We start from the raw sequence: 61,017 nt of genomic DNA, 5'->3' as shown, positions 1-61,017 counted from the left end.
CACCCCCTTCCTCACAAAAATGGCCCAAAAGAACCTCTTGGGATCGCAATCCTGACGGTTCTTTTTTTTTGTGGACCCGCAGCAGCGTTCATGCTGCAGAGACTTCTCAGCGTCTGCCATGTGGGCAGCAGCAAAAACAAATCTTCCAGCTGACAGAATGAGTGCTGAGGGGTCTGTCTAGCCAACTCTGAAAAACAAAAAATCGCCACTCTGTAGACGGGTCCTGAGAGACCGTCTGTGGTTAAACTCCGATACAGTACAAGCACTGGAAAAAGTAGTCATGTTGCAGAAGGCCTCCATAAAGTGAGCTAGAAATGTCTAAACCAATTAGATTGAACCCACTTAATTATCGCCAATGCCTTTCAGGCCAGTTTTGCCGACTGCCGTCTTCCTTCTCACTTAATAAATAATTTTTGAGGAACACTAGCTAGTTCTGGTTTTAATTTACTATATACATACCGTATATTGTATAATATTTATTATATAGAGAGTAAACGTTACACTTTAACATCAGCTGCAATAGTGTAACACCTGTAATGAGTCTGGCCTTAATTTTGCTGGTTAAATTTTCACTGTCCACTGGACTGGATACTAGGCCATTCCTTCCAGAACTATGACTGGAAACTTTAACCTCACCTCAACGCAACAAAAGGGGAAAAAGAAGAATCAGATGAGACCACGAGGCTTTAGGTCACCGAACACATGCAACCAAACGCTTCCAGAATCATTTCCACGGTAAAAGAGGCAGATCTCGATCTCTCCCCAAACGCCTGATGCTGCTGCGGGGGAAACCACAGAGTAATCGTTCACGCTCGTCCCAGGAGAAAAACATTTCCCCGCTTTAGGCAACATCTTTCAAACCGAAGGGGTCCCCTGCTGCTGGGTTTCGCAATTTTACTCGGCCTCCCACTGAGAGAATAACGACCCCACAGGTATGACATCATGATTTTAAAGATCGTACACTAATGAAATCAGGGGATTACTTTTATACTGATGTGTGAGATTTCATATCATTCAAATTCATGACTGCAAAATGAATTGCTTTAAGCATGACTATAAATAAAGACTATAAATGTTCGTATTCCTCTTAAATTTTAGCAACCTACATGCTAAATTCAATTCATTTAAAATCTTTTTATACCTAAAACTCAGTATAAGAAACAGTTCATTTCAGAATTTAAAAAATGATTTTTTTTTATCACATTCAAAAGGCCAATTAAAATGTAAACACTCCTCCAGATGTCGTTTTCAGCTATGAAAGTGATTACTTTGATTGATTAATGAAAACGAACTTCACGTTATTTAATGGAGAAACGTTAAAATCATAGCCAGCACAGCAATCAAAGTTCTGCAGAAGACATGAAAATGGCTACAGAGAGAAACTCTGTCATACTGAGCAGTTACAGTAGTTAAATTAGATTTCAAAATTTGAACTCGCTGGATCACTTTTCTAGCTGCTTTGCCAGCTCATATTATTACTATGACCAAACTGCATTTTTTAAGCGTAGGAGAATATTACATCAAATAAAAATAATAACCCAAGAAGACAGAGTTCTTTCATATTGCAAGGGTGTGTCCACCTCTCCAAAATGGTTGTTTTTGTTTAGAACTAAAAAAAATAACATAAATACCTATTAATTCTAGCTAAGTCAACCACTGAGGTTTCATCTTCAATAAAACCCCTGCTGAGATAATTGATCCCAGACATTACAACGCTAAACAAATATCAACATTTACAGAAAAATTTCATATTTCCCAAAGTATGTGCAATTAGAGGTGTTTAGTCTTCTGTGAGAGTACCAAACCGCTTAAGCAGAGCAAAAACGTGCGTCTTGAAATCTCATTTTGGATTATTTCAGCTGCAATCACTTTCTATTCACATTTCGATTTCTGTTTTTTGGTGAAACTCAGTCCACGTTAAAGAGTATTGTAATGCATTATTGAAGATATTACTATTATATTGATTATTTCAGTCAGTTAAATCAATGTTATCTAAATGCATAACAAAGTTTAGCATTAGCATTTCTAATAACCTTGTTCTAATTATCAAAATGCAATTCGTTTTTGTTTCTATTGTAAGCAGGTTAAAGGGAAACACCAACTAAACCATGACACCAACACACATCTTCATGAATATGAAGTTGACTATTTGGATTTTGACACAGATGACTCTTCACCTGAAGTTCCTCAACTTTCTGTACCTCAACAACCTGATTACGATGCCCTACTAGTTTATTCGTACGAATGTGCCAGTGAGTGATTCTGCCCCTCTTCCTACCCCATTGCCATGTATTGCAACAACCGAAACCTCAAGGCGATTCCCAACGTCCCTAGACACATCCACCACTTGTACATCCAGCTTAACAACATAGAAGAGATAACTTCAAAGCCTTTCATCAATGCCACATCCCTGAGGGAAATCAACCTCAGCTACAACAAGATCCAATCATCTTAGGTATATAAAGATAGGGTGGATAAAGAACTCATTCAGTTACACCTTGAGCATAATAATCTGGAAGACATTCCTTCTCCTCTGCCAAAAACCCTTAAGAGTCTTCATCCGAGCTTTAATAAAATTTCAAAGATACCAGCTGACGCCACACGCGAGCTTACGAAACTTACAGTGCTGGATCTGTTCAGCAACAGACTAGCAGATGCAGGTATTAAAGGAAAGATCCTATCTGGCATGAAGAGCCTCATGCAAATCAACATGTGCAACAATAAGCTCAAGTCCATGCCAGCAGACCTTCCAGAATCGATCCAGCAGATATCGCTGGAAAACAACTCAATCGCCTCCATACCGGAGGGCTACTTTAAGAAGACTCCTAATCTTTTGTCTCTTCGCATGCCGCACAATAAACTCAAATCCGTTGCATACAGTGCCTTTAACCTTTCCAAACTGATGGAGCTCCATTTGGGCCATAACCAGCTCTCCAAACCGTTTTTTGTTTCCAGGACCTTGGAACATCTTTATCTAAACCACAATGACTATAAAGGTAGGACTAAACTTAAAGGCACAAATGCTGTAGAATAAAACATGAGGAGCCCTCAAGAAATGTTAACCACCACATCCTTAATTCACCTTAAATAACGAGATATGTCTCTTTGCAGATCTGAATATCTCTCTGATGTGTCCATCACTGGATCTTGGCAACCCTAACATGCTGACCTATATACGTCTCGACAACAATAAGCTGAGAGGACCAGTGGACTACTACGCTTACAGATGTTTCCCAAGGCGGATATTTTACGGAAACCAAAGGAAGGACAATGAAGAGGACTCTGAAACCAAAAAATATGTAAAACCCAAACGGCCAAAGGCAACAATCGACTTGATAGATTAGATCGATTTCTGAGATGCGCCCTAGTTACACACCAAACTATTCCTTATTCAAAGAATAAAAGAGGATTCATAATATTGAAATATTATTGAAAATACATGTATTAGTAAACATTCAGTTCATTGCTGCTTGAACATTCTATTTGATTTTCTGCTTGCGTGGTTATGCATCTATGCATCTCAATCAGCATAAAATGTGGGCAAAACTGAATTGCTACATATGGAAAGTTCTGATTTAAAGATTGCTTTGTTTTGCACAGTGTCACTTTTCTCTCCATAAATACAATATAAAGCATTTATCTACACTAATACACTGCATTGCAATGCATGTGAATTCCTGCAAATGTAATAAATAACTCTTTTTTTATGGTGAAATTACTGTAAAATGCTACTGAAGCTGGAATGGGTATGTGTATGGATCAAAAAGTAAAAAGAAAAATAAACAATATAGCAATGAATTTTAATTGAATGAAATAAACATCCTGTTGAAAGACCTGTAATTTCATTTTTGGGCACTATAATTTAAAGACTTGCCAAATGGAGGCATTTATTGGTAGACTTAAAGGGATAGTTCACAAAACAATCACCATCACCTCATTCCAAACCTGTAACGCTGTGTCCTCCTAACTACACACGATGTGACAAGATTCCAGCGACAAACAATTTGGCTGTCCACACCAGACATAATACGACAACGCGATGTGACAAAATGTATCAAATATCAGAGCCTCTGATCAAATACTGGGCTCTATCTGGAAGATGGTAACAAAATGGATAACACTCGCAACAAAGTGGATATGTTTATTTATATTATAATTCATAAATAAACGTAATTTTTGTTTGTATTATAATTTATTTATTATGGGTTAATGTTGTGTGTTTGATTTTAGTTTTTTGTTTTGGATTTAGATTTTTGCTTGAATTTTTTTCAAAATCTGAGGTAAACGATGTTGTTACTTTCATTATGGCTATAAATGTGATGCAATATTATATTCAAACTCATATTAGACACTTTTAACATTGAATAAAGCACATAATCAGTACCTGAGATTATCAATGTCCTGTTGTTGCTCCAGCCGTGATGTTGCAGAAATATAAACCGTTTCTAAAATAGAAATTGAACTGTGATTAACGTGAAAATAATACCTATTATCGCGTGTTTCGACACGTGTGGTTAGGACATGGTGTAAGACCTTCGTTCATCTTCGGAACACAAATTAAGATATTTCTGATGAAATCCGAGAGCTTTCTGACCCTACAGAGACTGTGACACAACTACCACGTTCAAGTCTTAGAAAGGTAGTAAGGATATCGTTAAAATTATCCATTATGCATAGAACCCAGATGCATTGTGGTACTGTTGAATAAAGTCATTATTTTTGTTTTCATCGTGCACAGAAATTATTCTCGTAGCTTCATAAAATAACGGTTGAACCACTGATGTCAAATGGATAATTTTAACGATGTCTTTACTACCTTTCTGGGACTTGAACATGGTAGTTGTGTCACAGTCTATGCAGGGTCAGAAAGCTCTCGGATTTTATCAAAAATATCTTCTGAAGCTGAATGAAGGTTTTACTGGTTTGGAACAACATGAGGATAAATAATTAATGAAAGATTTTTCAGTTTTTAACTATCCCTTGAACATTAAAACAATGAATACAAAAGTGTAAATATAAAAATAATAAATATTTTTTATTTTTATTATTTTTATTTGTAAATCTATTTTTTTTGTTGTTATCTAATTATACAGACTTCTGTGACTGACTAGTGGTTAAACTAATTAATTATGAAAATAAGTATTTTTTACACCTTTTTTTAGTGTAGAGGAGTTATGTTTGAATATTTGGAATCCTCCAAATCAATTCATGTGGTAAAGAAACCACCTTTGACAGAGAAATTAACCACAGAGGATCGGCAGTGTAAAAACATCTGGCCGTAGCAGTGTCTGGCCCTTTTCCTAGTACAGTAGCTTTTTACAGGTTGGCATAATTGTTAACACACCTGTAATGTTGTTCATACTCTATTTCCATCTCTTACAAGTTTATTTCGAGAGGGGCCGAGGTGTCTTTCGCCTTGTCTTAAGATGCAAAAAGGAAAGTAAATCACTCACATGTTTCCTATTAAACATGTTTTTCTTTTTCTTTTTTTTTTTTTTTTTTTTTGTTTTTTTTTTTGTGGAGGTGTGCTGTACTTTTGTAATGCATTGTATTTGGTTTCAATGAAATGTATCTAGGCAAACTTGTAAATTACACAAACAAACTGAAAATGTTAAATCACAGTTGGGATAGTTTGATTTTGTAATGCATTGTATTTGGTTTCAATGAATTTTGTTTCTAATGTCCCACAATCTTTTCCAATTTCCACTGTCCACCCATTATCTTGTTGCAGATTCCTGCTAAACTAATCCAGCTATTCATTTTTTCTAGTGCATGTACTGTAAAATGATATCAAAGCTGGATCCAACATGAAGCCAAAATTAAAATGAACAATATAGCAAGGCTATTGAAAGATGGACAACTATAATCAAAGAATCTGGACCTGATCTATCCTAATGTCCTGTCACATTTCTGTGTTACCACTGTCCTCCCACTGTCTTGTTGCTTTTCTGAGAACCTTTATAAGATTTATTAGAAAAGCACAGAATGAAAGAAGAGCCAAACATGCCTTAACATTCCAAGAGATCAGCAAACATAAAAGTCTGTGCTACAAAGCAAAACTAATCCTTTTCATTGCCTTCTGCTCTGTTTTATGAACTGTTTTTTTTTTTCCAGTGGACCACAAACATGGCCAAACCCTGCAGGCGACACAGTGGTCTGATCAGCTCAGATGGGAATGCGAAGGGTTAAGGTCTGTTCCATAAACTCCCACTTAAGGATCTCCTCTGGCAGCCTGTGGTGGGGCTTAAAATCCTGATTTGACAGATCACATTTTACTCACAGGCACCAAGAAAATAGCCAACCACTGCCTGCACTGCGCTTCTGCTCTTTAACGTGGCAGAACACATCCCAGAGTCTTTAGATACAATGGGGACGAGGCTGCTAATGCTCATATCAGCAGTCATATTTGCATCATGTGTGCTCTCAGCATCTGGTGCACACTATCACTCTCACAGGCATCACAGACTGCAGGATGTAGCACTTACTGAGGAAATCGATGTAAGGGCACAGAGGAATAAGGTAATTTTTGTATTTTTATTCCATGATTAATTGTTATTTTACACAGGGGCTGACAGAACAGATTATTTAAAAAATGGGTTTGTTTTTGTCTACTGCTTGTCCAAATTATATATGTTTTTTTTTTTAATTTTGTGTTAATTTGATTTCAGTTGTATTTAGCTTAATTGAACTTGTTCCCATTTCAACATTCAACTAAACCATATGACACATTAAATCTAATGCAATATGTCAAATTAATATTTACCAAAAATGATATCGATTAAAATTAAAAATCACAATATAATACAATACTATATATATATATATATATATATATATATATATATATATAATATATATATATATATATATATATAAAGAGTAAATATAACCTGTTTGTGTGTGTGTACTGTGTGTGTATATATATATATATATATACCAAAAACATATAATATATACTATAAAAACTAACCAATTAACAAACATGTCACTAAATATTTAGTACTAAGGTTATTTACGGCATTGTAACTGATTTTATATATATATATATATATTTCTTTTCAATTAATACTGTACAATGTAACTAATTCAAAACTACATGTATATTCACATTTCCAGTAATCTGTTAAGTTTCAAATGTTTTTGCTTTATCTTAACTAAATTATACCCCACCTTTACAGGTCTACATAAGTTACATTTCCACCCTAAAAGCAGATTATTTCCGTACACTGACGGTTTTGAAACCATACCGTTTCGTTCAAATAAACAAAAGTTAACAGCTGCCCGGCACTGTGTGGAAGCTCTCTGATTAGTCAGCAATCTGTTCTGGAGGAGTTCCCTCAGGCTCAAATTCTCCCACCCACAGCTTCACGCTAACTCACGTCTGACACTGTCAGGGTGATTTAACAGACGCCTGAAGACACACAGATGCTCGTCCCAACATGCCAAAAGAGATAACAGTTATTCATGAACAGGATGTAAAGAGTAGTTTACTCCAAAAATAAGCTGTCATCATTTTCATCATTGTCATCATGTTATTACAAACCCTTATGTTATGACTTTCTTTCGTCCATGAAACACAAAAGATGTTTTCCATGCATCGATAATGAAAAAGGGATTAAAGCTTCCAATCTTTAAAAAGAATGCAATTATGCCTAAAAAGTGTCATAAATATTTCCCTTACAACTCATGTGCTTTATTTCACGTCTTCTGATGCAATACAAGAGCTTTCCATTGATGAAAAGATACAAATTCAAGTCATTATTCAGAAAAAAAATATTGTCTGTCTTTGGCACTTGAAAAAACAGCCATGTTTTTGAACGTTACTCAATGATCTAGATGCAATGGTAAACAGTTCACTGGAGGGGAATGTTGTCAGTGAATAAGATAAATGTCTCTTTTCATGTAAAGCTTTCAAAATGGCTTCAATAGACTTAAAAAAAGCTCACTAGTCACTTTTTTTTATCTTTTATTTTAAACTTTACGATTTCAGTTATCCTTCATTGTATCTGAATACACAATACTTTCTCCATCCATGAAAATTTCTACAGAAGAAAGTCATACAGGTATGGAAGCTTGTTTCCGCTACTGAATAAAAATAAAAAAGGTAATTGTGTCTTTCTGTCTCACAATTCGGACTTTTCGTGACTTTTATTTTTACGAGTTCTAAAGTCTAATTTTTTCTCAAAATTTTGAGTTTTTATATCTCGCTATGCTTGTGAGATATAAACTCAATTTTTTTAAGAAAATAGTCTTTTTTCTATTTGGTCTATTTGGACTTTATATCTCATAATTTTGAGAAAAGTCATCAGAATTGTAAGGAAAAAAGTCAGAATTGTAAGATATAACCATGCCACTGCGAGAAAAAAGTTAGAATTACCTCTTTTATTTTGTGGCGGAAACAGACTTCCATATTCAGGTTTGCATACTGAATAAATTATTTTAAAAAAATTCAACAAGGTAATTGCAACTTTATTTCTCACAATTCTGACTTTTTTCTTGCAAGTCAGACTTTTTCTCAGAATTTTGAGATATAAGATTTATGAGATATTTTTTTGGATTTTTGTGTCATAATAATTTTTAGATATTTAATCCGGTTATGAGAGTTATATTTTCTTCTCTTTTTTTTCTCATTTTTGCATGATAATTGCGAGTTTATATCTCACAATTCCGACTTTTTTTCTCGGAATTGTAAAACCTTGCAATTCTGATAAAAAGATTCAGAATTCCAAGACATACATTTGCATCTGCAAGAAAAAAGGCAGAACTGTAAGATAAAAAGCCACAATTACCCTTTTCTTTCTTTTTTTATTCAGTGGAGGAAATGGGCTTCCATATGTTTAAAACAACATTACAGCAGAATATTTATCTTTGAGCAAACTTTTTCTTTGAAATGAATGCAAAGGCTAGGAAGCTTTTTTTAAACAAGATGTTCAACCCGTATGTGGCATTCTTGTCAAAAAACCAAATGTACCAACTAATGAAGCCATTTTATTTTGAGGGGAGGGTGAGATGAAAGCAACTTCTTTCTGCCGGCAGTGTCGATGACTCTACCCCATTGCCACCTGGAGGAGACCCTTCAGGTAACGAACAACTGTCGCCTGGTCAACTGTCGGAAATTAATGAGTGATGGGCTCTTTTTAAAAACCACATGTTGCTCACAAGAGCCTTTATTTGTTCACTGAGTGAGTGGGAAGCGGTAAAGAAAAGAACCAATGTGTGTTTGCCTATCCACCTAGTTTCATTAATTGCCCATTTTGAATAAAATCTTGTACATGTTCCAGACCTTCCAACTTGTCTACTGTGTGTGTGTCTAACTGGATCCGTCTACTGCGAGGAGGTCGACCCAGATATGACATCAGTGCCTACTCTGCCAAAGGAGACAAACTACCTCTACGCTCGGTACAACAAGATAAAAAAGATAACAGCCAAAGATTTCGGAGATGTCGGTGAGTTCTTCCTGACTTGACTTGCTCTGGCATTCTCGTTGACCGCCCTTTTCTGTTGGGGGAACAAATACAATTCTTGTGGACAGGATAAGGGATTACCCCAAAGGAGAGCAGGAGGCAAACAGCTGCTTCTTTTCAGAAACAGCCCAGAATCCATTGCACCCAAAAGATTTCCAAATGTTAAGGGACATGACATACAAACCACAATGTGGTCGCATGAGACTGCGAGTTCTTCCGTTGCATACAGACATTGATCACAATTCTGAACCACAACATCCTTCACAATATGCGTGTTGACAAAAACATGCACATGTGGTAAACTACACTGTTTGCAGCAGTGCATCATGGGTACAACCATGTTAGCTAGAGGGAGAAGTAAGCGCTTTCAACGGCCTCGTGCATCAAAGGCTTTCAAAACACTGTAATATTTATTGCCTTATAAACCAAAATGAACAGAAAACCACCATAACTAACAAACAGAAGTGTAGTCCTCTACTGCCAAAATGTATTTGAGAATTTGATGAATATATATAGGATATGCACACTTTTGCTAATAAAACACACACACATAAAAATTGTGTGATTTATGAGCCAAACTGTCCAGGTGTTTAACATACGTTGCTTTACCTTCACATTATGAATTTAATGCTCTTCTGTCCATTTCCATTCATCTAATGTAGTGACTCTGAAGAGAATCGACTTCACTGGAAACGTCATTTCTGAGATTGAAGATGGTGCGTTTGCTAAGCTTACCATGCTAGAGGAGCTCTCGCTAGCTGAAAACCAGCTGGTCAAGTTACCAATGCTACCGGCCAAATTAGTCTCCTTCAATGCTAATCACAACAAACTGAGGACCAGAGGAATCAAGTCAAATGCTTTCAAGGTAAAGAGCCACAAATTACACTACCTGTTTGAAAACACTACTAGCCAACCCACAACCTTTTGTTTTTGGGTTTATGCATTCTGAAGTGACTTTTTAAAGACCTTAATTTCGAGAAAGAATATCTTTCCGAATTGAATTAAGCAAGACAAAAACAGCCTTATTTGTCACAACCCTTTTGCTCTTTAAATTCTGATCTTCTTCGCTTCCAGAAATTAACCAAACTGGCACATCTGTATCTTGCTCATAACGAACTGGAGGCCGTTCCTCTCATTCCAGAGACTGTCCGCACACTTCACCTTCAGGTTACAAAGTTGTTTTGCTTGCTAACACTGCACAAATATCGTACAAAAATTATTACGCAATCCACAATGTCTTGAAAGAACTCTAAACCTCTCTACTGCTGTGTTTTCAGAACAATAACATTTCAAGCTTGACCGCGGACACCTTCTGCAAAAGTAACGACACATACTACATCCGCCCCAACATGAACGAGATCCGTATAGATGGAAATCCTGTCATCCTTGGCCAGTACCCCACCAGTTTCATATGCCTGCAGTCTCTGCCAATTGGGCGATACCAATGAAAACCAAATCTAAGGTACTCCGCAGTGAGAAGTCTTTGGATGGCCAATGATGATGGCTAAAACGAAGAAGCAAAAGTCATTCAATCTCTTGGTGCCTGAGCACAGACGAGTGTACAAAAAGTTAATACCATGAGAATCTGTATTATATATCTAATTATGTAACAGCTGCCCAAACACTTAGATTTCTTTTGATATTGACTTTGTAGATGAACCTAAACCACAAGCCTTTGAAAGAATAACTTTATATCCATTGTAAATAACCACTGGAGGCTACTGCTTAGTAAAATGTGAGATCATGAAAAGCTGCAGTCAAGCTTCTAGTATTCCTCAGAACTCTGTGAATTTCTGACACTTTCTAGTACTGTTAAAATGTCTTACTTTGGCTGAAATTAAGATGCCTGCTAAGTGAAATAGAGGGCGAGGAACTCATTCCAAGTTCAGAGTCACTGTTCTTTTCCAGCTGACTTTTACTTTAATATTTTGAATATTATTTATATGCTACATTTGTAATTACTACCTATGTGTGAATTAAACATGAATAGACTGTACAGTAAAACATTGTATGAAATCAACATGTAATGTTCACTTTAGTTGTTCAAATACACTTTTTTTTCTAAAACCTTGTGACTGGTTTGCTTTTATCTTTTATAACAACTATGTCAGACAGCAGTTAAAGACCAAAACAACTGTCTGCAAATTGCAAACCAATCAAACCCAAAGATTGTGCATGCAGAAAGTTCTGGAAAAAGTGGGGTAATATTGTTCCATTTAACTGGCCAAATTGGCAGCCATTACAGCACAATGGTCCAAGCAAATAATGGAATGTTTTTCTTAATGATTAGTAGAGGATTCTTTTTTCAAAATTTTTCTGTGATATAGTGTTGTGGTTTTTTTTCAGTGTGTGGTTTTGAGAAATCTTTCTCATACTTATGAAAGTCTTATAATATGTGCATATAATGGGGAACTATGAATAAAAACCTCACGAGATGATAAATCAAAATGGAGAACTTTGTTATTCCAGGTAGAATCTTTGAAATATATATATATATTTATATATAAATCTAAGAAATCAGGTGTCTTTGTTTTGGTTAGACATTGGTCTAAATAATCATATTCTTTTTATAACTTACTATAGTATTAAGGTCCCCCTGTATTCCAAAAATGTCTCCCTTAAAACTCATCTTTAATAATCAAAATGACATATTTACATGTTTTTTTCTTTAAAAATGCAACTCTACACCCTTGCCACATTTACTCTACGTGGATTTATGACTACGCAAATTAGCCCCGCCTCCACTCAGTTACACCAGCCAGGGCCTCCTGATCCACGGACAATGACTGATAAAACTATGTTTTTACTAGTGGACAACTACAGTGGAAACTGCCAAATCTGTTAAAGTTACTAATTGACAATGTTGTGTCCTCAAAATGCCTTGAAGACTCGAATACAGCCAAGTTTGTGATTCTAATTTACCAGTATGGGACAGGTGGGTCTGACTCCGGGTTACTTTTACACTGTACGGTTATTATTCAAGTTAGCGATTCTAAATTCATGTTAAACCATGGCTTCATGGGTTTTTTGCTCTATTTTATTTTTGGGTTTGTGCTGTTAATATTGGTTTATTTTGCATGTGATCTCTATGCTAATTTTTACCATGACACAGCGGGGGGTAAAGGCCACGTTTGTACAAATACAAACACATCACTGCTACATTATCACAACAAGACTGGCTAAATAATTGTGCAAATATCAAATTAAACACACTGTACTGATAAAACACAAGAAATATAAACTTACTGGTTGATCTGCATGTTGGTTATAATCTATCCCTTGACATGATTGGGGCTGTTTCAAACCACGTTTATGGGACAGCCTTTGAGAAACTGTATTTTCCCAAAGAGAAAATACTCAGCAATGGTGTTGATTAATGGATTGGCACAGGGTTTGTCTAAAAGCATGTTAAAAACACCACACAGACAAATAAACAAAATAAAAAATCTCGATTTTAATTTTAAGGGGAATTTGACTTTTTATTTTTATTTTACTTTTTTTTATTTATAGTTATAGGAAAGAAAAAGTGGAATTGGTATTAATTGATTTGCTTTAATTGAATACAAACTTTACAAACAACAACAAACGTCTGAATACTACGCCGCAAACAACTGGACAAATGGCGCCACAACCAATCAGAGAAATTAAAGTCCCCAGAATCCCCATTTTGGCTAGTTTGTGTGTAGCAGCCACTGGAGTTTGATAAAAGTCACAATTACTTTCATGATCAATTGCTACGCCAATTGTCCCCATAGTTGGTTGAGGACCTTATCTACTATTGCTGGTTACAGAAAGAAGTTTGGCATAGTTGGTTGAGGACCTTATTCCCAGCTACTATTGCTGGTTACATGAAAGTGCTGTATGGTTTGAAAACAGTAGGTACATTAATACCCCAGAAAACCCATCACTGTTTTGCTCACTTTGGTTAATGATACATTCTAATTAGAGACTGTCATATTTTATTATTTGATGAAAAACATGACAGGGAAATTCCCTCCTAAATTTAAAAAACGGCATACAATATAGAAAGGATAAACTGTGTATTTGCGTTTAATCCCCTTCACAGGCTGACGTTACGAGACATTGTGAGTTTTTCATTGTGTTTTTTTTGGGTACAGAAACTGTGGCACAGGACACAATTTTCCATGACTCTCGAGTCTTGTCTGTGAAAAGCCAGTGTTGTAACGAGTGATGGAAAAATGGTAAGTCTCTCAAAACTAAATGGATCCACTCCAAGAGTAAAAGACAGCAGCTTAATGGCAAGAGCTGGAGAAAAGGCTCCCTGAGAATATCTAAACACCAGACAATTAACGTACGCCTTGAATTCTTTGGATTTGGGTGAGCTGAAAGTTTACAAACATTAATCAACCATCTGGTTTGACTGACGTCTAACGCTGTTTAAAAGAAACCACAGACAAATCACCCTCGCCGACGGATCTCATTTTGTAATGTGGGCAATTTCCATCGTATGCATTTCAGATTTGTTGATTGGGGACCTTGAATCTGAAAAAGTCATTTTAAACCACGCTTTCCTAGAATGCTAACCTATTAAGTTCGATAGACTAAACATACTGAATGCCAAGATCGCTCTACAGACCAATTAATGCCAAATCAATGTTTGGCTCCTTTGTATAGTTTCACTAAATTTGTCCCTTCAGTTTTTCTCATTTGCCTGGTTAGGCTGCCAAGAACCTGTGGCGTGTACTAATATTAGACATTTAAGTTCCAAAAAACACATTTATTATGTCTACCTGTGTGGTTGTGCTTCGTTTCAAACTTCACACTTGTCAAAAATCAAATCATCAACAACAGAACAAAAGTTGTAAACATGGCTAGAGCACACAGTAATGATAGCACAAAAACTCAAAAGTTTCAGCACTTTAAAACTTTCTCCCCAGACATGCCTGAATCCACTTATGTACCTGACCACAAGAGTGCTCATAAAATTCTTCTTAAGTTTACATGAACCATAATGATTATAAAATGCGTCTTCCTGAGACGCAGAGACAACTCAGACTTATGCGAGAATCATTATCTCCAGTATTTTTCCGACTCTTTCTTGCCAGGACAGACTCTCAGACCAGACAATATGATCCAGATGTACATTCAGCGACCAGGAGGCTGGCTGCAATTTAGAAACAGACCCAAACAAATTGCCGCCAAAACAGCAGCATTACTTCAAACTGTAATTTGTCATCTCAGCCAAAAAATCCTGCAACTAACTAGAACTGTATGAGATCTTAAATTATGTCTTCAGAAAACAAAACTCTGAAATTTAAACAAATTCATTAGTAATTCAATCATATAAGTCTAATGCATTCACATTTAAAGTGATATTAAATAAATTGAGATATCTACAGTGGTAACCAGAGGGTTGTTGGTTTGAATATCTAGAAGAAAAAAAAGATGAATTAATGGGATAGCTTATCTAAAAATGAAAATTGCCCCATGATTTACTCACCTTCCAGCCATCCTAGATCTACATGGCTTTCTTCTTTCAGATGAATACAATCAGAGATATATTAAAAAATGTCCTGGCTTCCAAGCTTTTTAATGTCTTGAATTGCTATTGATATTAAATAATCTAATAGAAGTCCAATAAAGTGCATCCATCCATTATAAAAAAAATACTCCACATTGTTCCGAGGGGTTAATAAAGGCCTTCTGAAGTGAATCAGTATGTTTGTGTAAGAAAAATATCCATATTTAAAACTTTATAAACCATAATCTCTAGCTTGCGCTAACTGTCATACGTGTGTTCACGAGAACGTGGCGTTCCAGCAGATGATGTAGAACGCAGGCGTAGCATAAGCTCCGTGGGAACATGCTAGTCTTGCGAGAACCAAGTTTTGTTTACAGGAGGGTCCCACTTTATATTAAGTGTCCCTAATACCTGTGTACTTACATAGTAACTAAATGTGTAGGTAGTATGTAACAGCAGTGTAAGTACACATTGGTACACACTATCTACAGCTGTAACAGTCCTGTAACTACACACATGTAACAACCCTCAGGATGGTTTATGTAAGTACAAATGTGGAACGGGACATTGGTAACAACACTTTTATATAACTAAATTTTGTAACAGTATGTATGAGTGATTGGAACCATTTGATCCAGGGGGTGGAGTGATTGGAACCATTTGATCCAGTTGGGGTGCACCACTGTAATACCAGTGTACTTACAGATGGGTTCCACTTAATATAAAGTGTAACATTAACACAAGTGTAACACCAACCACAATTTATATATAAATCCTAACTTACTAGGCGCTGCTGTGTAACATCAGAGTAATTACATGATAAATCTTATATAAAGGGTAATACTTTCCTTAAAAAGTGCTGTTGTTCCTGTAGCACATTTGTACTTTCATTACCAAAAAGTGTTGTTACCAAAGTCCTGTTACACATTTGTATTTACAAATACCATTCAGTGGGTTATTACCAATGTGTAGTTACACAAACATTAGAGCTGTGGATACTATGTACCAATGTGTACTTACACTGTGGCTGCATAGTATGTACACATCTAGTTACTATGTAAGTACTGGGGCCAGTATGTAAGAGGGACCCACTTTTCTTTAAAAAACTTCATTTTGTACTTCTAATTCACGACCGGTGTTTTGTTTTGCTCTCTCCTCTGTGCTTCCGTGTTCAGCACTTCTCATTGGACTGCTGGTTATACATGCTCTATATAATTGTGTATGTGATGAATAAAAATCTTGAATCTTGGAGCCTATGCTACACCAATGTCCTACATCATCCATTGGAACGCCACTTTTTTGGACTTCTGTTGGAACTATTGAATATCAACAGCCATTCACTTCCATTATAAGGCTTGAAAGAGCCAGGACTTTTTTTTTTTTTACTATAACTCTGATTGTATTCGTCTGAAAGAAGAAAGTCATATACACCTAGGATGGCTTGAGGGTGAGTAAATCATAGGGTAATTTTCATCTTTGGGTGAACTATCCCTTTAACAGCTACCAAGTACCATAAAGCTACACATACTGTATGACATGAAAGGATAAACCTAGCAGCTGGATAACAAATTGACCATAAGCATGAATCTTTCCCACTAGAAGTCACAGGTTCAGACATCAGCTCTCTTATTTCTTCAAGTATATAGCAAGTATGCTGTACAACACATAATCTAAATAACCTAACCTTCTAATTATCTCAGCTGTGTTCTCTGTGGATTGCTGGAAATGTCAACATCAAAAGGTGTTACATTAATGGGAAGTTTTGTGCTGTACTTGTTCAAGTAATAACAGAAGACAGAACTGTGCTTGCATAGTTATTACACTGTGTTATTACAGATTACACTTTTATCCCTGAGGTGTCTGGTGGAGTTGTACAGTCTGTCCTGCTTTACACAATCCAGAGTGACCTACTGGTGGTCCACATGCTCACTTTTTACAGTGCACACACTGTGGGGTGCTGTTGGCTGTCGATGTCTTGCTGGTGCCATTTGTTGACAGTTTAATGAGCGGGACATGTTACGGACCGCCACCACAGCACTTTTAAACATTAAATCCACACATCATTATGTTGGGTGCAGCGTTCTTCTGGACTCAAATGACAGTCTCATTACAGCACAAGCAGAGCAACCGTCTATAGCTTACCTTGAAGCTGCTCTGTAGGAGCTTTAGCACAAAAATAAAACAAAATGGAATGGTACAGAACAGAACAAAAATACAATAAAACAGAACAGAATACAGCAACAGAATACAATACAGTAAAACAAAGCAGGACAGACACAACAGAACCGAGAGAACAAATCATAAAAGAACAGAAACAAAATAGAACAGAATACAATAGAACAAAACAGAAAAGACCAGAAAACATCACATACAGAATAAAACAGAGCAAAACAGAACAGAATAAAGAGCAGAATAGAATAGAACAGAAAACAGAACAGAAAAGCTCACAACAGGATTGAACTGTTAACTGGACATAACAGAATAAGGCAGGATTAATCACAACAGAACAGAAAAGAATGCAATGGAACAACAAGAAACACAACAAAACAGAGTACAAAAAAAAAAACAGGAGATACTAAATTTGAAATACCACAACAGAACAGAACAAAGAACACAATAGAGCACATTGGAACAGACCTTCATACAATAGAACAGAACATGATAGAATTAAATCTTTCACAAATGATCTTCCTTCAAAGATGAAGCTACCACAGATATGGACCACATGCCTAATTTTTAGAGACATTTATTTGTTAATTTGGCCTGAACCACGAATAAACAAATCCTTCAGCCTGCAAGTATAACAGAACCCCCTCAAACACATAAACAAAGCCCTTATTTGTCTAACGATGGAATATTTTTGAGGTTATATTGCATATTTTGCTTGAACGCTGCCTCATATGAAAGATTCTCAAGAGTACACTGCCGTCAGTCAATCAGCCAGCAGCGGGATCTAACCTGATACTTGCTAACACTTGTTAATCAGTCCTCAATGAGAAAATCAGACCTGTGCGGGAACTCTCCCACATCGCGTTGACAACAGCTGGTCAGTGTTCACTCAGCATCTTGCTAATGAGCCACACAGATACATTTATTTCCCTTGTATGGCGTTTGTTTGGATTTGTATCTTTTTACAAGACTAACATAAAGCAGAATGCTCTTCTTTGTTCTATAGTGTCTGGAAATTCAATTGCCTGATGTTTACTTACACTGTAGGTTTTATGTTGTGTAACCTATTGCGCAACCTGGATTTTATCCTAATGGTATTTCTGTTGATTCAATTATGCAAACAAGATACATCATTTTGTGAAGAGTACAAATTATCCATGGAATCTGCTTGCCTTTAAAAATAAATGTTAAAAATATTTGCATTAAAGGAAAGTTTATCCAGAAAAGTTTGTCTCACCCTCAGGCCATGCAAGATGCAGAAGAGTTTGTTTTTTCTTTAGTACAGATTTGGAGAAATTTAGCAGTTTTACCAATGGCTCCTTTGTAGTGAATTGGTGCCGTCAGAATGAGAGTCCAAACAGTTGATCAAAACATAATAATCCACAATTAATTAACAGGACTCCAGGTAATTAGTTAAGGTCTTGTGAAGCAGAAACATGGGTTAGTTTTTCCCATACATCAATTTATTTGTGGCGACCCGCAACAATTTCAACACTGACCTCTACAAATAGATTTTCCAAAAGGCTTTAAATTTGTTTAGTAAACATGAGCTGTTTTAAACCCCTTTAACTGTCACTCACATTTTTGAACATAGACTTGAAAGTGCACTTTCCAAACTAAATTTTTTATATTCATGAACAAAAACATTTTATAACATGATATTGATGTACCATTTTCGTGGTAATGAAATGTCTGATTTTTAAATGGGTTTTAAAGGATGATTTTTAGATTTTAAGTTTTCAGTTGGATATATCATTTCTGATTATTCTAAGGGTGACAGAGAAAAAGGCAACGAAGAAGACTTTTTTTTTGACAAGGTCAGAACTCCTGTTATGATGTAGATTTTTGAGGGTTGCACTCTTGTCATAAATTAATCTATTACTTTTCCTACATAATTTTTAAACAAAAAACATTGGTAAAATATCTTTTAGGAGTCTTAGACCTTTCCAACGATGTAGTTTGTCATGATTAGATAAGGATTTAGTGAAGTAAACGTAGGCGTCCGTATACGGGACGGGGTGACAGGTAACAGGTTAAGTTAAAAATGTGGAGTGGGTGTTTTAAAGTTTATTATTATTATTATTATATGAATGTATCTTTGAAGGGAATCGACTCTGTTTAGAAGAGTTTAGATGTCATTTTCATTTCATCTCTCCTATTATGCTTGATAAAGTAGCAGTCGCAGTGTTGCTCTGTGTACAGCCATTACCAGGGAAACCGCTGTATTTCTGCCACCCCAGAAGCGCCACCTGCTGGCAGAGAATGAACTTGTATTTTCAATAAGCCTGTCTGCTGTTTTATATTTACATTATATACATTAGGGATGGAATGGTTCGCAGAAAAAAATCTAACCTTACGGTTCTCCACACATGGTTCGGCACGTGCTAGAACCGCGGTTCAACTTAAATCTGACAACATCTGTAAAATGGTTTGCTATAAATAACACATAAAACAGAGTTCGGCTAATGTATGTTTCTGTTGATGGATGCACATTCTGGCTTTTCACAGCGATGAAAAAAAAACAAAACAAAACGTGGACAAACCATTCATTCTTGTTCGATGCAAATGCTGTATGCTGGAATATGAGCAGTCATTTATGCCATTATCACCCGGATCCTGCTAGCTCGCACGCACAGGTGAGACCTGAACAGCACACGTTGATATCTGTTTAAACTAAACTCATGTAAGCTTTGCCAGTTTAGACATTTAAGAGCCAGAGGACACTAGCTTGCGTGCGTGCGCAGTGAGAAGATTTGTGCGTGCGCTCATTCGAAGCGCGCAAACGCGCGCCTCAGAATGCATGCAAATATTAAGCTCTCTTTTTGCTGCCCTCAGGAAGACGTCTCCGCAGCATCCGATCCCACACTAGCCGACTGACGGATAGCTTTTTCCCCCCAGTCTACCAGACAAAATGAACAGTCAAAAGCTTTTTCCCCCAATCTATCAGACTAATACACCCTACCGCATACTCCCACAATATGGCTTCAACAGTTCAATACTGGACTATACATACACACCTGCATTTAATACAATAATCTATCTGCTACCACTGGATACCATCTAATGCACATCCATGACATTTTGTGTATCCCGTTTTGTATAATCTGTTGCACCTTAGCATATTTTATGCATGGCCTTCAAGTGGGTTTGTTGGGTGTTGAGTTCAGATTTTATTTTTAGATGTTTGTTGTATTTGAGGGTTTTTTTATTGTCATTTTAGTTCTTTTTTTTCCACATTAATGTACACACAGCACCCCTATTGACAGAAAAAACACAGAATTGTTGACATTTTTGTAGATTTTATTAATAAAGAAAAACTGAAATATCACATGGTCCTAAGTATTCAGACCCTTTGCTGTGACACTCATATATTTAACTCAGGTGCTGTCCATTTCTTCTGATCATCCTTGAGATGGTTCTACACCTTCATTTGAGTCCAGCTGTGTTTGATTATACTGATTGGACTTGATTAGGAAAGCCACACACCTGTCTATATAAGAACTTACAGCTCACAGTGCATGTCAGAGCAAATGAGAATCATGAGGTCAAAGGAACTGCCTGAAGAGCTCAGAGACAGAATTGTGGCAAGGCACAGATCTGGCCAAGGTTACGAAAAATTCTGCTGCACTTAAGGTTCCTAAGAGCACAGTGGCCTCCATAATCCTTAAATAGAAGACCTTTGGGACGACCAGAACCCTTCCTAGAGCTGGCCGTCCGGCCAAACTGAGCTTCGGGGGAGAAGAGCCTTGGTGAGAGAGGTAAAGAAGAACGCAAGATCACTGTGGGCTGAGCTCCAGAGATGCAGTCAGGAGATGAGAGAAAGTTGTAGAAAGTCAACCATCACTGCAGCCCTCACCCATCGGGGCTTTATGGCAGAGTGGCCCGACGGAGCCTCTCCTCAGTGCAAGACACATGATAAAAAAAACACCTGAAGGACTCCAAGATGGTGAGAAATAAAGATTCTGTGGTATGATGAGACCAAGATAGAACTTTTTGGCCTTAATTCTAAGCGGTATGTGTGGAGAAAACCAGGCACTGCTCATCACCTGTCCAATACAGTCCCAACAGTGAAGCATGGTGGTGGCAGCGCATCATGCTGTGGGGGTGTTTTTCAGCTGCAGGGGACAGGACGACTGGTTGCAATCGAGGGAAAGATGATTGCGGCCAAGTACAGGGATATCCTGGACGAAAAACCTTCTCCAGAGTGCTCAGGACCTTAGACTGGGCCGAAGGTTCACCTTCCAACAAGACAATGACCCTAAGCACACAGCTAAAATAACGAAGGAGTGGGTTCACAACAATTTCGTGACTGTTCTTGAATGCCCCAGCCAGAGCCCTGACTTAAACCCAATTGAGCATCTCTGGAGAGAGCTGAAAATGGCTGTCCACCAACGTTTACCATCCAACCTGACAGAACTGGAGAGGGTCTGCAAGGAGGAATGGCAGAGGATCCCCAAATCCAGGTGTGAAAAAACTTGTTGCTTCTTTCCCAAAAAAGACTCATGGCTGTATTAGAACAAAGGGTGCTTCTACTAAATACTGAGCAAAGGGTCTGAATACTTAGGACCATGTGATATTTCAGTTTTTCTGTTTTAATAAATCTTGCAAAAAATGTCAACAATTCTGTGTTTTTCTGTTAATATGGTGTGCTGTGTATGAGGAAAAAAATTAACTTAAATGATTTTAGCAAATGACTGCAATATAACAAATAGTGAAAAATTTATGGGGGTCTGAATACTTTCCGTACCCACTGCAGTTCATGTATAACCTGTTGCACCTTCGTATATTTTATGTGTATATATATGTCTACATAATGTAGAATGTGTTATGTATGTGCATATTGCACATTGTCATCTGTTGAAGTCTGTATGGTTATATGTAATTTTTTTCTGCACTGTCTAGAGCACGCTCCCAAGAATTTCACTCACCAAGGCACATGTGCTGTGGTGATGTGACAATAAAAGTGTCTTGACTTGACTTATTTGTGCTGTTGCTTGTAGTTAGATTATTTTTATTTTCTTTATTTTTATTTGACATTATAGTTTTTCACCAAACATAGCACATACCGAACCGTACCGAAACCGTGACTCTGAAAATGCCGCCACACAGAGTGTAAGTCTGTGGGAAACACTGATGTGTGTTTGTAAGAATCCATCATTAAGGCATTTTAACCTAAAACTGTTGCTTCTGACCAAAATATGATCCATAATACAGCTTCTTCCAGTGAAAAAGCTCATCCCCTGTTTTCCTCTCACATCAAAGTCGACCAATATATTTATTTAGAAATGTTTTCACTTGTAAACAGTGCTAGATCTGTGCATATTTCTCTCCTGATTCAGATAAGATTGTTTTATCACTGGAGAAAGTAATATTACGGTAGTGGACTCGTATTTTAGCCGGTTAAATTTTAAAAACATCTTAATGACCGATTTATTGCAAACATACAGGTTTTTACTTAAAATACATTAATTGATGGACTGGAGTTGAGTGGTGTGGATTACTTGCATATTATTGTGATGTTTTTATCAGCTGTTTGGACTCTCATTCTGACGGCACCCATTCACTGCAGAGCATCCATTGGTGAACAAGTGATGTAATGCTACATTTCTACAAATCTGAAGAAACAAACTCATCTTCATCTTGGATGACCTGAATTGAAATACAAACACACCATTGATATTAAGCAGTTACCAATCATCACTGGACACGAATGCAGAGAAATATTTGAATTCAACACTATCCACAACGAGATTACCTCCTGTAATAAAACACTGAGAGTTAGACAAGATCATAAACAGTCTTGTTAAATAATCAAAGCTGATCTGCATTTTTATATTACCTGTCATGAGACTGATGGTTTATGGGATTTCCTTTCTTCAGGAAAAATATTTTTTGTCGTGAAGACTGGAGCACGAAACTGCTTTTACCTCTTTATATGCTTTATATAACTCTTCAAATGTGTTCTCAACTATTCTCACTGTAAAGATTTTTTACTCTGACTCAGCTTTAGATGTTCAAACACAAACAAAACCTTCATTATCACGTCATACTTATGTTATCTTTGGATGGGATTTTAGTTTAAATTAACTTTTTAAGAGTGGCATCAGTCACCAACCAACAATTCTATTCTAAATCATTTCATGCGACTATGTAAATATTTGTGAGGGACTTCAAAGAGTTGGATTTATGCTTGTCATGAAAGTTTCAGAGGAACAAGAAGAACTGGAAGAACTATAAATGCCGAGTCTAATCCATTAAAGAGACGTTTTAAGACTAGTGCATAAAACTCAGATGGTGAAAGGAAATGTCATGGTTAAAATAGAAACATGCTGCCCTCTAGTGTTGAGTATAACAATAATCATCACAAGATTTGAGGCATTATACAGACTATACAGGGTTCAGGATTTAATCAAACCCCTAACCGTATGAACAAAAAAGCATAGCAAGCACTGCTAATAATTACAAAATAAAACCAAATAGCAACTGATTTACAGCATCTTAATATGAACGTTGTAAGTTTTAAAGCAGCACTAAATGTCGGCGCTCTGGTGGCTAATAACAGAACTGCACGCATCCCGCGGAAGAACATTCTAACCGGAGCTACTTCTCCAAGTTTATGTCTATGGCGATTCACGCAAGTATATGTTACTCCGCAGCGGTGACGACCCGAACAGGCTACAATAGTCAAAAAATAATCACTTATTATAAATGTACCGTGGTGTTTTGGGATAAGACAAAAAGGTGGTTTGGTAGATGAATTTGTGATGTGCTCGCACATTATATTTAGCAAATTTTAAACACAGAAAAGTTGCATAGTATTGGGCATGGCCTGGTTACAACAAACCCTGGCTACATGTTTGTGAGAAACAAACCCATCATAAAGGCATTTTAACTTCAAAACATTGCTTTTGGCCAAAAAACGACTCCATAATCCATAATAACACTTCCTCCTGTGAACAAGTCCATATGCATATTTCTCTCCTAATTCAACAGAGAACTTTTTAACTGGAGAAAGCAATATTAAGGACAGAGTTTTAGTATTTATCCATAAACAACACAGCTTTTTGCTTCACAATTAAGGGACTGGAGTCATGTTGATTACTTGTGGATCATTGTGATTTTTCTATCAGCTGTTTGGACTCTCATTCTGACGGCACCCATTCACTGCAGAGCATACATTGGTGAGCAAGTGATGCATTTCTCCAAATCTGCTCCAAGAAACAAACTCATCTACATCTTTTATGGCCTGAAGGTGAGTAAACTGTAAGTAAATTTTTATTTTTGCATGAACCATTCCTAAGAAAAACCCCAAACTTATAAAATAGATTATTACTAATGGTTTTCTTAACTTAACGGGTTTGCTGTGAATATCTTAACTCCTAAAGCACACAATCTCCATGCACTCATCTGGCAGGAAGAATTTCTCAAATAGCCTGTTTTGCAAAGAGTTATTCATTTTGCATGCATTTTGAAAGTATATGTAAATTTTAATAATACTTGTGTTAATACTATTAAGTGCATGCATACATATTTTGTGTCTTCTTTGTACCTGAATCTCAGTCACTGCAAATTCAACCTGGAAGAAAAAGTCTAAGCTGCTGTACAAGTCTTCTTTCACCTGAAAAAACAACACAAGTTAATAACCCATTTATAAAACCTAAATTATTTTCATATAAATATTTCATATATATTCTTAATATCAATGATTTCATATTTAAAAGCAGATTTCAAAAGTCTCATTTCTGTGCACTGTCTTCACAAAACACTCATTTAGAGCGATCCCATTGTTTTCTGTCTGTTGTCTGAGGTTTTTTTCCAGCTCTCTGACTTCTGTGATCAGAGAGTGTGTGTTTGTGCTCCTCCTCTTTCCTTACAGACTGACCTTCTGAAAGAAAAATGCTAATTATTTTATCCAGTCTTCAAGTAAAAAAATTTCATTGCGAATATGCTTTTTCATGTCACAGAAAGACAATACCTTTTTTTAGCTTTTGTCTGTTTTTGTCCAGTTTACGCTGCTATATGCACTAGACAAGATCCATCGAAAGCTAGAGCATACTAACAGTTCCCGCTGTAGTCCATGCTTCATGAAAATGGACCGTAAAGTCTCCTCCTTTTCAGACTCCAGCATTTTAATTTCCTGCTGGAGCATCTGGATCTCTTCCTCATAATTCTGCTCCATTATCTTCCTCAATCTACTAAGAAACACTTTATGAAAATAAAATACATATATATATATATATATATATATATATATAGAGAGAGAGAGAGAGAGAGAGAGAGAGAGAGATAAAGAGCTACATATATAAAAATAACTTCATATTCTACATGATATACACAAACTTAGCCTTAATAATAACATTTGCACGCCAGTATTGTTTTAATATGATGCAAATGTTTCTAATAAATCAGCTCAAGTCAAAAACCTTTGAACTTATCTAACCAATGCATAACATTATAATACATTTCAACAAAATATAACTTAGAGTTAACAGAAATTAATTTCACTGCATACATGTCATTACACTCTGTAGGAGATTTATATTTATATCATACTCTTTTATAAATTGTCACTAATCGACAGATTATCCTAACAGCTGTCCATATGTTATTTGTTAATCTTTATATATTTTCATAACGATATTTTGAGAGTAAACCAGATGACAGGAGCTCGATTTGACGAATCAAATCAAATCAAGAGGTAAAAAAAAAATCTAAAGTTATAAATATGTATTTTATTTCTTATATGGATTTAATAATTTGTGTGGAACTTATATGAAGCTTGAAATACAATGTTTAAAGGAATAAGCTTACTTCAATGTTCTTCTGAAGGTAAACTCTGACTGATTGAACTGAAATCCCGCATCAACACGGAACATACCACACGAGAACTGCGGGGGCGAAAAACACCCTAAAACCTTTGAATGTTCATCTAAAAAGCATTATTATGAAGCGACGTGTTTATAAACATATTGATGTCTGAGTATAATTATCATCGCGTATGAGAGAAATTGGAAAGTTGTGTAATATTGCGTTTCTTTATTCCGTGAGAACGTTTTGTCGATGGAACGTTCCACAGCATTGCGTTACATTCGCAAGCGGAACCAAAAACACGTCCGCGGTGTCGCGGCGGAGCAGTTACAGTGTAACATCAGTTTCTACATGTGAATCTTTGGCGTGATCGTAAGTCTGTTTTGAGTTTATGATAATATCGTTATTCTGCCTTTATGGAATATTTTTAGGAACTGTTTAACGATGATATGTTAAAGTATGACTCAGAAGTATTGAGAAATGATGATCATACAGTATGTACAGTACTATTATAATAATCATACGTTCAATAGTCATATAATTCACAGGATTTGATACTTGTATGTCTTTTGCAATGCAGTTAAAATTTAATATTTTAATTAAAGAATTGGTGCTTACATTTGTGTACAAGGCAAATAATAAGACGTACAGTACTGCATAACCTTTAGGAATTTATCTACAATTAGCCTATATTACTTTTTTTTTTAATTCATGTTAATTAAATAATTATAATTATTGTCAAAATAGAAGTAAACGGGATCATAGCATCATGTGGTGCCCCCTTGAGCAACAATCATTGTCCCCCCCACAAAAGTTATATATAATGCTGAGTCCATCTTTGTCGCTGTCAAGTGTCACTTATGATTTTATTTTTTATGCCTTCCTATATGGGGAGTTGTGTTTGGTTGTTTGTGTTTTTTTTGAAGGCAGAAGGGGTTGTTTGCATGAAATCTGGCCATGAAGCGGTTGTACATCGGTGGTCTTGGTCACACAGTGTCTGAGAAGGACCTCAAAGACAGATTTGGAAAATTTGGGGATGTGTCAGATGTGGAGATCGTTACGAGGAAAGATGAGAATGGTAAGAATTCTATAAAAACCAACAACAACAACATATCTGACGATTAATGCAACATAATTCAATGTAATATTTCTATTACATTAACTGGGTACCCAATGTAATAATTAATGTAATAATGTGTTGAATATTATTCACATGTGCACAATATCTATTTGCAGGAGCTCCTCTGAAAAGATTTGGCTACATCACAAAAGATGTACGTATAGTTAGGCTATTTAATAAATTCTTTCTTGCTTGCTTTGTCATGACATTAATCAATCTGTACATTTGCTTTTTTTACACAGGTGTAGGCATCTTAAATAAAATCCACATGGAAAGGAGGAACCTTGCTTATTCAGTTGGCGAAAGAAAGCTTTCTACACCGGTAAAAACTTTCTTCAACAAATAATTATTGGTTAAACTTTTTGTTACTATATATATTCCACATGGAAAGGAGGAACCTTGCTTATTCAGACTTGCTGAGGAACGACAGCAGCTGGTTGAAAAGGCCAAGGCACCAAAGATCATTCCTCAGGAGAAATTAGTGGATTCGTTTAAAGCGGCTGGCGTTGAGAATTTCCACATGAAAGCTGCTGTTCCAGGAACTGAAATTCCCGGCCATGCGGTCTGTGTGATTTTCTTTTGCTAATAACTTTTGTCCAGTTGTAAAAATGGCCCTGATGCTGATTTAACATTGGTTTCGTGTTTATGCACTCTTCCAGAATTGGGTCGTGAGTAAATTTGGGAGGGTACTTCCTGTCGTGAATCTAAAGGGTAAAGGAAAGAACAAGATATCCTTTTCCATGTCACAATTCTTGGAAGATTTACTTAAAAGCATTGACACAGATATGCTTGCAAGTGCCCTTTTGCTGCGAGGAACAAGTCATTGAGATGTTCGTAATCTGAAAAACTATCGGATGCATTTTCCAAACTAAATTTTTTTTTTTTATTGAAACATACTTTTTTGTTTATTTTATCTGTCATCCTCTCCCTTTCTTGTCTGCTCACATTGGCTTTTGTAGTGAAGTGCCATCTTTTGAAAAATATATTTATCTGGCAGTCATTATGAAGAGCAGAATCACAATGAATCAACAATATAAAACTTCCAAATTTTGCTGAATCGCAATGTTTAATCACAACATATGATTAATGCAGTTGTCGTTTGATTGCGGTGTCATTTGTAACTAACTGTATGATTCTTACTGTACGTTTTCTGTCATAGTCATCAACCACCACCTACTCCTAAATATAATGTTGAAACTTGAAATTTTCTGTAAAGCTGGTTTGCACCGATTGGTATCATGAAAAGCGCTATACAAATAAGCTTGAATGGAATTGAGAATCATCATACTTTCAGTGTAATTCTATATCTACCCTTAACTCTTGAATACGTCTTTAAGTATGATCCATCCAAACACTGCCACAACATCAAGAGACTGGAGACTGTGGAGACGTCACGTCAGTGTCCAAGCTGACATGGGAGATTAAAGGTGGAGACGATGAAATCAGCAAGAAAAGACGAGGGGAGTTTCCAAAGCAGAAACCGTGTCCCAAAAGATCCAAAATAGACTTGAGTTTGTTTCTTAGTAATTTGGCTCAGAGAAATGCAATGAATGCGGCTGCCACTGGAAACAAAAAACAAAGCAGATCCACCAAAAATGGACTCTCTGCTGTGAAGACAGGAAAACAAAAATCTGTTTGTGTTTTCGACAACGACTCTGACTCTGAAGATGAAATCAGAATGTTGGTTGCTCAAGAACATTTGAGGAACCCTAAACAAACCTCCACGGAGGATGACGACGACAACCTGGAGGTGGTGGGAGATGATTTTGTCGTCAAGTCTAATGCTTTCTGGGGTGGAGTGGAACAAGATGACGTGAAAACGTCCCTACTGACTTCAACGAAAGACGATGAGGAATATGATTCTGCAGACACTGATGAAATACTCACTCGGAGAAAGACCCAAACACAAGCTGAATCTGCACCTGTTACTCAGGATTCCCCAACAGAATCCAGTAAAAACAAGTCTTCATCTGAATCTGATGAGGGTAGCGATGAGGCAGATGATGAGGATGATGTTAGTGTAGATTCTGATTATGAAGCCATGATGGGGAACTGCTACCGTTTAGATCTTTCCCTAGCCGACTTGGAGCAGCTAGCTAAAAAAGCGGAGGTGATTTCAGATGATGAAAGTGTAGAAGAACCCAAAGACGAAGCCAAGACCCCAAGTGCACCACCCAAAAAAACAGGCAATAACCCAGAAGATATTCTGGCTTCTCTTCTTGTAGACGACACCCCTGAGAAAGAAAGTAAGAAGAAGAAGTATCAGGTAAACACTGTATCTCTCCCTGCTTTCATTGGAACGAAGGATCTCTTTGGAGGTCCAGAGCCAAGCCTGAAAAGACTCGCCCCAAATATAGACGGTGAATCTTCTAAAAGACTCAAACAAGACCTTAAATTGAAAGAACAAAGCATTTCAGAAGATACGCAGTCTTCAAACCGTCTATCTCAACAGAAATTATCCACTTTAAATATACAAAGAGGTGCAAAAAAACTTGAGAGTAAAGCATCCACCTCAGAAGATGATTCTTCTAGTGAAGAATCAGAAAGCAGTGGTGATGAAGATGTCTTCACTTCTAAAACATCTTCAGCGTCACAATCGGTAGTCCCTGAAACCGAACTAAAGACTGTTAGCTCTAACAATTCAAAGACCCAGAATCAGAACCCAATCAGACGAAGACCTCCAGATCCTCCAGCAGTGACTCTTCTAGTGAGGAATCAGAAAGTAGCGAGGATAATGAAGATAGTGCTGGAGTTTTGACTTCTAAAAAACCTTCAGTTGCACAATCTGTAAAAACCATCTCTAAAACTCAAATGAAGACGGTTAGCTCTAACAACTCAGACCCCAATCAAACCCAATCAGACGAAGACCTCCAGATCCTCCAGCAGAGACTCTTCCAGTGAAGAATCAGAAAGCAGCGAGGAAGAAGATAATGCTAAAGTCCTCACTTCTAAAACATCTTTAGCAACACCACTGGCAAGAACCATCCCAGAAACTGAACTAAAAACTGTAAGCACTAATAACTCAATCAAACCCAAGCAGACGAAGACCTCCAGATCCTCCAGCAGTGACTCTTCTAGTGAGGAATCGGAAACTAGCGATGATGAGAATTCCAGAACTCAGACAAAAGATTCTAAGTCTGCCGATTCGAAGAACGTTCAGGAGAATGTTGTTTCGCACCAAACAGTTCCTCACTCAACTGTGATCGATGCTAAGAAACAACAGCAGGACAACCAGAAACGTCTTGCAGCATTGGAGCAACGACAGAAAGAAACCGAGCAACAGAAGAAACTCATTCAAGGTGCCCTGTCTAATGTGGTGAGTAGAGGTAGTCCTTAAAAGTTTGAAGTATTTTAAGCCAGGATGCACAATGAATCAGTATAATGTTGGTTATTGGTCGTTTTAAGAGAGTTCTTTTCATTTAAAAAGTATTAGTTGTGTCGTATATTTTATTTTTCATGCTCGTTACCTCTGTCATCATCTAACTCTCAAAAAGTGAATCTATTGTATAAGTGCATTATAATACTGTAATGCCTAAATTCATGTGTAGAAGTGATTTTTTTGAAGTGTTTTTTTAATTTATTCAAACAAAATAGTATCAAATTTTAACATTGGCTAATTCTTATTACATGTCATTAGTCATAAATAGTGTAGAAGTGATTTTTTTGAAGTGTTTTTACTAATACTTGCGAAACTTGAAAAATAGAAATGTTTTAAGATTTTTTTCAGTCACCTGACTGACCTCAGGTTTACAAACGTTTCTTTGCTAATAAATCATAAATACATATTTTAGTTTTGTTTACAGAATTTTTTGTCTATGCTGGCCGTTGTATTTTTCATATGTTTTGATTATGTGAAGTTAATTGATTTATCATACATAAATTAATTCTACAGTGATTATTGGTTTTTGTGTTGTCTGTAGTGGCCTAAAACCATTTTCTAATTTGTTGTATTGTATTGAATCTTTTAGTGTTACTTAGTCTAACTTGATGTGGCGAAAGCGAACAAAAGCAAACACATTGTGTTTGATTCTGATGAAGATGAGTGAGAAGAGGATGAAACCACAAGCAGACCAGAACAGCCACCAACAAACTTGAAAAAAAGCCTCTTTGAGGATGATTCAGGATCTGATGAAGATCAACAAACGTCCATGTTGGAAGAAAAGGCAAATATGGACCAAGATTGGTATTGGAAGTTTATTTTCTTGAACTCTTTGATTTGTTTTTCATGTTTCCATCATAATTCCACAGAAGAACAACAAGCCAGGTGGCAGCAAGCTGTTTGACAGTGAAGATGAGGACGATGGTGCTGAGGACGAGCAGTTCCAGATCAAGCCCCAGTTTGAGGGAAAAGCTGGACAGAAGGTTTGGATTGAGAGTCTTGATCAGGATAGAGAGAGATTGAGAGGGTTGTTTGGTTCCTCGTTCACCTGTCCTCATCTTTATTTCAGCTCATGGAGCTGCAGGCCAGTTTCGGAACCGATTCAAGATTCCAGGTCGATTCTAGATTTCTGGAAAGTGATGCTGAGCCTGAAGATCAAGGTAGTTTATTCAACTATATTCTTGGGTTTCAGTGGGTTTTGAAAGAATTGTTCACCTTTTTTAATATTTCAAATTTCCAGATGAAGCAGCTCCAGAAGAAGATGCAGACAAACAACTTTTTGAGGAGAAAAAGAAAAGTCTAGACATCCTCCAGAGCATCTTAAACACCAACATACAACCACAAAACACCAGAAAGGGCAAGATGTTCAAGTATGACGACTTTGGATGTTCTTTGAGCATGTTTTGTTCTTTTCGCTTGTTTTTAAAGGATTATGTTTGTTTTTGCAGAGATGTTTCCAGCCTGCATTACGACCCGACACAAGAAGAACATACTGCTTTTGAGGCCAAGACCGAGGAACCGAAGAAAGAGAGGTATTACATCAACTCAATTTTTTGGATTTTAGACTCATTGTGACTTGGTTAAACATTTGTGTTTTTGTTGCTGGACAGCAAAGCGGCGCGAGACGAAAGAAACGCATAGAGGCTGAAAAACTCCCTGAAGTTTCTAAGGATGTTTACTTTGACATCTCGGTGGATTTGAAGGAGGTCTTTGGGACGTCTAAAGAAAACCAGGACAAGAAGGAAACGGTTTCATGGGATAAAGAGGCAGAAGATCCTGAAGATATAATGAAACACATGGAGGTTTCCTTCACTTCTAATGCAGAAGCAAATGAAGACACTTCAGGTGGATTCAAGTTCTCCTTCTTTGGTGAAGACACTGCTGCGGAGACACAACCACCAAAACAGGTGCACTGGTCATTTATGTCATTTTTCATCGTAGTTAAAATATTGGGTGTATCATTGCACTTTAAAATGGTTTTTCAAACATTTTTCATTTCATACGTTTATTTATGCATTTTTTGTATTTTATTTATCTTGATGACTTCTAACATGATATAACATGTTGGAGTATAACGCATAATTTTTAATAAATTTTTTTGCCAATCAGACGAGTACAAAATAGAGGCCGTAAAAGGAGCCAAGTTCTCTTGGCAAGCTGACCCTCGTTTCCAGGACAGCAGTTCAGACGAGGAAGAAGTGGATGAGGTTGAGGAGGACCAATCCGCTTCCAACGAAATCACTGAGTAATTCTACTATCATCTAAACTAAAATGTATTTACTAATCACTTACAGTTTGTGCTTGGTTGTACAAGGAATGTATCACTAGAAACATTTTTAATAAGTGAGTATATGGTGACCCATTATACTCAGAATTCGTGTTATGTATTTACTAATCACTTACAGTTTGTGCTTGCACACCGTGAACACACACACATCATGAACACACACACGGAGCAGTGCGCAGCCATTTATGCTGCGGTGCTCGGGGAGCAGTTGGGGGTTCGGTGCCTTGCTCAAGGACACCTCAGTCGTGGTATTGCCAGCCTGAGACTCGATGCCACAACCTTAGGGTTAGGAGTTAAACTCTCTAACCATTCGGCCACGACTTCCCAGCCTAATGGTTAGAGAGTTTGATGCTAAACCAGCTTAAATGTATTGAGTTTCCTTAAAAGATGGATCACAAATTAGTCAATATCGAAAAATACTAATGGAAAATCTTGGATACTAAATTTAGGTTTAGGATTATGATGTTTAAAATATGTAAAACACAGAAATATTCAAATGAAATACACTGCAAAAAAGATTTCAGTTTTTCTCCTTCAAATTTCATGTTTAATTCAATGTGTTACTTGCCATTTCTTTGTAATGTTTTATGAAATTTACTAACAATTTCTGGCTTATTGTTTCTACACGATTTTTTTTTCACTGTGCAAATATTGAAGATATTACTCTCTAAGTCACTAATCAAATAAGCAAACATGTTTTGCATACATCTATATACCAACAAAATGTTGTAAATCTGGTTTGGATTACTTCTTAATTAAAGCTTCATTTTCTGCAGGGAACCGACAACATCCAAAAAGACCTTTTTCTTTTTCTATCAAAATGATGAGCGGTTAAAAGGTGAGATTTAAACCATTCATCTTGACAAAGTAATACATTCATGATCAAATAAACATAATCACTAACAACAGCATATTTGTGTATGAGGTTAAATTCAAATGGGTTTTTAGGATCATTTTTCCTGTTGTGCTTTCAAACACTCTATGTACAAATGTCTGTTCTTCAGAGGGACCAGGAATGTTTTGTAGAAGTGTAAAACTACAAGACCAGAGGGAAGCCTGGGAAGAGAAGAGGACGTCGCTCAGAGAGGTACCAAAGATCTCAAACAAAATATTATTAATAAAAATCATCATTTCACTTCAACCAATACTAAATGTTTCATTATCCTTCCAACGTTAAAACATATTACTGTAAATGCACTAATAGTTTGTGCATATTATTAAAACACAGCATTTTATGCTCAGTCCCTTTGCTTGAAGCTGATTGTGGATTCCTAGTTTAACAGATTTCAAATTGGTTGTGACATTTAAAAATACTAAATTTGGTTTGCTTTTGTTATGACATGAATTACAGCGGTTTCTTCTCCTCAACAGGAGTGTCGCAAGAAACACAGAGATGCCAAAAGACGCCAGAGGCCTTCGCTGAAGACCTAAACAAGTTCAAGTATTCAAAAGACATTTTTTACTCCGACCAGTTTTTTCACAGACATTTTTCCCTATTCTGTTTAATAAATGTAATTTATTATTCAAAAGCACAGTAACTGATGCATATTCTCTTTGTATGATTAAAATGATTTGAGAGAATAAATGCTGGTTTGTACCACTAGAGGGTGGAGTGATAATAATTTCATGACTTGCACAGCTGGCTTCAGTGTTTTTCATTCCCCGCTCACTTTCTCCAAACCACAGGATCAGCCCACAAAGTTGTTTTCTAGAAAACCTACTCTGTGCTTTTTACGTGTTTGCACGTACCACATTAAAGATCACTTAGTACATATGTTTTGCACATGAAAAGGCAAACTTTTTTTTTGTTATTTGTTGTGATTCTTGCGTGTAGTCGCTCAGAAAAGAAAGAACTGTTTTGAAAGCTACGAAGCCATCTTACATTTGGGGAAAAATGCATTTGTATGTGCAAAAGCAATTGCGAAAACTCTTCAGCCTTGTCCTAGATACCATTTTGGCTAATGATAGTGATATTTGACCCCTAGTGTTTATTCTTACCCTTATCTGCAGACTCAAGCAGTTTCCACTAACTAGTGCAAAAGGGGTAGCAAGCCTTTATTATTACTTTACTCTTATGCAAACTTACCACAAATGCTTAAAGATTTCAGGTTATTCATGAAGGTTTTGATAACAGACTTTTTTTTTTTTTTCATTTTGACTCATATTTTCATATAGAAATGTCTAATATATGAAATACATATACTGTAAGAATATAGGTTCAAATTTTCATATATGTACAAGTAAATATATATATTTAGGTATTGTGACTGGTCACTTTTTTGGCATTTGTTAGCGCTTTTTGGATTTATTGTAGCTCAGATTAACGTTTTGGATTAATTGTAGCATGTCTCACTTAAATCACAATTTCGATTAGACTGTGAAATTTTTTAAGTCTCACAAGGTCAGGGAAGTTGGCAGTAAATGTGTTTCACGTAAGCCTGTGCAAGGGCCAATAATGAAACGTGCAATCACTCAAGGAGCAAAAATCTTGCACTGTTATTTTCGTCTACTGATGAAAACCCTTAATAAATCTACAGGAACCATTTGGCTCTGCCCAGCTATCATATATTGTGTGTGTGTGTTTTCAAGAAATATCATTGTACCATTGACTTTGTGCTTGATTGACGGTGGTTTTGGATCACTATAGGCAAAGCGGCACGTATGTGGTTCAGAACGATGGTCATGAACACTGTGTTCTCTGCGTAAACAGGACGCTGTGGTTTCCGATATCACTGAGACGTCACAGCTGGTGTCTATAGCTTGTGAAGGAATGAAGCAGCTGTTCTGCAGTGACATAAGTTCCCCAAAACTGCCATTTTGTGTTACCAAGTCCTGTTTTTGGCCATCAACTTTGATCATTTTTTAATTGCTGGAACCTTCTAGATAAAATAAAAGTGGCTCCGTCATGATGTTTTGAGTGATATTTAAAAATTGGCTAAAGCTAGGATGTTAGAGTCAGCATGTTGCTTATGGGTTTTAAAAGAGCCCACAAAAAAAGTGTATTATTCTGGTTTGTAAATGTTGCCCAGGTTTATCCTTCAATGTGTGTTTGTGGGAGTTTTTACCCGCTTTGATAAAAACACAAGTGGAATCACTAGGTAAATGAATAACTCACCTCTCCTCAACAAAACACATGATCTGAGGGAATAATTAATGTTCCCAGCACAAAGGTACAAGATTTGAGTTGCTTCTGTGGAGATTAAGACATTTTATGTTGTTCCTTAGATTAGCATTTGGTGTCTTCATCTGTTAAAGCACTAGTAGTAGATGTTTTTTCTAAAGAGCTAGCAGATAGTCCTTTGTATAAGTTAAAATAGTTTAAGTTAAAAACCCATTTTGCTTCTACTTACAGCCTTTATTTTCAAAAGCCTCACATTTAGGGTCTGTGATGCTAACTGTAATGCTAATGTGTGAATGGGGGATGGTAAGCCAAAAACAGTTCTTCATTCTCCATTTTAACATTAACTGAGCACAGTCTCCTTTAATTTTAAAGTCTCATTCTTGTTTTGTTTTGTTTTTTCACCAGTTAACTTGTGTTAGAAAAGATTAGCAAACTGTTTGACAGATATGAACGAACACTGGTTGTTTTTATGACAAAGGGAGGCTAATTTCTGAGCGGGGAGGAACCTGAATGTGTGCTGGTATGAAATATTTACATTTTACTTTGTAAATTCCTCTCATAGTGGAAATAACTTCCACAGTTACCTGTTACTATGCCAGCTCAAAAAGCCAGAGTCACGTGACCAGCCTGCGTCCGACTAGAAATAACAGCCTTTCCCCAAATGACACACAGACACACAGTGCCTGCAAGTGTAAACTGAGAGTTTTTTACACTCATATTGAGCCGCTTTGGACTGCATATCTTAAATATAATACACAAATTGTGAAAATTCTTTCACCCAAAATATTAGCTTTGGCATTGCTGGGAATGAACTGATTGATTTACAGCTGCAGTCTGTAGCAACAGATGCTATTGTTTAAGATTTTTCAATGGTCTGTAATGCATTTACCCATCAAAAAAAAAAAACTCTCAGAAGTCAGTACTTTTCCATACTTAGAGGTCTTGTGTGTTTTTCACCCCAAACACACTCCTCCCTCTGTTCCTCAAATCCCACCCCGTCCTGCCACCCGACTTCTCAAAAAGGGACTTGTTTGGATCTCTAACTATTACTGTTCACATCCAAGCGTAGGGCTCGGATAACAGTGGCGTCTTCTATGATAGGACGACGCTAATATGAGAGGCTGTCATCAACGGCCATTTTAAAGGTTTCCTTCTCTCTGATTGGCTGTTGCTTTGGCTAAACAGGTTAGTGTGTGGCAGGCAGGAATGTCTGTTTATACACTGAGAGAAATCAAAGTACCCCACTTGCAACCCTCCTTTGATTTACACCAACACAAAAATGAGCTATGGGGCAAAATATAAAAAAGAAGGAAAGGGACATGACGACTGGCACTAAAATTATCAGTGTTTCAATACGCTTGTTGCAACAGGCTGAGGTTACTCAAAGGCATATAGTTAGTTAAGGGGTGTGTCGTGTGCGGGTGGATCTTGTTGCACAGTAACAGTTAGAAAAGCTGAAAATGTCTTCATTTCAAGCTTCAGTCCTTGGTTTCATGTGTAATTGTAGTGTAGTTCTCAACGTAAAAGCTTATTCTTGAAAGACAAGAGGATGATTTTGTAAAAGAAGTATTAAGTTAGAGTAAGCACTAAGTACTTGCATCTAAGTTAGAGATGCAAACGGTGCGTTGTTTGAGACTACTAGTAAAAATTCTTCTGTTTTCATGATAAATCATGTTTTAACCATAGAATTTCTGAAAAAAAAAAAAAACCTGAATTGAGTTTCTTTGTATTTTGCCATATGGTGAATCTAGTAAAGATACTAAAACTTTTTACTACAAAAGGCCAAACATTGAGGGATGTGAGTTGAAATGTTGCATTATATCTAATGGTATTATTGTATTTTACTTATTTGTATTAAATCTCAAATTCTCTACATTTCAATGCAAAAATTAAAAATAAAAAAAATTATGATCTAGCAAGATCATCCATGTACATTTTTGGGGTTTTACAGTAAGGTTTCTTAAATGTGTTACTTTACAATTTTACTGTAAACTTTACAACCCGTTTTTTTAGTTGTGTTTCTTAACCTTTAAATCGATGCTGATTTACTGATTTCATACAATTGTACTCCTTTGACTGACTTTAAATAAATGTGATGATCATAATAAAGCATCTGTTTCCTGTGGAAGACATACGATGAGTCATTTCGAAAACGCCTTAAATACCCAGGAACCACCTAAAATAATACAGACATTGGCCTGTTAGCGAAACCATTTACATTAAAACTAGTTAGCGAGCAGTAATGCACTCAAATGTATGTCGATTTACTTTACATGTGCAGAGAAAATGTTCTTCATCCACGATTTAACTGTATTCTGCCATTTTAAAAGCTACTTTCTCAATGCTATACTGTGTTGTGGTTTGTTACCAGTATTGCTGTATGCAGTTGCTAAGATGTTCTGAAGGTTTTTTAGCATGTTGCTCTCAGAAATAAAGGTACAAAAGCTGTCACAGGGGCTGTACCTTTTCAAAGGGTACATATTTGTACATTAAAGGGTCCATTTTGGTACCTTAAAGGTACATATTAGTACTTTTAAAGAGCTGTTATTGGGGCTGTATATTTTCAAAGGTTTAATTTTTGAAAAGGTACAGCCCCAGTGACAGCTTTTGTACCTTTATTTCTGAGAGGGAACCGTGTGTGTGGTTTTTAGCTCTGTAGATATGGCTCAGGCCCAGATCAAACTAAATCTGAGGAACAGTATGCTTCCCTTAACACTGCCTGGGGGAAACACCTAAAAATGTTGAGGATTTATCAACAGTAGAGTTGATGCCGTCAGATTGTCTTCTTGGAATCAATGTGGTTCGTTTATATTAGTGAGAATCACATCCATAAAATGACATCAAGCATAACCGCAGCTGGGTACAGAGTCACCGAGGGAGAAACCAAAATGGCAGCAGTGACACGACAGTGGTATTGTTACATAACAGTGTTATTGTTATTGAAACTAATAAAAAATCTTTTTTTTTTTCTTTTTGGAAAATAAAATAAACCTAAGACTATAATTAAAAACATAAAACTAGAAAGGTTGCATTAAAATTACTACTAAAACTGAAATAAAAAATTAATTATGAATGCTTTTTAAAATATATATTAATATACACACTTAACAAAAATTATTACGTTTAAAATTAAATCTGAAAATCTAAAAATAAAAGCTAATTCAAAATATGACATTTCTTTCTATGGATTTTTTCTTACAGTGTATTAATAATTGTAAAATAACAGCTTCTGGAAAACAGTTGTGTTGTAATGTATAAAAGCTACATATTTGGATACCTATGTTTTATATAATATAGTCATATAAAAGGTTTTTTTAATCAGTGTTCATCATTACTCTCAAATCTAATAAGAAGATATTTAATAGGGGATGCCCAACAGTCAACAATTTCTTCCTCTCTGACAATGAAAAACCCCATTTTACTTTCAAAAGCTGGTGCATTTCTGACAAAAAACAGTCCCGTTGATCAAAAACACCAGCACTCAAACCACTTCGGGCTGACAGAGACAGATCATCGGCATGAAATGGGGTCGTTTCTGTCGCATGATTGCTCAATATTGGGTGTAGGAGGCACTTTATTGTTAGAGACGTCTGTGAAGGAGAGGAGAGGATATAGAGGGAAAGGGAGGGGGCGTAGCGTAAAAACATGAAGCACAGCCTTTGGGCCTGTTAGGAGATTAAGCTACGTGTGAGAGGAAAAGAGTCAATTGGGATTGAGTGTTCTCTTATATCATTATCTCGCTGAGTAATCCTGCTCTCAGCGTCTTTGGCATCGGGGGAGGGGAACAGACCACATTCACAACCCATGGGTCGTGCCTTCACCTTATCTGCTGCATTTGCCCAATGCTGCTTTTGTTGCTATTTTAAAAAAATAGATCTTGTTTGCGCTGCGCTGAATGTTGTTCAGCTAAAGTCATTCACATTGACATCTGCTTATGTATTTGACAGACACTTCTATCTGAAGTCATTGGGTTGAGCCATTCACACTGAATTCAAGCTACTTTTTAACAGTTCCTCAGCAGTTAGCATTAAAAATGCACAATTCATTGATTTAAACAATAAGGTACAGTTTTCCATGCTGAGAAAATGGTTGATTCTTCTGGTTGGCTGGTTTGAGCTGGTTGGTCAGCTGGTCTGACCAGCTAAAACCAGCCTAGCCAGCAAATGCTCAAAACCCTTATAAGGGACCATTTACACGACAACGTTTTCAGCCAAAAACGGAAAACTTTTTATGTGTTTTGCCTGTTCATTTACATGACAACAGATATGTGTAAACGCGAATTGTTTTGAAAACATTGTCATGTATACGTAAAACTTTTTAAAAATTACAAGGGAAAAACTTTTCCGTTTTTGACTAAATCATTGTCGTGTAAACGTAGCCTAAAACCAGCCTACACCCAAAACAGATATGACCAGGCTGGAAGACCAATTTTTTTTTTTTAATTGATTTGCACTGTATTTTTAGTAATCATCTTTATGTATAATAATTTTTATTCTTTTTAAATCAATTTTTTAAATGATTTAACATTTTTTATATTGGTTTTTAATGCTGTGATTATTGTTGTTATTATTTTTTTGTGGTTTATTGTTTGGTTTATGATTATTTTAAAACCTTTTATATGTAAATTTGTTTTTATTATTGTTTTTTATGTGTTGTGTTTTATTAATTTTTTTGACCTTTGCCTGTGCCTTTTCTTAAGAATTCAGTTAAAGGGATAGTTCACTCAAAAATGAAATTTCTTTAATTAATTACTCACCCTCACGGTTGTTCCAAACCCATAAGACCTTCGTTCATCTTCAGAACACAAATTAAGATATTTTTGATGAAATCTGAGAGCTTTTTGACCCTGCATAGACAGCAAAGGAACTACCTTGTTCAAAACCCAGAAAGGTAGTAAGGACATTGTTAAAATAGTCCATGTGACATCAGTGGTTTCAACTGTATGTTATAAAGCTACAAGAATACTTTTTGTGTGCAAAGAAAATAAAAAATAATGACTTTATTCAACAATTTCTTCTCTTCGCTTGAAAATTCGTGTCAGTCTACGCTGTTCAATCACTCTTGTGAACGCACGTCGAAGACTGACACGGAGAGAGAAGAAACTGTTGGAATAATCACATACTTATGTACTATTCTATAACGTTTTGTAGTATAAAGTAGTGCGTTCACACTAAAAAATTCCCAAAAAGAACAACTGCACTTTTAAATACCTGGATGATGAACTGAAATAACCGAAAAAAACCCTTTTTTAAAAAAAAAAACGAATGGTACATCCCTGCTGTTTTGTCGAGGGGTAAAACAGTGGAGTCGTGACTGTCACACGAAAATTCCAAAAATAAAAAGTGCTACTTAGAAATGCCCAGATGATGCAACTTAACTAAAAAAATGAAGTATGGGAAGGAGAGGGGGAAATGGGACAAAATACACTTACCCTTATAATTCATACACTACACGGTTGAGTAATAAGTACGTACCTACGTGCATCAGTGTTTAGTGCATCATTTGGGACACATATTGTGAGTCAGTTGTGGAGACAAGTTTCTGTCATACGCCGGATGTAAAACGTTCAATGACTTTAGTGCAACCAACATCTATGCAGTTGCAAACAAAGCCAAAGATTACTGATTTTCGACAATAACGGTACATAATTTTTGGCTGATAGAATGTAGTTAGCAAACTCCTTCAGCGTGATCATTACTCCACAACATAGGCATAGCCTCAGATGGCGCTTAACTGCTAATGGAACTGCTAGAAATGTATTGACCGTGTCCTGAGAATCACTTTTCCATAAAATGTCTGTCAAATATATAACGTAGATGGTAAAGGTCAATGACTTTAGATGCAACATCTATGGCAGTGTGCAGTTATTGATTTTTAAGCAAAAATATACGCATCTTAATGTTAATGCTAATGAAATGTTAAATAATCTATCTTCAATGCCACTGTGAGTCTTTTGGATAAAGTGTCTGTCAGATACGGAAATGTCAAAGACTATAGCGCAAAACATCTATTTGACAGGGACACTTTTATCCAAAGTGTGTTTAGGATACATTGTCAGCAGTTTTATAAGCAGGTAGCGGCTATTACCATTTTAAGCTATGCTGCATTGTGAATATAATCAAAGCTAAGGGAGATGTTGCTAAACTCGCTCCACTTAGCCATACATATTACCTTATGCTTAAATCAATGATGTTTTCATCTCCAAAAAAACATATAGCATATTTTACCAAGGAAAGACAGAAAGTTGGGTTGACTTTCGTAAAATGCTTTTTGTTTACATTTACATTGTACATGCACTGCAGGTTGTACTGAAATCACTCTGGATCAGCGACAGCATGTGCTAGTTTGTGATTGATAACTCGCTCGGCCCTGTCAAACAGTTATGCGTCAGTCTGACATGCCTCTGGTCTTGCAGGCCATGACATGTCATTGAGATGAGAAAAAAGAGGCACGTGATTGTGCACCTCATTCCACCCAAAGAGTGTACACCACGGGTCACATAGTTTGTGGTCTACAGCAACAAGAGCCTTTGAGACGGAAAACCCATCCCCCACAAAAAACAGCAAAAACATCCACCCAAGCCCTCAACTGTAGCCAGGCTCAGGGCATTTAAAGGTACAGTGCACAGTTTAGTTTGCATGTTAGAAAGCATGTAAAGTTTTTCCGTTTTTACTGTAGTATTAGCCAGTGCATATTTTTGCATTTTCCAGTCTTGACCACTGTTGGAATTATCTGTAATTGATCTGTTTTTTTTTAGTGCTTTCCTATGCAACCAAAGTACAATAATTGTAGGAGTTTCTTGGGGGTCAGCATCCACTTGTTGGGCTTGTTTTGCTTTTAATTGTTGTTTATTCGATAATTATTAAACATAAAATATATTTTGCCAAAGGACAAATCCTTCAAAATAGAGCACATATCTGAAGTGATTAACTTGTAGGAGACACTGTTGTCTAAAGCAGCTTATTAATGATTTTTGTACAAAATTTTATGACATGCACAAAGTTACAAATAATTTTTTTTTTTTTATTTGAGTAATGTTTGGATTATCAGGCACAACAGCCTATATGAGGAATAACAGGTATAAATAGCCATTGTTCATTACGTTGGCTTTCAGTATATACATATGAATACTTTTATAAAGATAAAGGACAAGGAGAACGAGGCATTGCATGAAGGCCTGGTAACATTCTGTCATAATCTGGTGTTTACCTAAAGTCCAGCTTGGACTGTTAGCGTCGTTATCCTGTTCTTCCCCTCCCCACCATCAGTGCCTACATGATCAAGATCTTCTGCTTCTTTGCAACCTTATCCTTCCTTAATTGAGAGTTTCAGTTTGAATTTACATGTTGGAATTATACATTTCCTCCCAAAATGTCATTTACATAATGTATTTGGCCCAAACAATGATCTTTTATATTAACTTTGTCAAGTACAAGTATTCCCATGCAGTTTCTGAATCAGTATGTGGTTCAAAAAACCAATGAGAGGTCATCTATAATTATACATTAATTATAAATATGAATGCAAGACACTGCCTAGGCATTGTCATTGCCATCTGCCCATTTTCAGAATGGGAGCTGTCGCCTTTCTTACAGTGATCTAGATGTTATATCATGTTTGCCTTCTTCATATACCAAGTATTGATGTTATACTGCTTTTTGTTTACTGATTAACTCCTCCACCGCACCTTAATAACAAGCTACATACACACATTTGAATCTAACACTTAAGCTCTGGTCCAAAGCAGCGGCTTTGCCTTTTATTTGACATGCATGTCCGGGTCCCAAAATCTTGTTCCTGGCATGAAAACGCAAGCTTAATCTTTGAACCAGTTGGGAATAATGTGCATTGTTTGATATAGAACAATAGAGGTAAAAAGTCAATGCAATGCGAAATTGTGTTAAGGTTTACTGAGTAAAAGATTGACTGTTTAAGGGACAGTGTGCATAATTGCTGTGATGGTACCAAATGTTACTTTTTTAAAAACTATTTAATTACTAAAAAACAAGGTACAAGTTCAGGATAAATGTCCAGCCCATTATCTATTTCTATTCTATCTATCTAATATATTCTATCTATCTATCTCACACATATATTCACAATCGTATGACTGTCATGAATGATTTCATCTATAGTAGTGTTATATTATTTAATAATATTTTATAAGATATTAATTCAATTTCCCTTTTAATTTAGTTATTTTTGTTGTGTGGTTTGTCTTTTTTTACAATTTTTACATGTTATATAGTTTTTAGTTTAATTATTTGGGGTTTAGTTATTCATTATATTATTTTCAGTACATTAATTTCAGTAAATAATTTTTTTGGTTTTAGTGTAGTAAACTGGAATAACTATATAACATATTAATAATAAGATATTTATATATATAATATATAGTTTAGATAAGATAAGTCACACCGCCACGTCAATACTCAATAAAACTCTGAAAAAATCCTCTGAAGTCTCTTTTACCATTAGTTAAAATCTTTATGTCTGTTTCGGCAGTTAAGTTAATGGGATCTAAAATGACGTAGGGGATTGAACACACAATATGAGGGTTTGGCCCGAAAGAAGTTGCACCACAATTATTGGGACAGGCAGTTAGCAAGTGCGCAGGAAAGGGCGCGAACCGCTGCTGATCAAAACATGGGGCTCTATTACGAGAGAAAAGATGATTGGAGCCTTTTTTGCGTACCTTTTGAATTTATGGACTAGTGGGGCTCTAAATTTCCGTATAGCACCGGAGATCTGTCAATACAAAAAGACCAGAGATGATAATCGGTCTCACTGTTACTGTGACACACACACACACACACACACATTGTCTCATGAGCTTTGCTAGTGTTCTTGTGTCAGATCTCCAAAACCAGCTCTGATGTAATAGAAGGGTGGTGTATGTTGGAAAGGAGGTCTTAAATGTTACACAGGCATATATTTCTTTCAAGCATCCTTATGACCCAATATTTAGATTCTGTGTCATCCTTTGTCATGTAATATAAGGCACGTATATTGATTTAACATCAGTTTTTAACATCAAACAACAAAACCACAGCAAAGGTTGAGAATAACAGTCATTTATATCATTTTATAATTATATAGTCTTAGATAAGATCATGTCACACCTGCCACGTCACTACTCAACTAAACTCTGAAAAATCCATCTGAAAGTCGCTTTTTTGCCCATCTCAGTAAATTTTTAGTCTTTTCTTCGGCAGTTAATAGGTCTAAGAAATGAAGCAGGGGATTGAACACACAATACTTCTGAGTTTTGGTCCTCCTGCAAGACTGTCTCGGATGCAAAACCAATTATCTGACATGCGTTAGCATCACCCAGTAAAGGCTGAACCGCTGCTGCTCAAAACACTTGGGGCTCTATTCACGAGAAAGATTTTATTGGAGCCTTTTTGTCGAACCTTTTTGAATTTATGGACTAGTGGGGCTCTAAATTTCCTTATTAACACCGATATCTTGTCATATACAAAAGACCAGAGATGATAATAGGTCTCACTGTGTACTGTGAAAGCAGAAACCTAATTAGTGATGCAGATTATACGGTTATATAGACACACACACACACATCTCATAGCTTTTGCTATTGTGTTTTGTGTCATATCTCCAAAACCCGCTCTGCTGTACTTAGAAGGGTGTGTGTATGGTGAAAAAGGAGTGGTTCTTAAAGGTTTTCACATGCACATCGTTATATTTCGCTTCTCCCCCCCCCGCATCTCTTTGTACCCCCCTTATGCCCCAAAATATTTAGAATTACTGTTGTCATCCTTTGTAAGTGACTAATAAGGCACAGTATATTTGCTTTACCATTCCAGTTTTTTAACATCATAACAAACATAAACGCAAGCAAAGGTTGAGAATAATCTATCATTCTATACATTGTATAATGCGCAGGTCTTATTCACTCCACTGAGCAACGCATATCCAAAATGAATCACGTAACTAACAAACATAGACCAAAGTTGTGTAGCAACAGTGCAATGTATTAGTGAAAAAACATTCACATAGGGATTAGTTTTGCAGTACAAACCGCTGCTAGTTTTGTCAAGAGGGTGATCGAATTGCGCTCGATGGTGATTGGCTGTCTGGTCACACATACTACTTTGGACCCTTTCCCCCCCCGCCCCCAATCGTAACACATCACAGAACAAACAAACCAAGAAATGCCTCTCACATTGCAATCCAACCAGATTTAGTTGTTAAAACAATTGAGGTAAACATGTTACCATGTGAAGGTGTCTAAAATACCTGGGGCCACAAGGTGTCACAGAATTCCTTGAAGTCCCTTTGGATGAGTTCTTCGCTTTGCAACATGTCGTCGCTTCCGAAGGGGAAATTTACGGCATGCCTCTCCTCATGATTGGAAGCTGAAGAAGGGGAAAACGGCTGGCATTAGTCGTGCATCAGGTCGGGCGTAAAAGTGTGGGTGCGAAGGCAGATCTGGCACTGGCCAAAAAGTGCGCCTCTAGCGTTCTCCAGACCGACCAGGTACGGATTCCATATCCGCAAAGGTCCATTGCGCCGTCGGAGGCCACTGTCGGTGCTATACAGAGTCCGATCGCATGTGCACTCAGCTGGTCTACTCTCTCGTGCATGAGGAACTGGTTGTTGGTTTTCTGGGCGTGCTATATTCCAGGCGCTCGGTTGCCTTGAACATTGCCAGGACGACAATGAAACCAAAGTGCCAGACCACCGAGACCATCTTGATCGCGATTCCTGCGCATTCTTGATAGTGCGCCCTTCGGCCTGGCCTCTTTCCCCATTTGTGAAAATCTCGGTTTGGGCGCCGCCATTGGTTCTTCCCTCGACCTAGCCAATCGCATTCTTGGGTTTCTTTCTCAGTCTCCTGGCTGGAGGGTCTTTTGCGTATACCGCCCATTTGGCCATATCCTCTCTCCTTAATCCGCCACATTTTCTCAGCGTCTAGCATCAGAGGTAGTGCGCTCTCAACTAATATGGAGGGCAACAAAGGCTGTTTCTTCTCCTTGCTTAGGTTTTGGGTAACTCGTGCCTATCTACCCGATTCACCCCCTCGGTCGTCTAACTTTTTACAACTCTTTTTCCGATTTTTTTTCTTTGTCAATGGCTGTAGATGGCACATAGCCTGGCGCAGGGCCATCTGTATAGGCAGCTGGACGGCTGATCTGAGATCAGTCACACCACTCCTCCAAGCTTTTCCGCGTAACCAGTGTCTCGTTCGCGTCAGATTAAGCACTGCAGAATCGTCGGTCTAAAATGTCTGAGGAGTGGAAAGTAAGTTTGTAGTTTGTTTTACTTTGGATAAGTGCCAACAAACTACTTTTTTCTCTCGTCCTCAGACTACAGTGGATCTCGGAGTGACAGTTGACATCTACAGAAATCCGCGTCTAGAGGGATTTTATAGTGGTCTGGCGCGTCCGAATGCTTTTGAAGGGATAGGGGCGTTTTATTCTTTCCATTGAGGTGACGTGTTTTAAAATATGACTTACCGGTTTTTATATACCCCACATCATACAGATGCTAATTTCGATTTACACTTCCTATGCTTTAAAACAAAGAATTCCTTTAGTGTGAAGGAGCAGCGACCAAGTGGGTGTTTTTTCGTTTATGCAGAAACCCCTCCCTCCCCCTATTGCACACCCCTCCGCGAACAGCATGGTTTGGTTCACATATCGTATCCTGCAGCTGCTTTTCCAGGATTCAGTTTTTACAGTTCATAATCCGACGTATCTTTAGATCACTGTGGTCCAGAAAAGCACAATCTGCCTCCTAGATCCAGCTGAAAGACGCACAACCACGACAATAGACAGTGTATACGTGATGTATGTTAAAGATGTGAGGACAAACAACTAAGGGCATTCCGTGATGAACGGGTTAACCTCGTTGTCGATAGGTGTATTATTTCTCATTTCAGTTTTGGGCGTATACGAAGACGCAACGCGTCGATTACCTTATTAGAGATGTGACAGGCACAAATAAAAGTCATACAAACTCACTTTCTGTTTTATTTAGCCATGCTAGGGCTAAGATTTTCCGTAGATGTTGCATTTGTGTTCTCAAGTCCTAAATCGAATGAATTGCCGCGATTATTAATTTTTAGCGTAGGACGCACACCAAACAATAAAAATGCTTAATTATTGAGTCATTAACAGCATTATAAAAAAAACCGCCGTCATTGTGCTGAAGAAGTGACACTTTTTTCCCTTCAACAACCAGCCTCGAAAAAAAATCCTTTGAAGAGACAATTAAGTGCGGTATGTTTGCCTAAACCTTAGTAGAGTTGCGCCAACCGATCTCATGATGATAATCTCTATTATAGATCCGTGGTTTCACTGCTTGTTCCGTTTCTATATAAAAGAACGAGATTAAAGAAACCGTGCAAAAGATGGTTGCCTTCATAAGCGCAGCCTGAATTGAATAATGAACAACATAAATTGAACGAGTGAATGTATTTGAATACTCTTTCTTCCGACGTATCGGGAAAGTAGTGAGGGAATGAATGAACTATATTATATAGATAGACCTAGAGAGTATAGACTAGATAGTGGCGCCTACACTTAAGTCTATATTTAACTGATGTGGAGGGCCAGACCATCCCAGCAAACCATACAGAACGTTCTAATGTTTATCCATGTCCGTTCTCTCCCGGATACGGGTTTCCTCTCCCGCTCTCCTTTCTGAAAGGAACCAAAATAAGAAAGAAACGTTTGTAGGACTGCAGACACATTTCGCGCAACATTCGGAAAAACAAAACAAACTGAGATTTGTTGTTCAGTGAGGTTTACCAACCTTCAATTGTTCCTTAATTTATATAGCTGTGGGAGCCTACTATTTTTTAGCGTAAGTTAAATACATATTTTTCGAAACATTAATAGCAATGCGTCCTTCAGTCATGCTGGGCTAAATTTTTAATCATTATTCTATATTTCGTATATTTCTATTAATACGTGATCCGGATAATTTCTTTACTTTATATCATACATACCGGTCATACCGAGCCTACAGTGAACTCAAACTTAATTGATTTTAAACTAATTTCCAGGAATTGGTTACGTGTAGTATGTTACCATTTGTGTTAGTTTTTGATTATATTATTTAGGGTGTTTATTTATGTTTCTAATGGATACATTGGTAACAATCTATTACTTGTCTCTGAAGCCCCTCGCGGTTCATTGTGAAACTGCAAGGGTTTTCGTTTGATTTGTAATAAAAAGACTGACCAATTACCCTATGTCTGTGAAAACGTATGGATTTTTGTGTATATGTATTTCTAAGATGTATTAAAAAATATTATAAAAAATGTGTTTAATATTAACATCTATCAAGGATTGCTATATTATTATATATATATATATATATATAATCTATACAAGTATTGCTATAATGATATATAATATATAATAATATATATATCTAGATCTATATATATTAGGACACACACACATAAAAGGTGAATTTTAAAAAGTTTGAATATTTTGAACAATGTTATTTTTTTTCTTTTTTGGAACTTATGTTCAAAAAACTGAAACTTTCATATATTCTTAGATCGCTTATCAGTTAAAAGTAAAACATTTCAAAAGTTTTTTTGTTGTTTGTTTGTTTGAATTTTAATTTTGATTATTAGAGCTTACCGCTTCATGCAAGTCCTAAAAATCCAGTGTCTCAAAACTACATGCTCCGTCCCTCATCTCGGAGACTTACTCTCTCTCTTCCCCCTCAGCTATCTCTCGTCTCCGTGGGGCTCTCCTGTCCAAGGCGCGCCGGCGCTGCGCAGGTAGCCGCGCTCCTCATTCTTCTTATGAGACCCGACAAAGTCTATGGGTGACCAGGGGGTGGCGAGTCGGCAGTCGAGGCTCACCAACTCACAAGTCTAGTCGTCCATAACAATTCTCCCGTCCCTACATGTAGACTCACGTCGTCTGCTAATTGCGACGACGGGTGCGGCGAGCTGGCGCTCGCCTAGGATGTTCTACTCACCGCACGTGGCGTTGCTTGCGGTCTAGTTAGTTCAGCCTGATGGTGTTTGCTTATAAGTGCTGGGTTTCGTCACCTGCACACGTGGTTTGCGTAAGTTTTGGCTGTACATGCTGTTCTTCGATGAACATCGTTGTTATCTCTTTGTTCATGGTTACTTCATTATATTCTCAGCGACTCATATGCCACACTTTGGCAGCTATTGTAATCTGATTGTGTTGTTGAACGCCCTCAGGCGGCCATGTAGAAGCCAAAGTTGGGTTCTGAGCCGTGAAAAATCATATGAGGCGTACAGTAGCCTGGGCGGACTGCGAGGGGCGCTGAAGCTCTCTGGGCGTGTGAGCGCCGCGGCTGAGGGTTGCGGAGGTGAGTAATAACGAACAGATGAGCCGGGGCCGGCCTTCTGGCACCGTCCGCCCCTCGCCTCCGCCGCGTGAACAGGTACTAAATCCACACTAAAGAGGGGAGGCGCCTACCATGTCGCGACGGACTGAGGGCTCCTTCTAGCTCTTCCTGGCCCATGTTAGCAATGTGGTGTGGGGCGCCGACGCGCCGGCCGGCAAGCGCACGGCCCCCTGCACTCCGACGTCGTGTTCCTGTAATGGGGAGGAAAGTGGCGAGCGCGGGGTGACCCTGTAGAGCGCCGTGAACTCGACGCGGCAGCGCCCACGGTGGTCGCGGAGCTTGACAGACCCGGGCAATCGCCGCGTTATCATGAGGGCGCTCGCGTGAAACGCAGTGCAGCGTACCGACTGAGATGCACGAACACGTCACGCGTGGAAAATATAAATACTGCCCCGAGGGCTAGACGCGAAGGAAGAATCTGTGTGCAGATGCCCTTAACTGCGATAGCAGAACCAGTGTGGTGGACGCCAGTGCACGCGAGGTTTCAGACGTAGAGGGTGAAAAGGAAGTGCGGAGTAGCGAGGCGTGAAAGAGGACGTTTCACAAGACGCTGCACGGGCTCTTCGGGAGCACTCGTCGTGAATTGTGCTCGTGTGAAATAGAGATGCACGTGGCAAGAACTGGCGGAACGGTTGTAGACACGGTTATTTGGTGGTTAAAAAAAAATTATATTGAGGTGATTAGGTGTGTAACAGTACTTTAAGCGATGAATGCAACTGAGATAGAGACTAGACTGGTTCTGGTAAATACCTATATAAATAAGAAATATAGGTTACCACTTTCCCCTTGTACCCTATGTTCTACACTGGAACGGGCCTCGTGTTAACTCTGAGGTGTTAAGAGCCCACACGTGATTTATAGACTTAATAGCGGTTAAGACGGTGGAGTACGGAGCGTGTCCTCTCGTCCAGATATACAAGATTCTGTGCACTTCCGGGCGGTAGACTGGTGCTTATAGGGCCACCCCTCAGTTAGCAGCACATAGTGTATAGATGAATTTGCGCGTGAGGGTGCCAAAGTGTCAGACTTCTGGGATTGTTCCATCGGATATGGTATTGCCAGGAGTTACCCATTTTGAGCGATAGTCGTGAACCAATCCATATTGATAATATGAATGTGAGAAAACTAAAGAAATATATTTAGATTTTTAAGAACGACACACATATGATTTTTCAGGTTTACCATCAGTAGAGGTGGATGTTTGGGGATCACAGTTGAGACTGTGGAGCGAGCGGTACAGCGAATTCACGATTTTGCATGAAAAAGTGAGGTCACGTCACCTAAAGCATACAGATCGAGACCACCGATATTAACATGTGTGTTCATAGCTCAGAGGGAGTAAGTAAATGAGAAACTGATTAAGTAGTGTGTTGACTTCAGCTCCTGTGAGAAAAGAAGATCGATAAAAACATCTGTTGCCGCCCAAGAAGAGCATCGCCAAAAATTCCACCACGCCACTCGTGTAGAACGACAAAAGGAGCTGTAGGTTTATCTCCCAAACGCTCCGTGACCAGATTCCCTGTGTCCACTCCCCCCAAAGTCCTGTCTAACGTTCCTTACTCTTTCACTTAGATCTGGAGTTTTTATGTTGCTTGTGTGTGACATCAGAGATGAAGCTTTGTAAACAGAAGATTCCTCTTCTTTAGTATCTGTCACATGAGGGTTACAATGTGGTAACGGTGGAGTCTGTTGTGCAAGTGCTCCATCCAAGACGCACTTCATGGGTCAACTCTTGCTCGGTTGCCTTTCATCCTGTGAAGATGCAAATTCGTGTATGCACCTGCATTTTCTTCACATCCGTTCAAGCCGATAATGGGCGCTCGTGGAACATGCAGGGCCTGTTGCTCTGGCTGGAAGCAATGTTTGTCGCGCACTGACAAGGTGCGTTATTGATATTGATCTCTGAAAGGCTTTTGTGTCTGAGTTAGGCACATGACCGGACCTGGACTGTTGTCTTTGGCTAGCAGCGAAAGTGTCATTTATGTTTAAGATGTCATTTGTCCGTAAACTGGCTTTTTTGTGTTGAATTTTGTTGCAGCATCAGGAATGTTTCAGTATGAACTCTTTTACGCCCCGCCCCCCAGGGCTCAAAATGTGTTCGAAATGCAAACATGAAATCATGATGAAATCAGAGTTATTTTCTGCACTTCTGGTGAGATCTCTGAGGAAATGAGTTGAAGAAGCACCACGGAGTAGTTCAACCAAAGATTTGCAGAAAATGTCAAGATGTATATGAGTAATGTTTTCTTCCTCGGAACAGATTTGTGGGAAATTTTGTAAGCCTTAAAAACCATATTTTGTAGCATTATATCAGTAGCTCACCAATGGATCATCTACATTGAATGGGTGCCGTCAGAATGAGAGTTTCAACAGCTGATAAAACATCATATCCTACACAAGTACTCCCCACCACCCCTCCATCCCCTCAGTTAACATCTTGTCACGAGAAAAGTGGGTTGAATGTAAGAAACCAACCCTTCATGTAAGGAGATTTTTAACTTAAAAACCATTTCTTCTGGCCTCTATCCATATTAATTTAGTTTTAATCCAGTGAAAAAATGTTCTTGTCTGAATCAGGAGAGAATATGCATAGATCAAGCACTGTTTACAGCCAAAAAAGTTCTAAACAAATATGTTGTTGTGGATTACGTGTGATGTTTTTTATCAGCTGTTTGGACTCTCAATACTTACGCAACCCATTCACTGCAGAGGATCCATTTTCTCTAAATCTAGTTCTGATGTGGAAATACACTCGTCTACATCTAGATGGCCTGAGAGTGTGTACATTTTCAGTAAAATTTCATTTTGTGGTGAAAGTTCCCTTTAAAACGATGTCATGAGGAATCATAGTTTTTCTGCATTCTCCTGGAACAGTCTTTCAGGAAATGAAGTTGACGAAGCACCATGCAGATCATTAAACGCATTCCAGTGACATTGCGTGTTTCAGCTGGAGCAGTTTTAGTCCAATGAACAAGACCACGGTTATAATTTGTGGATGTTTAAAATGAGCCAATGTAATATTGGAATAAGGTTTGTTGTGAAGTGTGTTTCCATTTTTGACTTGAACTTCATTATTTTCAGGAAATCAATGGAATTGCTGCTGCCCTGGCTGAAGAGCTCTTTCATAAGGGTCTGTTGTTATTCATTCCTAGAGATTGGCTGAAAAATAATGACAAATGGCCGTATTATAAATCTATGCTATTATAAATAGATGCTCCAAATGAGACTTTAGCATGCTTAAAGTGAAATCAGGCATCAGATATTTTAATGTAGAAAAGGTTCATAACTGCAGTCTGATACCTTTTAAAAACTGTGTTATTCATATTGGACAGTGATTCTGTTATTAAAAAACAAAATCATGCAAACCGATTATAAAATATCCTTAGATGCATTTTCTACAGTCCCCATGTTTGAAATATAGACATGTTCATCATTTTAATTTCGCATAATACATAATATGAGCAGTTTTACACTACACTAAGTTGAGGTTGGTAAGATCTTTAAGAAATCTGACAAAGGCTGCATCGATTTGAGCAAAAATTCAGTAAAACTAGTGAAAATTTTAAATATTATTAAAATTTCAAATAACTGTTTCTATTGAATTTATTTTAAAAATGTAATTCACTTCTGTGATGCAAATCTGAATTTTCAGCATCATTGCTCCATCTTCAGTGTCACGTGACCCTTCAGAAATCATTCTAATATGATGATTTGCTACTAGAGAAACATTTCTTATTATTTCCAATGCTGAAAATGGCTTAAAATGCATCATTGCATTTATTAACAGGATTCTTTTAATGAACAGAAAGAGTGAGTTCATTTGAAATAGAAATGTTATTATCAAATTGTATTAACTTTTCACTTTTTAATCAGTTCAGTACATTCTCATTCAGTTATTTCTGCATATTTTTTTATTTTTCTTAGTTTTGGCATGACATTAAAGGGATTCTCCATCCTGAAATGGAAAATTTTGTCATTAATCACTTACCCCCATGTTGTTCCAAACCCCTAAATGCTCAGTTTGTCCTCAGAACACAATTTAAGCTAAATACATGTATAAACAGCGCATCCTTGTGGTGTGGATGATACAGAAGAGCGTACACAGCATACGGTGATAATGAGACACAGAGGAGACTGTTGACAAAGGAATTATTGAATAAAGTCATTATTTTTGTTTTCTTCGCTTACAAAAAGTGTTCCCGTCGCTTCATATAACCCAGATTGCACGTCTGATGGCAGATGGAGTATTCTGAAGACGACTTTCATACTTTTTATGGGTCTTGACACTGTTATTTACCTGGCAGTCTATGGGACAGTCACAGGCCTCCCGGTTTTCATCCAAAATATCTTAATTGTATTCCGAGGACAAACAGAGCTTTTACGGGTTTGGAACGAGATGGGGGTTAGTGATTAATGACAAAATTTTCATTTTGGGATGGAGTATCCCTTTAAGATCTCTAAGATGTAGTAGTTTTGTCTCTTCCTCTAGGTGAGCAGTTGTTGGCTGCAGGCGAGGTGTTTCTCCTCAGGCCGCTTCAGTTGTACGCCGTCACACAGCAACTAAAACTCGCCAAGCCAACCTGTGCCAACGGAGATGCCAAAGCCGACCTGGGACACATCCTGGACTTCACCTGCCGCCTCAAGTACCTCAAGGTTTGAGTTTGTCACTTTACTAAAATATCAGTGCCAATATCAGTATATATAAACTGCTTCACTGTTGGTGTCTCTCAGTGTTTAGATTCTCTATTGAAAATACAGTAGTAGAAGTAGAACAAAAAATGGCAGAATGTGTATTATGTTTTATCTTCTTCTGACATTAAATCTTCATACTCAGATCCCTGGAATGAAAGCAGCGGTGGGGACAAGTAACATAGAGGAGCAGAGCCTCCCGTTTGACCTGTCCATCTTTAAATCGCTGCTTCAGATCGAGGTGAAGAGACTCACGGTTTTGTGTTTTGTGAGGGTCCGTGGACGGCGCAGTATCTAACACTTGATGTTCATTCTCAGATCAGTGATTGTGATGCCGGACAAATCGAAGGTCTGCCTTCCCTAAAGCCCACCCTGGCCACGCTCAGCATACACCTCTCGGCCAGCAGCATGAAGGTACGCTAGAAAATAATCTCAAAAACGCAGGAAAGCGTATCAAGAAATAAAAACTGATGGTTTTTAGATTCTGTTAAAAGGTTGTGACGTTTTAGTTTTTGGAAGTAAAAATTCTTAAAGGTGCTGTATGTAGGATTGACACCGAGTGGTTGAACTAGGTATTGCAGTCCAAATTCAAAATATTGGAGAGGGTTTTTTCCCCCGGCCCCTCCTCCTCTGACTTGAGGCACATGCAGGTTGTCATATTGAGGATTGAAACAGGAACAAGCGCACTTGACGATGAATGAATGAAATACGCTGTGTTTTCCGCCAACTGGCAACCCGGGGTGCTGAAATACGATTGGGTAAACTGGCAGTGGGCGGGTTTCACAAACCAAAACAGAGACTGACATTCCTGCCCTGAACGCACATTTTCAAAGGAGAATAACTAACTGGAGCATTGTTTTTCCCATAAACAAGTATGTTAATGTGAGTTGGAGGGTTTCACATTTTGATTGGTGTTGAAAGTTATTCGAATGACAATGTATGCTCCGTCTTCAATAGGAAATCTTGGTTCCCGAAGCGTCTGAATTTGCGCAGTGGGAACCTGAGGGTGTTTGATACGGACTGTCCCTGTGCGGCGATCATTCCCCGTGGAAGATGCTCACTACTTTGGACATGAGCCGAAACTTTATACGCTGCATTGATGAGTCGGTGGTGAGCATTTATATGAAACACATACCAGTTTTTCATTTGTCTTTCCTTGCTGATCGCAAATTTGAGCTTTTCCTGTTCTTTTTTGGTACAGAAACTGATTCCTGAAGTTGAATTCCTCGATCTCAGCTATAATGAATTGTCTCTAGTGGAAAACCTTCAGGTGTGTTTGTCTCTGGATAATTTCATAATATTATTTTTAAAGTGCAAAGTAGGTTTTGACGTTTAGGATCCAATAAATTATTATTTTTCACTGCAGCATTTGTACAACCTGGTTCATCTGGATCTGTCCTTCAACAAACTCACGGTGCTGGAGGCCGTTCACACTAAACTGGGGAATATCAAGACTTTGAACCTGTCTGGAAATCAGCTGGAGACCCTTTCCGGCCTCAGTAAACTTTACTCATTGGTTAACTTGGATTTAAGCAGCAACAGATTAGCACAGGTAGTTTATTACAGTGTTTGCTTAGACATTGGTTTCTTGAAACCAGCATAAATCTCTGACTTCTGTTTTTTTGTTTTCTTTTTGTAGCTGGATGAAATTAAAAACATTGGCACTCTTCCCTGTCTGGAGAAACTGTCTCTGGCTGATAACCCCATGTGCATCATCCCAGATTACAGGACTAAAGTTCTGGCCCAGTTCTGCGACCGGGCCTCCGAGGTATTGGCCTAGAGCTTTTCATCGAATCTTCGGTCTGTTTACTGCACAGTTTAGCAGTATTATTACACCAAGAAGAAAAAAAGAGTGCAGAGCTTTTCATCGAATCTTCGGTATTTATGATTAATTTTTTTCAGACTTTTTCTGGATTTGTTTCTAATTGTACACCAAGAAGAAAAAAAGAGTGCCGAACTTGTTTCTAATGACGTTTGAATGGTACAACCACCACAGAAAAAGAGCTCGACACAGTGGAGGTGCTAAAAGCCATTCAGAAAGCAAAAGAGGCCAAAGACCGAATGGCAAACAATGACAAAAAGGTATTTTAAAGATTTTATATTTGCTTTTATTTTTTATTTTTTAAAATCTAAATTAAATGGATAAAGGATCATTTAGTTCTATTATTATTATTATTATTATTAATTATTACTATGAACATTTATTATTATTCATTTTTGCTTTTAACATATATTATAGTTAGTTTTGTTTTGCTTAGAAGGAATTAAAGAAAAACAAATTATGTAAAGTCGCGTTGACAATGGAAACAAATTTACATAAAAGCCCTGCTGAATAAAAAGTTATGTAAGAGGTCCTAATTCAGTCTGCTTTATCTGGCAGGTTAATGCTTTTCTGAGTAATGTAATTTTATTTGATATATTTATAGTGTTTTAAAGGAGTGTGCTGATTGCTTTTTTTTTATTAATCGTGACAGTTTTTTAGGTGTGAATTGGCCTAAACCTTGATACCCAGACATGAGAAATCACCAAAAACATGATTAATTGTCTGGCTTTATATGCTTTTATCGATGCATTGGTGTGTCAGCATCTATTACATAACTCAGATTTTCCAGTGGAGTGAAAGACACAAGTTGTGGCGCCTCCTCCTGGCCACACTCTGATAGTGACTGGATATCATCGACAGGTCACATGGCTGCAGTCATGCTGTGTTTAATAAATGTGATTATGCATTAACTTAAAATGTGCATATGCTATTGTAATATTATAGTATATCTTAAACATTGCAGTGCACTCATGACTCTATATTATCATAATTACTATGACTGAAAAATACTCACTACATCAATAGAGCTGTTCAGTTTCGAGTATTATTTGTTGTTGATTTAAATCGTTTTGAAAAATTAAAATATTATTTAAATTATTTTCTTTAAATTAAATTTTAGAATCAAGAAAGCATATCAGGCAGAATCATCTATAATAAAACGGCATGTGAAATGGTTGCAAATATAATAAAGTGAAGCTTTTAACTGTTATTGGGAAAAATGTGCTAAAAGTCTGCACTTTTATTAAATTAGACAGAAAAATTGTAGATATGGTAATAACACGAATGCACTACTTTGCAAGTACTAACATGATATCCTAACCAGGCATGATGTTTTGATCACCAAGTAAGTGAAAGTTTGCATTAAATCCATAGCCAATCAGTAAATATGTGACTTTTTTTTTTATGGAGCAGAATATGGACCAATGAAATTTCAGTGTGGGTGGAAAAACTGATTAACATGGCGATTTATGGCTTGTCGTTCTGGTTTAGACATGTTGTAAAATTTAAAATGAACATTAAGATGTTTACTATCCCTCACACCCTTTACATTGACCTCCAGGGGTCTTGAATTAGTCACACTGTGTTTTTGGCTAAAGAGGAGCCTGATGTTCTTGTTGTCAGGTGAGTGATGTCCCGGGACAGGCCGCAGGCGGGCCACAGTCCTCTTCGTCATCTCTCGTCGTGCCGCCCTCCTCTTCCTCCCCCCTCTCTGTCTCGTGATGTCTCGTTGCGTCAAGGTAATCATGTATGTATCGCGCTGCTGGGACGAGGGGGGGAACCCAAATGGAGAATTAAAAGTGAAGTGTGTTGTTTCAAACACTCCCATCTGTCACTGGTTGGATAAAAAAATAGTCTTTCCTAAACTCATTGTGTCTGCATATAAAAATGGGAGAGGAGAAAGTATAATCAAAAAATTTACAAAATCAAAAAAATTTAAATAAATACACACTTCACCTTTAAAAAATTAAAAAAGGCATGGCATGATTAGATATTAGCATGCTCTGTGTTGCCATCATGTGATTTAGTTTTTTTATGACTGTAAATGAATAATCAGATAGTATTGAATCCTTTTCTTATGACAATCTGAAGCTATTGAATTTTTATTCCTTACAAAAAGACTTGGGTTTTCTTTGCACCAGTGATTGCTAAATCTCATTTCATTTACATTTCTGTTCAGTTACTCCTGCATACTGACTTATTGCAGCTCTGCCGGTCGTAATTGCGTTTCAGAGATTTGGTGCGTCCGTTTCTGCACTGCAGATGAAATAAATCAAGTTTCATCATCATTCCTCAGTGATTTGTCTCATATCTTTGCTTTGAATGAGTATAATGGGCATCCATTTCTTTCCTTTGCAGTGTTAAACTAGCTTAAAAGTTGATTTTTGTGGTGGTTAATTTGCATGTGTTTCTCTAAATACTGATTGGGCCTGATTTATAAAGCATTTGATCTCCATATTTGTCTCTTGAGTGTTAGTTACTAGCAACAGCCTCAGTGTGGTTTGATAGACTTTCAGTTTTTTTGCAAACAGCGTCTAAATATTCAGCGCTACGCACTCCTAAAAATGTGATTTTAAATAAAGTTTCTCAAATATTAATGGAATATTATTATACTCCATTGTAATGGTATCATCTATACATTAGTTCGTAATCTATACATTCCATTTTATTTGCATATAAAACACACATTATATGGGATTGTATAATGTTTAAGAGTGTATTAATATACACACACATATATATGTGGGAGGGGGTGGTATGTAGTGTCTGACTGCAAACATAGTTTAGCTTTATTTTTAATGGCTGAAACCTTAATTCAGCGTGCATCCATATGTGGTTTGAAATCTAATTAAAATCAGATCATGCTGTTTCTTCAGCTGCTGCCAGTTGTTGCCTGTCAGTCTCTTGACATCGTCCTGACATTTGAATTGTTACTATATTGTCACCCAATATGGATACAGCATATATTGCCTGAACAAACAAATCACATCATCACCATCCATTTTCATCATCACCACATTGAATTGTGCTGTGAACTAAACTTTAGTGACTAAAGAATGACTTTCTGCTTTCCATCTATCTCCCATTCAGAAATAACTACTTGTAAAGAAAAAGCTTTTATTACCAAAGAGATATTACTCCTGTGGATTCTACATTTACCCAGAGATGCTATGATGTTTATAACTCAGCCTGTGATATCATTCCACAGGTTGGTTTGTATTATATCACAATTAATTAGTTAAAATAGTTTCAGCAACCAACAAGAACACAGCCCTGGTCCTTTTTTTGCAGGTGAAAACTCAAATTGATTCCAGTTTGTCTTCCGAGGTCACCTTTGAAAGCAGGTGAGTTCTTATATTATTTTGTTTTGTTTCTGCTATGCCGAAGCATACTTGTATCCCATAAATGTGGTTGCAAAGAGTTGACCAAACTGTTTTTTCTATGTTTATGTCCTTAAGTAGAGTACATTTTTGGCCTTATAACTTGTGATTGACTAAGGTAGTAATAAAAATGTAGAGTTACTAAAACATGTGTCCATTGACACAACTTCCAGTCCATGAAGAGCAAGTATAGGTTGGTACTGGTGTTGAAGTGCTTAAAGGATGAGCAGTTATGGTTTTATGTTCAAGATTCCAAAGCTAAACCAAAAAACGCTTCATTCCTCTTTAGCCCCTGTTGCTGTGAAGAGGAGTGGAAACCTTGGACTGCAATCTTTCAAATCTCTTTGTACCTCTTTCTTTACTGTCCTTCGCTACCACCAACCAGGAGTTTATAAACCAGCTTACTGCTCACATCAACCAGGCTAATAGAGAAGAATCAACTCCGATACCTTGCAAAACCACGTCTCTTGAGGACACAGACCAAGGCAGTCCTCAATCTGGAGATGGGTACTTTGAAATGACAATAGATGACACCAACGAGATCATGGGTTGTTCCTCTTCGTCTACCATTCAGGAAAAAATGCCAGATGATGTGAAGAAGGAATCTGCTATTGATAATGTAAAAATGGTGCTTTGGTCTCTTTGCATCAGTGTTGGAGAAGGTTTGAGTCAGCGGCCATCTTGTTTTTGGTGGCAACGGACAGCTCGCTTGTGGTTTTCCACACAAGGTCAGAAGAACCAGCGAGTACTTTGGAAGAACTAATGGAGAACCTTGAGACAGACTTGGTTGTGCCGTACACCAACATTGAGACCTTTCAGTTTGATATTCCAGAGGTTTGTTTCTCCCTGAAGGTCAAGTCAAGGAATACACGATGGTTCTTTTTCTCAAACGCCCAAAGTCTGAAGGAGATGCACTCTTGCATTGTTCC

At 37.4% G+C, this 61,017-nt stretch overlaps 2 protein-coding genes and 2 pseudogenes across 2 annotated transcripts; all 4 read left to right on the top strand.

The window, feature by feature from the left end:
• The first annotated feature begins 702 nt into the window (after nucleotides 1–702).
• Nucleotides 703–3,684, top strand: LOC109047433 (annotated as a pseudogene).
• A 2,542-nt stretch (nucleotides 3,685–6,226) lies between these two features.
• LOC109047181 (mimecan-like) lies at nucleotides 6,227–11,484 on the top strand. Its single transcript, XM_042749534.1, has 6 exons — nucleotides 6,227–6,528; nucleotides 9,017–9,080; nucleotides 9,282–9,446; nucleotides 10,127–10,329; nucleotides 10,539–10,631; nucleotides 10,742–11,484. Exons 1-6 carry the CDS (start codon nucleotides 6,367–6,369, stop codon nucleotides 10,910–10,912), a joined length of 858 nt encoding a protein of 285 aa, XP_042605468.1. The 5' UTR covers nucleotides 6,227–6,366; the 3' UTR covers nucleotides 10,913–11,484.
• A 14,736-nt stretch (nucleotides 11,485–26,220) lies between these two features.
• LOC109046496 (nucleolar protein 8) lies at nucleotides 26,221–34,312 on the top strand. Its single transcript, XM_042749533.1, is given in 21 exon segments — nucleotides 26,221–26,295; nucleotides 26,854–27,001; nucleotides 27,160–27,197; nucleotides 27,304–27,365; nucleotides 27,455–27,605; nucleotides 27,703–27,771; nucleotides 28,372–28,420; nucleotides 28,423–29,669; nucleotides 29,714–29,877; nucleotides 29,879–30,363; nucleotides 31,022–31,206; nucleotides 31,292–31,405; nucleotides 31,492–31,582; nucleotides 31,663–31,792; nucleotides 31,871–31,954; nucleotides 32,038–32,311; nucleotides 32,314–32,329; nucleotides 32,532–32,667; nucleotides 33,486–33,547; nucleotides 33,714–33,796; nucleotides 34,081–34,312. Coding segments are annotated over 20 exon segments (3,621 nt in total). The 5' UTR covers nucleotides 26,221–26,295; nucleotides 26,854–26,880; the 3' UTR covers nucleotides 34,141–34,312.
• An 18,948-nt stretch (nucleotides 34,313–53,260) lies between these two features.
• LOC122141634 overlaps nucleotides 53,261–61,017 on the top strand; it is a 15,196-nt pseudogene continuing 7,439 nt past the window's right edge.

This window comes from Cyprinus carpio, chromosome B22 (assembly GCF_018340385.1).
Source record: "Cyprinus carpio isolate SPL01 chromosome B22, ASM1834038v1, whole genome shotgun sequence".
Taxonomy (NCBI): domain Eukaryota; kingdom Metazoa; phylum Chordata; class Actinopteri; order Cypriniformes; family Cyprinidae; genus Cyprinus; species Cyprinus carpio.
Note: the sequence above shows the minus strand (reverse complement) of the source record. Positions and strands in the feature narration are given on the sequence as shown.

Coding starts and splice junctions, on each gene's coding strand:
- LOC109047181 (XM_042749534.1), top strand. CDS start 6,367: ATGGGGACGAGGCTGCTAATGCTCATATCAGCAGTCATATTTGCATCA. Junction 9,447..10,126: donor CAAAGATTTCGGAGATGTCG/GTGAGTTCTTCC, acceptor CATCTAATGTAG/TGACTCTGAAGAGAATCGAC. Junction 10,632..10,741: donor TCCGCACACTTCACCTTCAG/GTTACAAAGTTG, acceptor CTGTGTTTTCAG/AACAATAACATTTCAAGCTT.